The sequence below is a fragment of the Coenobita brevimanus genome, chromosome 101, assembly GCF_032717465.1.
Source record: "Coenobita brevimanus isolate Jiangsu-jjx chromosome 101, ASM3271746v2, whole genome shotgun sequence".
Classification (NCBI taxonomy): domain Eukaryota; kingdom Metazoa; phylum Arthropoda; class Malacostraca; order Decapoda; family Coenobitidae; genus Coenobita; species Coenobita brevimanus.
The window spans coordinates 66,523,562-66,595,650 of NC_137054.1; the positions used below are offsets into that span (position 1 = coordinate 66,523,562).

General features: G+C 40.4%; 2 protein-coding genes across 3 annotated transcripts; one reads left to right on the forward strand and one right to left on the reverse strand.

Moving 5' to 3' along the window:
* The first annotated feature begins 18,387 nt into the window (after nucleotides 1-18,387).
* On the forward strand, nucleotides 18,388-36,917 carry Atg7 (Autophagy-related 7). The gene is made up of 16 exons (XM_080284394.1): nucleotides 18,388-18,483; nucleotides 20,600-20,712; nucleotides 22,903-23,098; nucleotides 24,219-24,335; nucleotides 25,679-25,816; nucleotides 27,517-27,617; nucleotides 27,828-28,049; nucleotides 28,243-28,387; nucleotides 29,618-29,776; nucleotides 31,466-31,654; nucleotides 32,291-32,467; nucleotides 33,621-33,736; nucleotides 34,063-34,216; nucleotides 34,681-34,800; nucleotides 36,076-36,158; nucleotides 36,582-36,917. The coding sequence occupies exons 1-15, from the start codon at nucleotides 18,400-18,402 to the stop codon at nucleotides 36,109-36,111; spliced, it is 2,067 nt and encodes a 688-aa protein (XP_080140520.1). The 5' UTR covers nucleotides 18,388-18,399; the 3' UTR covers nucleotides 36,112-36,158; nucleotides 36,582-36,917.
* A 5,864-nt stretch (nucleotides 36,918-42,781) lies between these two features.
* On the reverse strand, nucleotides 42,782-49,176 carry LOC145414834 (uncharacterized). Of its 2 annotated transcripts, XM_080284254.1 has the most exons (4): nucleotides 49,074-49,176; nucleotides 48,167-48,334; nucleotides 45,672-45,775; nucleotides 42,782-45,318 (listed from the first exon to the last, which is right to left on the reverse strand). In XM_080284254.1, the coding sequence occupies exon 4, from the start codon at nucleotides 44,703-44,705 to the stop codon at nucleotides 43,776-43,778; it is 930 nt and encodes a 309-aa protein (XP_080140380.1). In that variant the 5' UTR covers nucleotides 44,706-45,318; nucleotides 45,672-45,775; nucleotides 48,167-48,334; nucleotides 49,074-49,176; the 3' UTR covers nucleotides 42,782-43,775. The 2 variants fall into 2 exon arrangements, with proteins under 2 accessions (XP_080140380.1, XP_080140379.1); XM_080284253.1 differs by lacking the exon at nucleotides 49,074-49,176 and having other exon boundaries at nucleotides 48,156-48,220.
* Between the last annotated feature and the right edge of the window lie 22,913 nt (nucleotides 49,177-72,089).

A 72,089-nucleotide genomic window follows, 5' to 3' on the forward strand; every position in this document is an offset into this window, starting at 1 on the left:
GCTGTGCCCAGAATTCGCCTAGGGTGTCGCTGTCTGGGGAGGCCACTATACTGTATGTCCGGCCATTATCAAATCCTGCAGACGTTGCCGTGGTTGACTCAGGCTCCCATCACATCATTCCGGCCCCACTGCTGTCCTCTCTAGACCCCATGGCCTACTATGTCTCTGTCTATATATTGCCAGACGCCTCAATCCCGTAAGGGGTGGCCACTAACAAATCGCCTCCATGTCGCCCTGACCCCCGCCATTTCACTGCCCTGCACCCAGCTCACACACCTCTCTCTCATATACTTCTCCACTCCATGACTTACTGTTGTCTTTTCTTTCATTCTTTCTTTTTTTTTACTTTTTTTTTCATACATGATTACAGATCTTGTTGCCCAGGCGGACACTCTCACCTTCTGTCCATATTTTCCGACACTGATACCCCGAAACACAAATAACATTTTTAACATCGTCAGTTAGGTATTTATGTGTTATGTATATTTTCTCTGCTGTATTAGTTCACCGCTTCTTAAATTTTTGCCATGCGTGTTTTCGTACTGTATACCTGAAACCAGCCAGTAACTTTTGACTCCTCTGTATATCAGTGTATCCTTTTGCTTTCGTCCTTTCCGTTAGCAACAACCGTCCTTAATTAATATCGTCCGTTGAGGAAGCTCCCTAACACCTTCTCCTGAGCGATTTATTTTGCTTATTACACATTTCTCTCCTATTCTGTGTTATATAAATCCTTCAGACATCGCCATACTCAGCCTAAATAACGTACAAAATTGAGAAAGGAGGAAAGGAAAGAAGAAGGAAAGAAATGTTGCTTGTCACAAAACCTTTATATCAGTGACGTAAAAGGTAACATCAAGGTGTACTCTTCATAATAAATCGCTAAGTAAATGGCGCTACGAATGCCACCCAAAATGTCGAGAAGGAAGATGGCATTATTAGTGTATTCATATTCCTGTCAATAATAAATTCGTGTCAGAGAGGTGGCTGGGGGAGTGTCTTGGAGAGAGAGAGAGAGAAAGAGAGAGAGAGAGAGAGAGAGAGTGTTAGGCAAGTCGTTCCAACACAAGGGCAGTGGCGGACACAACAAGACCCAGAACCAGCACGATGAAGGCGCCCTGAAGGTGATCCAAATTCAACACTCCATCCCCGTGCACCTGTGGGAGAGAGAGCATTATTATTATTATTATTATTATTATTATTGTTGTTGTTATTACAACTACTATTGATATTATTATTATTATTATTATTATTATTATTATTATTATTATTTATTATTATTATTATTGTTATTATTATTATTATTATTGTTATTATTATTGTTATTATTATTATTATATTATTATTATTATTACTACTACTACTACTACTACTACTACTATTATTATTATTATTATTATTATTACCTACTACTAATACTACTACTACTACTACTACTGCTCTCTCTCTCTCTCTCTCTCTCTCTCTCTCTCTCTCTCTCTCTCTCTCCATCTATCTGTCTATCCATTTACTTATTTATCTGTCCATCCATACGTCTGTCTGTCTACGTATACGTCTATCCATCCCTCTCTCTCTCTCTCTCTCTCTCTCTCTCTCTCTCTCACACACACACACACACACACACACACACACATACAAAACCTCACCTGCTCCTCTCTCCCAATAAGGCCTCCTATGTGTTGTTCGTACAGTTTCCGCATCACCCCCGTCTCAAGCAGGCGCATGTGATGATCCGAAATTATTTTAGTGTATGGCGTATTACGTGGAAGGAACCAGCACATGTAACTCCCGAAGACCTGAAAGGGGTAGCATTATTATTATTATTTTTATTATTATTATTATTATTATTATTATTGTTATTATTATTATTATTATTGTTATTATTATTTTTATTATGATTATGATTATTATTGTTATTATTTTTATTATTATTATTATTATTATTATTATTATTATTATTATTATTATTATTATTATTGTTATTACTAAAATCATGTTCATCGCCATCATCACTGTAATCATCTTTATCGTCGTCCTCGTCGTCATCATTAGCATCATCATCATCATCATCATTACCACCACCACCATCATCACCAAAATAAAAGAAAAAGAACAAGAAGAATAAGAAGAAATAGTAGTAGCACCAGTAGAAGAAAAACATAATAATAATGATAATAATAATAATAATAATAATCATAATCATAATAATAATAGTAAATAATAATAATAATGATGGTGATAGCGATGATAAGAAGAAAATGAACAACAACGACAATAATAATAATAACAACAACAATAATAATAATAAGAATAATAATAAAATAATAATAATGATGATAGCGATGATAAAATGAACAACGACAACAACAGCAATAATCATCATCATCATCATCATCATCATCACCCTCTCACCCTAACCAAAACTCCACTCACAAAGAAGGAAGAGCAAAAGAGAGAGAGAGAATAATAAGAATAATAATGCAGAAGAATTAAGATTAGAGCACCAAGGAACAGTCAGCTTAATTCACAGCTTAGAATACGGTGTCTGGATAGACAGTTGAATAGACAGCTTAGAATACATTACCTAGATAGATAGTTGAATAGACAGCTTAGTAGACAGCTTAATAGACATCTGAGAATAAGAGTTTAATAGACAGCTGAGAATATGACAGCTTAATAGACAGCATAGAATACGGTACCTGTATAGACAGTTGAATAGACAGGTTAATAGACAGCTTAGTAGACAGCTTAGAATACGATAGCTTAATAGACAGCATAGAATACGACAGCTTAATAGACAGCTTAGAATACGGTACCTGTAGACAGTTGAATAGATAGCTTAATAGACAGCTTAGAATACGACAGCTTAATAGACAGCTTAGAATACGGTACCTGTAGACAGTTGAATAGACAGCTTAGAATATGTTACCTGGATAGACAGCTTAATAGACAGCTTAGAATACGACAGCGTAATAGACAGCTTAGAATACGACAGCGTAATAGACAGCTTAGAATACGACAGCGTAATAGACAGCTTAGAATACGACAGCGTAATAGACAGCTTAGAATACGGTACCTGGATAGACAGTTGAATAGACAGCTTAGAATACGACAGCTTAATAGACAGCTTAGAATACTGTACCTAAATAGACAGTTGAATAGACAGGTTAGGAGACAGCTTTAGGAGACAGCCTAAATTGACATCTTAGAATACGACAGCTTAATAGACAGCTGAGAATACGACAGCTTAATAGACAGCTTAGAATACGGTACCTAATAGACAGTTGAATAGACAGCTTAATAGACAGCTGAGAATAGGGTACCTGGATAGACAGTTGAATAGACAGCTTAATAGACAGCTTAATAAATAGCTTAATAGACAGCTTAGAATAGGGTACCTAGATAGACAGTTTAATAGACAAGTTAATAGACAGCTTTAGTAGACAGGTTAATAGACAGCATAATGAACAGCTTAATAGACAGCTTTAGTAGACAGCTTAATAGGTTAATAGGCAGCTTAATAAACAGCTAAATAAGCAGCCTAATAGACATCTTAGACAGCTTACTACTTACTATTTAACAGAATATAACAGACAGCTTAACAAACAGCTTAATAGACAGCTTAGAATTCAACAGCTTAATACTTAATAGCATACTTAATTAACAGACAGCTTAAATAGACAGGCATGATAAACAGCTTACTATATAACTTAGAATACAGCAGCTTAACACTTAATACTAATAGCTTAATAGACAGCTTAATACTTAATACAACACTGATAGACAGCGTAGATGGACAGCTTTAATAGACAGTTTAATAGACAGCTTAGACAGACAGCATTAATAAACAGCTTAACAGACAGCTTACATGGACAGCTTTAATAGACAGTTTAATAGACAGCATTAATAAACAGCATAACAGACAGCTTAGATGGACAGCTTTATTAGACAGTTTAATAGACATCTCAGATAGACAGCATTGATAAACAGCTTAGATGGACAGCTTTAATAGACAGCTCAGACAGACAGCATTAATAAACAGCTTAACAGACAGCTTTGAGACAGTTTAATAGACAGGATTAATAAACAGCTTAACAGACAGCTTTAATAGACAGCTCAGACAGACAGCATTAATAAACAGCTTAACAGACAGCTTTAATAGACAGCTCAGACAGACAGCATTAATAAACAGCTTAACAGACAGCTTTAATAGACAGCTCAGACAGACAGCATTAATAAACAGCTTAACAGACAGCTTTAAGAGACCGTTTAATAGACAGCATTAATAATCAGCTTAACGGACAGCTTTAATAGACAGCTTAGATGGACAGCATTAATAAACAGCTTAACAGACAGTTTTGATGGACAGCTTTAAGAGACAGTTTAATAGACAGCATAAATAAACAGCTTAACGGACAGCTTTAATAGACAGCTCAGATAGACAGCATTAATAAACAGCTTAACAGACAGCTTAGATGGACAGCTATAATAGACAGCTTAACAGACAGCTTAGATGGACTAGACAGCTTAACAGACAGCCAACACCCCATCTTATTACAGAACACCCACCCTCTCATTCATGATATAGGTGTCGTGGGTGAGGCCCTTGGAGCGTTGGGTGAACACTAGGTAGTCGATAGTGACCATGAGGGCGTGCGTTCCCTTCATCACCTTCGTCAGGAGGTTCGCGTAGATGTCAGGCGGAGACCATACGTAGTCCATGTATAGTTTCCTCCCGATGGTGGCCAGGGTGGGGTTTTCTGAGGTGCGGAGGGCGTGCGGGGCGAAATCTCCATATTCCAGCATAGAAGGACTGCGTGAGAGGTGGACAGGATGGAGGGAAAAGGAGGAGGAAAGGAGAGAAGGAGAGGAGAAGGAAAGAAAGGAAAGGAGGAGGAATGGAGAGAAGGAGAGGAGAGGAGGACGAAAGGGGAGAAGGCGAGGAGAAGGAGAAGGAAAGGAGAGAAGGAGAGGAGAGGAGGAGGACAGGACAGGAGGAAAGGAGAAAAGAGTACCAGTGAAATGTTACTCAAATTTTTCTGAATATATATACGTATTTCTGTTAAAAAAAAAAAAAAAATGGAACTCACTGCCGGGATAGAAAAAAGGAGGGAAGAGTGTTATTTAAAGTTACTCATCTTTTTCCGTGATATATGTTTCAAAAATTCAGGTTCGGTTGAGAGAGAGAGAGAGAGAGAGAGAGAGAGAAACTAACATGTAATTCGATTCTGCCAACTCGTGCACTGTGTTGATGACGGGCGGGTACACAGGAACTGCTAACACCGCCACCAGATGTCCCTGATACACGTTGCTCAGGATGCTCTGCGCGGCCAACCACCACGTCATCAGCCACATGCGCACCCACCACCACGTCATCAACTTCCGCACAATCACACTCTGCTGTACCATACCCGCTGCCACCTGGAGAGAGAGAGAGAGAGAGAGAGAGAGAGAGGGAGGGGAGGGGACTCACTTTACGGACACTACACATTCATCACATCATTTTTTTTTGTTTAAAGGGTCGCTATACTCTTTTCACCATAACTTGGCCTAAAATTACCATGTCTCCGTCTTCCCTGCTGAGTTGCAAAAAGAGATTAACACTAGAATATGATGTTAGTCACGAAGAAGTGCTCTGGAAAGGATGCAGTCACAGCAATTTTTTTTTTTTTCTTTTTGCCACTGAGCTTCGAGAAATAAGTTGCAAAAGGATGATAAGAAATTCAGGCCAAATAAAGATAAAACTCGATAGCACTACATCCCTGTCAGATACTGCTGCATGTCAGATATTGGTCTTTGTGTATTTTTCTTGCAGTCAGTATCTACATAACTTTTTGTTGAAAGGAAAGAGTTGTGCATACCGAATGTTAAGATATGATTAAATAAAATCTTACCGCAGCCAGGGAATGATTGCACATATATTATACTTTAGGCTGCCTGTAAGTGAGAAACTTTGAGAAACTTAGTGATGAATAAGATTTACCTTGAAGGCGACTCCGACGGGGTCATCAATGTTGTCGAAAAGCCGGAGGAAGACTGCCAGGAGGGTAGGAATGATCACTGTGATGGCGACTATCAGGCCCCACATGAGGCTGGAGAAGGGGTACAGAATGTTTCTCCACTGAGGCATGGGTTCAGGCACGCGTAACAGGATCCCAAAGCCGTCTTCCCAGTAAGGATAGGTGATGTCAAACTCACTGGCTCGATCCGGGCTTGGCTGCAGCACGTTGACGCTGATGTGTCGGCCTCTGTACATCAGGTCACCCAGCAGACCATTCCACGTGCCGTTCTCTTTGAAGCCCCATATTACCTCATCAGGTGAAGTTAGTATGAATTTAAAGTTGAGTTTATCTCCTATTATCTGCAGAGCATCTTTGTTCGCTCCAATACATTCACCGCTCTCGACAAAGTACAGGAAGGGCTCCTCAAAGCAGAGCACGGATGCTGCCAGGACATAGCCTCCGAAATCATGGTAGCGAGGAGGGAAGAGAGACTGTCTGCTCTCATACATATCTGAATTCCACTTTCCCACCGACGTCTTAATGAGTGGATGGCCTTGTGAACTCAGGTGAGTGGGGAGGCTGGTGTATGCGTGGAGGACAGGTTTACCGCCTCGTTCCGTAAGCTCCAGGAGGATAATGTAAAGTGAACGCTGAACGACGGCCTGGCTGAGGACGGAGGTGGTGTTGACGTGAGAGTTGAGACAGAAAAGGATGAGGTACGATGGACTCCAGTTAAGATTGCCAGCCAGATGGAGGAGGAACGAAACTGGATCGTGGCTGAAGAGTAACATGGCTGTGAGGCTCGTCCCCTTGGTGTGGCGGACTGGATGGGGAGTTTGGAGAAGTGAGTTTTGATTTGTGTGGACTACTGGGGTTAGCGCTCCTCCGGCCGCCTCCACCATGCTGTCCACGTCAACCAAGTCTTGAATACCATCCCCAGTGGCCAGAAGCAGGTCTTGTCCTCGCAGCGGCCCAGAGACCAAAGTGTGGAGAGCATCCTGGGCAACGGTGAGGCGACCTGTGGGAGAATATCTTTACTTTAGCATAACTCATTTTCGTGACGCATTTTCTGCTTTATTTCCAGACGACTTAATTTTAAAACAGGAAATTAGATAAAGTTTTCATTTACCCTGTGACTGATGGAGGATCTGCTCAGGTTGAAGAAAATCGTCTGGAGAAAACTAGAAGGAAAAACGCGCCATCGGATTGAAGGAATTTTAGGCCTTGGAAGGAATTAACAACCTTTTCAGAATCATGTCTCATAAATGTTTACCGCCACCAGATAATGTCAATTTTCTAGGAACTTTTGGTAGTCATCGCATTGATTTCTATGTACTGCAAGTTAACGTATATCTGTCTGTCTATCTATTGCCAGAAGCCATAATCCCGTAAAGGGCGCCCACAAACAAATCGCCACCACTTCGCCTTGTCCTCTGCCCTTTGACTGCCCTCCCTTCAACTCAAACCACCCTCATCCATCCACTGCATACCTCCATCTCATCCCTGGTCTCCCCTTCCCCTCCCAGTCCATATGACATAGCAGTCAGTAATATGCGATTGTGTTTTCTATCGCAGTGACAGAATTGACATATTTTACACTGATAATAAATGCAGTGATGATAGTTGCTGGAAATTATATCCGATGGGAGAATGCCACTAACCTCGTCACTGGCAGTAGTTTCCGAAGCTAAATGAAGTCTTGAGTGTTAAAACCAGTGGTTAGAACAGTGCTTATTATATGGCACTACAAGAAATATACCGACTTTCCCTACAGTGATGTGGAGTGATAATGCGTTCACCTGGTTTATCTCACCTGCTGGCTTGTCTGGATGGTAGCGATACAATGCCATGGCGGGAACGGAGATAAAGGCGAGGAGGACGAGGAGAAGGAGGCAGGGTGTCATGGCGGAGCGTGGCCTGACCAGCAAGTGAGCCGCCATTATCCCTACCGCCCCATCTTGCCTCACAGCCTGACATTTTGGTCCGTATTCTCGTCGGTTCAGGAGGCTCCGTAGCACCTCCTCCTCACGAACATATTCTTGTATCCCGTACGTTAATGTATTCCCGTAAGTTATTTATGCAATCCGTATCGTTATTAATGTGACAAGAATAACATAAACGAGACTATCAAGGTCATACAAAATAAACCGCTAAGGAAGAGGTGATAAACGGCCTGCTAAATCTAGCGTGAATACGGGCCCTCGAAGCCATAGCCCCGTGATCTCGCAAATGTAAACAAACTGACCTTTTCTGCATAAGCCCTTGTTCTTGGTAAGGCGCAAATCCAGAACACGTTTCCACCAATCACACTGACTCTCTGACAAGCTCCACCTGAATTGTAATAAAGAATTCACTATTTTTCAGAACATTAGCGCTGGTTTCTTAGCCCACCGTTGCTTTGGACGCACTTAAGTCTGTCAATCAGGCTGACACGTAACGATTTTGCCCATCTGAGGAAATCCCAGCAGTTGATGTTATTTTGTTATTGTTGTTCTTCTTGTTCTTGTTATTGCCCAAGCCGAATGTGAGACGCGAAGCTGGTGGACCGCAGACCTCGCCAGATGGCACGGGAGATAAATAAGATCGTTCTGGCTAGGCTGTAGAAAGAATAGAATTATATTGTCAATGTTTAGTGTACGTGCTGCTATATTCTGTCGTAAATTGTACTGTATATTCATTTGTCGACACACACACTGCCACTTCATTATTTCTGTCTATCTGTCTATCCATTGCCAGACGCCTTAAATCCGTAAGGGGTGACCACAAAGGAATCGCCTCCACTTCCTGCTGTCTTTTGCCTGGTTACCCTTCCTCCAATCCACAACCCTCTCTCACGTATAAATCTCCACCCGATCCCTCCATCTCAATCCTGGTCACACCCTCTCCCTCCCCTCTGCCTCCGCCACCTCACTCACAAGCACTCTCCTTGTCTTGCTCTTATCCTTAATGCTCTCCACATCTCTCAGTGTCTCTTCTAATGTTTTCTTGGCACATTCTCACTGAGGCTACAGCTCTCCTTCACTTCCTCACTATTTACGGCATAGATTTCGTTAACTCTTATTTTAAATGTGTGCAGTATATGTCTAGAATATTTTGAAGTAAGGATAGACAGTTTGACATTGATTTCTTTGCATTTCTTATTTTTATCATAGGCAAATCATTTATCGTACCGCAGACCACTGTTATTCCGGTACTGTACTGTAGTTACGAATACATGTTGTCGCTTTGTTTATTGAGGGAACACATCACACTTCGAGGGAAATATATCTTTACCATTATTTACGATTAATCTGTCTATCTATCTACATGTATTGCCAGACTCCTCAATCCCGTACGGGGTGGCCACAAACAAATCGCCTCCATGTCGCCCTGTCCCCCGCCATTTCACTGCCCTGCTCCCAACTCACACCCCCCTCTCTCATATACCTCTCCACTCCATCCCTCCATCTCATCCTCGGCCTCCCCCTTCCCCCCTCCACCTCACTCACATACACTCTTCTCGTCAGTCTCTCACCTTCCATCCTCTCCACATGGCCAAACCACCTCAGTGTGTTCCTCCTGTTACAATTAATGTTGACAAGAAATATTAATAACAGATAATGCTCCACCAAATTGTAAAAAATATAATAATAATAAAACTCCTGCTAATAACTACTTAGAACATATTAAATATCAGAATTTGAATGTTTCTGATTTCTGACATTATTTTCCTTTTTTTTTTTTTTTTTTTTTTTTATAGGGTACATTGAGAAAACCCTGCTATGCCACTGCACTGATCTGAACTATTTACATTAACGTTGTTTCTTTTGTATAGTTATTGAATTGATTTGAACAGTTTGAAGACCAAAATATAGATATGCGTCAACACATAATTTTCAAGTCATAATCATGCAAAAATATTGGGAGATAATCTGTGTGTGTGTGTGTGTGTGTGTGTGTGTGTGTGTGTGTGTGTGTGTGTGTGTGCGTGATTTGAGACAGTGACCCTAATGATTTGCTTATTTCATCTCCCACTACAGAATAGAATTAATGGTTTAACTGAGCGGATTTTATTTGGTTACAGTAGTAAACGCTGAGAACAGTGTGACATTATCGGAGAAGACAGCTTTATAACTCACTATCCAACAATTTTCCCGTATCTTCATTTTTTTTTTTTTAGCAGATTGTAGCCAGTTATCAATGAAAACTATTATCCAAGCACATCTATAGTGTGATTTTTCTTTTTCCAATAGCTATCTTCGCACTTGGACACACATATATTAAATAGCTTTACAAAACAAAATTTTCTTGCTGTGAGACAAACAGGAAGAAATATTACACAACATCCCCGCTAGGTCATGAAAGGCGACTAAAAGGGAAAGAGTGATGGACTGAAAGCCTTCATCTTGGTACTGGTGTAGTGATGTGACGATTCCACCGCCCAGCACTTAAAACAGCATCCTACGCCCTATGGCACAGCACAAGGGGAGGTTGTGCAGTACCTGGGTCTTTCTCCTTTGATTCTTGTCCCCAGTGAGATAAAATAAAAAATCGTATTGACTCTCTCCACATCATGAAGATATCGGAGAATGGGATATCATAACGACGAAAGCGCATCAAAAAACAGTTTTTCACCATAGCCAACCCCTAACGTGCATAATATATCGCTAGGTATGGTGTTCAAAAGACTCATAATGTATAGAGTGATTGTAATGTAATTTAATGATATATTCTCATACCAGATCAGACTAGATTTAGCCACAATTAAATCTAAAGTGACTAAAGTGACTAAATTTGCTTCATGTGTCCAAAAACCCTGAATTTGGAAGTCATCCCGCGACCCACATGAGACTCCTTCACGACCAGCGTATGAGAACCCTTGCTGTGTGGGATCGAGTATGCCAAAATTATAATTACACCCTTAATTCACACTTCTGTACGCTTGATTATTTACTGTACTATCTGTTGTATCACTATCCTTTACTTCTCCTTGAGGGGCCGTGGACTGGACTATTTAAACTACTCATGAGCGTAGAAGCGTTATGTACTGTAGTAGACATTTAAAACGGCGATTATTACAGCCTGTGATTCTCTTGCATGTTATTTGTATCTTCTTAATATCGACATATAGTGCATAAATAACAAGCAAAAACATGTAAATGGTCCAGATACTGAAATGTAATGGGAAGGAACAGGTGTTTGTGTGTTTCCAAACCGCACGTGCATGCTGCTATTACAATTGACGTCTTGAGCATACCAAATCAACCATTTTATCATTAAGAGGACCCGTGCCGTTTTGTTTTGTATTTTGATCACCGAACACATCACTCTACAACTTTTTGGCCTGAGTCCCATCATTCTCCCTGATTGATTCTAAAACCTCTCTTTGTCAAGTATGCGTTGGAGCTGTGTCCGGCTCAGGGCAGATGGACGCCCCCTTCCCTGCATAATCCCGGGTCACTCCTAGGTTACCATCGTCCCGTGTAGTACCACCATGGAAGTGACGTGGGAACAAGACCCGGTAACTGGCCTTTGCACAACACTTCCGACCTCAACACATTTACCAGGTACTCAAAGTCCGGACTGGGACTACTGCTCATACATCTCCTACACACAGCTCATCCTGCTGGGGACTAAACTTCCTCCTTTTTCATTACACCTCGACATCTGATAGAACCCTGTTCCGACCCTGGCGAGTCGCTGTCTGCCACAGAAAGGCGGCTACTTGCTTGTGGTTTGTGGGTCTGCTCAACCAGACTGGCTTTGGCACATTAATACTCATTTGTATACTCTAAAAACAAACTATATCGATACTGGAAATATGTGAAAGTCATACAAGATAATATGAGGGTGCAACAAGTAAAATAAATCTAAATATCAGCAGTTTAAAAGTAAAATAATGAAATAAAATCGCCATGGAAGAAGGCAACCTCCTATAAGATGACGGTAATACGATGCTAAATATCAAGGCAACATTTAGCGGGCTTCTCTGGACAAACACAATGACCTTATCGGGCTCTGTTTATGCCTATCGTCGTGCCCTTTGGCGGGAACATATTTGGATGATGACACCTTCGGCCCGAATTATTATTATTATTATTATTTTTATTATTATTATTATTATTATTATTATTACCGGTATTATTATTATTATTATTATTATTATTATTACCGGTATTATTATTATTACCGGTATTATTATTATTATTATTATTATTATTACCGGTATTATTATTATTATTATTATTATTATTATTATTATTATTGTTATTGTTATTTTGCTGGTTTACTTTCATCTGACATACTTTATCCCTCTGTTTCGAATACTGAGCGATGAAAAGACCTTAAGAAAGTTGATATACCGATGCAGTATTATCATTTTCAGCTTTTAAATAACAGGTAATTAGCTAAAAGGCGACTCAAATCTTTCATCTACGATCAGACTCACTATAATTTCTATCATATGATTTTATTCAGTTTAGGACCCCTGATGAGTGAAGCAGTTAATGGATATTTTACTGACTAAGAGAGTATTTGAGAGGTGGAATGGGAGGATGAGATTGACGGTTGGGATGGAGAGGTTCATCGAGAGGTGGAGTGAGAGGAGAAGGGGGAGACTGAGGATGAGATGGAGGGTTGGGATGGAGAGGTTTAATGTGAGATGGAGAGGAAGGTGAAGGTGGAGACCGGGGATGAGATGAGGGATGGGATGGAGAGAGATAAACGAGTGAGGGAGCGAGCTGGAGATAGGGCAGTCTGATAGCAGGTGACAGTGACAAGGAGACGATTCACTGGTGTCCACGCCTTTTAGGATAGAGACGTCTGGCTATAGAGATAGATAGATAGATAGATAGATGGATGGATGGATTGATCATAACATCGACATAAATTGAAAACTAATAAGCAAGGGAATATTAATAAAAAATATATACTCCCTTTACTTTAACTTGGCCTAAAATTGCCATGTCTTCACCTTGAATGCAGTTATAACAATAGATTAACGCCAGAATATGATGCTAGTCACGAAGAAGTGCCATGGAGGAGTAGAGAATTAGCATTGTCTCTGTCACTGAGCTACATGAAATAAGCTACAAAGGACGAAGAAGCTGGGCCAGGTTAAGGTGAAAGAACTATGGTAAGAAATGGCGCTGGGGGGCCTTCCTTAAATGACAAGACATATTCTCATCGGGCAAGCTGACTCCTTAACACCTCTACCCTAGCGATTTATTTGGCTTTTTTTTTTTTTCGTTTATTTTTTAGCTCACCATTAGTTAGGAAAGATGAAATAGAGAGGTGAGAGAGGGAGGTGTAAGTTGGGGGGAGGGCAGCGAAATGGCAGGGAAGAGAGCGACGTGAAGGAGATTTGATTGTGACTATCCCTTACGTGATTAAGGCATCTGGCTATAAATAAGTAGATAGATAGACAGATAGACAAAGTTAGGCACAATAAAACTTTCTCTAACATAGACTTAAACGTATGTATCGAGACATTGTCATCTTCCTCTGCTGGTTGCCGATTGGAGGTTTTTGCAGATCTTGTATGTGAAGAATATGTGAAGAAAATACTAAATGAGAAGAATATGTGAAGATAATACCCAATGTGAAGAATATGTGAAGAAAATACTCAATGAGAAGAATATGTGAAGATAATACCCAATGTGAAGAATATATATGTGAAGAAAATACCCAATGTGAAGAATATGTGAAGAAAATACCCAATGTGAAGAATATGTGAAGAAAATACCCAATGTGAAGAATATGTGAAGAAAATACCCAATGTGAAGAATATGTGAAGAATGCCCAATGTGAAGAATATGTGAAGAAAATGCCCAGTGTGAAGAATATGTGAAGATAATACCCAGTGTGAAGAATATGTGAAGAAAATACCCAGTGCATCATGGCAGAAATCCTTTGAGTCAAGCTTCCAGTCCACCATGATTCCTTGTCCAGTTGCTGTTAAACTTTGTGCCAGCAGTCGATATTTTTAAAGCTGTGAGTGGTTTTGAAAGCCTTAATTTGCCGCCCACATAAACACCCATCCTCTCACGTAAATAGATCCAGAATTTGTAGCTTCCTCTGGTAGCTAGGTTATCTGAGGGATGTGATTATGCAGTTAAGGAGCCCGCGATTGTACTTTCTCTCCTGATATATATACAGTATATACCGTATATATTTTTTCACGTTTGGCGACCAGAACTGCACGGCATATTCCAGTTGTGGCCGTACTAGAAAACTGTATGTATAGAGATGGGAATTTCTCTCTCTCTCTCTCTCTCTCTCTACAGAGAGAGAGACAGAGAGAGATAATGGTGTTATTGATTGCCTATATCTTGTAAGTCCTATTCTTTTACGTGTAACCTTTTCCTCCTCTTCTTTCCCGCATCCTCCATTGATTTCTATTCCCTATTTCCCTTCTCGTCCACACTTGTTTCTCGCATCTTACCAGGGGCTGAAGTATGATGATGATATGATGATGATGATGATGATAATGGTGATGAGGAGGATGATGGTGGTGATGATGACGACGATGATGGTGATGATGAGGATGGTGATGGTGATGATGCTGATGAATTATGCGGTACTCTGTTCACTTTGACTATGCTATTTTTACTCTAACTTGGCCCAGATTTTCGACCTTCTCCAGTTGATTTCACGTATCTCAGTGGCGGAAAGACATTGCCACGTCTCTTCATCCTTGCCATAGCACTTTTTCGTGACTAGCACCACGTTCAAGTGTAAATCCGTAGTTACATTTCAAATTTCAGGAAGGAGAGATGGCAATTTTAGGCCAAGTTAGTGTAAAAACAGTGTACGCGAAAAATTGTCATCTCTGTATCTTGAATGCTGATATAACAAGAAATTAACATTAGAACATTGCTAGTCACGATGAAGTGCTGTGGAAAAGATGCAGAGCTTTAGTACTGTCATATTCTGTCACTCGAGATACAAAAAATAGGCTTCTAAAGAACAAAAATCTCCGACAGATAAAAATGAATTAACTATAATTACTGTAGCCCATATTTAACCCCCAAGCTCTGTCTGTCAGTGAAATGGAGGGATGGGGTGCGAGGTACGAGAGAGGAGTGTGTGGGCTGGAGAAAAGGCAGCCTGATGACAAGACAGGTTGACATGGCGATTTGTCTGTGGTCACCCTTTATGGGCAAGGTATTTAGAAAGATATATCTCTTTGCATTGCTTATGGTACCGGTATTGAGAAGGGGCCATATAGATAAATAGTCAGATAACTCGAAACGTCTCTCTTCCACTAAGCTGTATGGGATGAGATCTGTTAATAGCAAAAATTTAATTTGAAAAAGACGTCATCCGATTGAAAGCGTTAATCATCCTTAAGTACTCATTAATTATGTCTGTTTTGGATATTAAAGACTGTTTATGACCAGTCGATGGCTCAATTAAGGAGAGATTCGTTTATGAGATACTTAATTAGCTAGTGTCAAATAGAGTTAGGCGAGATGAGTTTACTGTACTCTTTTCACTTTAATTTTGTCCTATAACTACCATATCTCCATCTTAATTAAAGAGTTGCAACGACAAATTAATACAAGACTATGGTGCTAGTCACGAAGAAGTGCTATAAAAAGGATGTAGAGTTGCATTATTGTCTTATTCTGCCACTGAACCTATTAGCTCCCAGGGTTCCTGTGTGGGGGATCTTGCTGGAAGTGTAGGCCTACTTAGCGTACCACCCTCCGTCTACCGAATCATAGTCGCGAAGCTCAGGTCCGCCTGGGGTTCCTTCATATACATTAATCTTTGGAAATGCCTAGCTGTGTCATCTTTTGAGGACACTGGACGCTGATGGGGTAGGAAAGGTACAGAAGGACGAAAATATAGGCCAAGTTACGGTGAAAGAGGACATTATCCTAAGTAATTCTGTTTTCGTATTCTTTCACTTTATTGTTCACTGTTATGTGGTTTTGGACTGTAAGCTAAAACAAAGTATTGTATAAGCAAGACTGCCAGTGACTGTAAAATGCGGTACAGTGACCTGTGCATTGTGCAAACTGCTGTCTGCTTTCTTACATTTATCATTGATTTGTTCGTTTTGTAATATAATGTAGGGGTTTTATCACTATTCTCACTAAAATAATAATAATCATTATTCGCACTATGTAGTGAAAATAACCACTGACAGGTTGGTAAACAAAGGCGAAGATCAGCTGAGCCCTCATAGCAGGAGCGATTTTCTCAGTTAAGAGAACAGTTTGTTCTTGTGTTGTGAGAAAGGACCTCTTTTTAAAAGGTATTTCCGTATAATCTTTGCGTAGATCGGTTGACTGAAATGTTTATTGTTGTAAAAGTATTCAGAGCACATAGGCTATAGTTGTAAGGTGGTGGTGGGTGTTGCCTCGCACCTACTTCAGCAAATGTAGTTTCAGCTGAAGAGTCACACTAGCGTGACTATGAAATAGGATACGAAAACCCACACTGGCAGTCGGAGAAGATATATACCGGTAACATCTTTTTCGTCTGCCAGTGTGGGTTTTCGTATCCTAAATGTAGCTACAGTTAGTAGTTAGAGTACATACAGTGTATAATAAAAGGTGGTGGTGGGTGTTGCCACACACATCGATAAGTAGATATGTACCAGGTAGTGACATATTTACTTAGAAAATAAACGAGCTTTTTGTTAGTGTACAAATGGGTCAGTTCAAAACTTTTTAAAGGTAATTCTCAAGTTTATGCACATAAGCATTAGTTTTGTCAGCATAGTCCAGTTGAGCGAATATAAGCATGGATAAAACTTGAGCAAGGAAAGGCTGTCCTCCTTGAATACCACTTTTTGATTGACTTCTTGGTCACCCAAGGTTTGGGTATTTGGTAAAGCAAAAATCGGAAGACTTGTTGGGTTTCTATTTGACTCAAAAGCAGACTGCACGACCACATCAAAAGAGGTGGCCGTAAAATGTGGACTAAGAAAAGATGACTCACATGCCACTCAGAACAATCCAGGGCTGGTAGGTTGAAATGGTCTTTCAAGACATTGATAGCTAAACTGTATAAAACCACTGGTAATGCTTAAGGAGGCATAGGACCACCTTATTTTGCCTTTTTCTTTTTTTTTCTTTCTTTCTTTCTTTTTTTTTGAGTACCCTTCAGAGGATTCTTTTTGATTTTTCTTTTTAATGCATTTTCAAGTTGTGATGATTTTTATTTCATTTAGATAAAAGTGGTGAAAAGCATTTAAAAAATGGTCACTATTTACATTCCCTGATGGTGCTGAAGATTGATGGATTTCATCTTGTGGTTTGTCAAAGACTGCCCAACACCATCTCCAGTTATAAAGACTGTCCCATACTGAACAAAATCAATTGAAGGTTCCAAGAATAAATTAAATACAGTATAGCTATCACTGAAAGGGTTTAACTTGGATATGCCGTGGCCTACCCATATTAGATCTTCGTTTCACCTTGGCCAGCTCCTTCAGATTAGCATGGTCATGTCAGTCTTAATCCATTCAGCCCAGAAATGTGTTTGATTTTATTCTTGCTGCCTTAAAGCATTTGTACTCAGCCTAGGAGAGACATTCGGAACTGCAGGAATTAGATACAACCTCCATTAATACTTTCACTACCGGGATGGTGAGAAAGTTTACATGGATTTATGCCATTAAGGTTTCTTCCATTTCATTATAGTATTGCCATTAGCTGTTTGTCATTTTGGCATTTTAGTAAGGCTTTTCTTCTCTCTACCATAACCTCAAGCTGTGTCATCATTCTGAGGAAATGATTTTATTGTGTCAGAAATGAGGAAATGAATTTAATGTGTCATTAATGGATTGCAGACAGGTGTTACATACTTCATACTGTATCATTTAGAATCACACTGAAAACAGCCGAAGTATGTGTTCTGCTAACCTTAATCATTCCTGGAAAGTTCATTTTGAGGAAGCGATGAAGTAAAACATTTGCCTTCCCTCATTAGGGTTGCTCCAACATTCACTAGGGGGGCGCGGTAGCACAGTGGTAGCGCGCTGGACTTGGGATCGGGGCATTGCAAGTTCGAGCCTCGCCCGGGTTGCCGTGCCCGGAGGGGTAGCTCCCTCCTGTAACCCTAGCGGGGCTATGTAGTCCAATACAGGGCTTAGCTCGGGGGAACTCCATTTCTCCCATTTTTCCAATATTCACTGTGTTTGGTAATTATTTTTCTTCTGATCTATGACTGGAGTTGGATTTTGCTTGTGGTATGTGTTGATAGCCTTTGGACTACCTGAAGTTTTGGCAGACTAGTGGATAACAGAAATTTGCTGTAGGTATTTTTTTAGTTTCATGGGTGTGTGCTGATAGAACTTATACTGTATTAAAATTCTAGTTTCAGTTGCTGTTTGACTACAAAATAATTGGGGTGAACTGCTGCAGCCAAAGAATTGTCTGAAGGGTTTTGCCACACTGCTGCCATGGCTGAAGTGGACATATTACAGTTTGCACCATTCAGTTCTGCTGTTGATGCTGGTTTCTGGCATCACTTCACGCAGCTTAAGGTAGGAGACGAATACATTTCCCATTATCAATAGGCCTTACAATACATTATGAGTAATCCTGTCCTTATTTAATATCGGTGTACTACAGTGCTCGTCAGAAGTATTCAGCGTTGTCCGCCGGGCGCGCAATACTTATGGCCCAAAAAGAATCACCCATTTTTGGGGGTAAGAATTGAGCCATAAGTTTGAGCTCCGAGCATGACGTCACGGTAGCCTGAGGCCTTCTGACGCGCTGGTTGGTTCCCGCCTCAGTCGCCCACGGGCTGCCTGAGAGAGAGGAACTCCGCCGAGTGTCCCTCTCAAATTGCGCCATTCTTTACCGAGTGTCCCGCAGTGTTTTGGCCTTCAAAACTTTGTTATGGCACCTACCCGTGAACTATCGAGTGAAATCATATCCCAGATCATTGCTCTAAAGGAGGCAGGCCACCACACAAAGGAAATTAGTGAATTGGTTGGTGTGGCACGATCGACAGTGCGTCGTTGGTGTGCGCGGTTTTGGGAGGAAAACAGTGGCGAAGTTCCCACAAAGAAACCGAGGTCTGGTAGGCCTAGGAAAACTTCCCGAAGGTCTGTTAATGTTTTAAAACGTGCAGTGGAGTTTAATCCTTGTGTGAGTGCAAGGAAAATTAAGGAGAGCAACCCGGAAGTGTTTGGTGAGGTGTCAGTGAGAACAGTGTCTCGTAGGGTGCATGAGCTTGGTTACACAAGTCACAGGCCTGTGAAAAAGCCTCTTCTCTCTAGCAGCCAGAGAATTCGTAGGCTTGCCTTTGCTAATAAATATCTAAATTGGGGTGAGGAGCAATGGTTGTCAGTGTTGTGGTCTGATGAGGCAACATTTAGTGTTACCTGTAACAGAGGAGCATGCAAAGGTAGTGACCCACTTGACCCACGGTATGTAGAAAGCACAGTTAAACATCCTGATTCACTCATGGTATGGGGTTGTTTCTCAGGGAAGGGTTTGGGGAAGCTTGTTGTACTTCCCAAGAACCTCAGAGTGAATCAGGATGTTTACCTGGAGCTTCTGTGTGATCATTTACCAGACTCCTTCGAGCTAACAGGTGCACGAGTGTTTCAGCAGGATAGTGCACCTGCTCACAAGGCCAAATCGGTCACCAATTGACTTCGTGACTGCGAGGTATCATTCATGACAGACTGGCCAGGAAATAGCCCAGACCTCAACCCGATTGAAAACCTCTGGTACCTCGTAAAGAAGAGTCTCCAAGGGAAGGACGTGAGCTCTCTGCCTAAGCTGGAAGCCGCCATTCGTGACTCCTGGGACAAAATACCCCTCCAGCACCTCAGGAGCCTCGTCCTTTCATTTCCAAGATGTCTCAGGTCCGTGAAGAAATGTAAAGGCTACCCTACGAAGCACTAAAGGTAAATAAAATGCATTATTTATATGTTTTTTCAATGTTGAAAGGTTTGTTTCTCAGGAGGGACGCAGGGCGCCCCATACTTCTGACGAGCACTGTATACTTGATAACTGCTGTACCATACAGTACTTGTATTAAATGAATGAATTCGTTAAGGTGGTGGATGAAAATAGCAGATTCTGGGTTGAAGTAGGTGAATTTATCAAGGAAAGTCATGAAGAAATGAGAGTAATATTTCTGGGTGAAATGAATACCAGTGCTGGAGCCAAGGAAGATTGGGAAGTTGAGTGGTAGAGTGTGAAGGGAGAAATTGACTTGTGGACATGGACAGATGTGCATGCCAAAAGTAAACTAATTATTCAGTTTTTGTTGTTTTAGTCTTTATTGCCACATCAAGAGTGTTGGGGCCTGAGGATAAGGTAGTGAGAGGTGACAGTATTGTAGAGCGGTATTTTATCATCATCATCATCTTCATAATGCTGCTTTCTGCTAAACTGTAAATATGGATAAGAACATGAACACTTACCAATAGTAATAGAACTGTCAGAAGAGTGCATAGGGAAACTGGCTGCATATCACTTTAGTCTTGAAAATTCTCAGCTTCTCATACGCAGGCCAGCCACTCCCCCCCCCCCCAACATAAAGCATTCTTTATATTACCAGTGGGATAAGAGACCAGTCCACCAGCCACCAGGTTATTTAAAAAGGGTGCATACTTTGTCATGTGTATGTTCTTGTTACAGCTTGATGTCCTACACTTAAGTGAGGAGCCACTGCCGGTTGCCGGTAGTTATGTGAACTCTGACCCACCCGGCCTGCCCTCCCGCCTCAGTGTGGAATATGATGCCCTCAACAGGTAAGATGACAATTGGTACACCACTGTCTTGTCATTATTGTACAGTCAAGCATCACTATATCAGACTAACATTATCTGGTCATGTAACGAGTGGAATAATGTGATCCTTCTCCTTCCTTGAAATCTCCCTTTCTGCATCTTATTGTTATGAAAGAAAATATAGAGTTAAATAGCAGGATATGAAATGAGGAGACAGAGTCCAGTAGCATCGAAATATCACATCCTTACTACTGTGGTCTAAGGTGCCTTAAGGTGGTACTAGGCATGAAACTGGTGAACCTGCAAATAACACTCAACTGCCAGACATACAGTGGACCAGCTTATCCATGTGCTTGACTCTGCTGATAATCTGTCTATCTATCTATAGCCCGACGCCCTAATCCCGCAAAGGGTGGCCGCAGACAAAACGCCTCCAAGTCGCTCTGTCACCCACCATTTGACTACCCTCTCCCCAACTCATCCCCCCCTCCCTCATATACCTCTCAACTCCATCCCTCCACCTCATCCTCAGTCTACCTCTCCCTCTCCCTCCCTCCACCTCACCTACATACACCCTCTTAGTCAGTCTTTCATTCTCCATTCTCTTCACATGTCCAAACCACCTCAGTGTATTTCTCCTAATCTTCTCAACCACATCCACATCCACCCCACATCGTTCCTTCACTTCTTCATTCGTCAACCTGTCCCTCCACGTCACTCCACATGCTCCTCTCAAGTAACTCATTTCCACTGCTCTCACTCTTGACTTGTTCCCCTCTTGCAAGGTCCATGCTTCGCTTCCATACTTCAGGGTAGGGATCACAATACTATCATGCAGTGACTTCTTAACTTCCATACTCACCTCCCTATTTCTCATCACTGCTTTCAGTGTACCAACGACCTTCCTTCCCTGCTGTACCCTTTCACGCACTTCATCCCCCAAAGTTCCATCCTTACTCATCACACTACCCAAGTACTTGAATGCACTCACATTCTCCTTATCCTCACCATCCAACCTCACTGCACACACTGACTTCATTCCTCTCAAACACCATAACTTTACTTTTGTTTACATTAACTTTCAGATTCCTCCTCCTACACACTGTCCCAAATTCATTCACCAAACCTTGCAACTCCCATTCATCTTCACTCAAAAGTACTGTACCCCCCCTGGGGGTAGGGGGGTTTCAAGAATACTCCCCCAGTATCCCTGCTTGTCATACGAGGCGACTAAAAGGGTTGGTGGTGGGTTAGTGCCCCACCCCGTAAAAAGAACTAACTAAAAAAGCGAACAAAGCGCCTCTGCTGATAATGATAGGCATAATAAATTGTTAGAAAATTAAGGGGATAGTTGCCCATGATATTTTTTAGGATACTGTACACTTACATGCATTACATCTTTTCAGAATATCAAGATTGCATTATTGCCTTGTATTATTTAGTCTTTGAGAGAGGTGAAGTTAGTGAATGTACAGCGAGGTTGGATGGTGAGGAATTGGAAAATGTGAGTACGTTTAAGTATTTGGGTAGTGTGATGAGTAAGGATGGAGGTTTGGAGGGTGAAGTGCTTGAAAGGGTACAGCAGGGAAGAAAGGTTGCTGGTTCCTTGAAATCAGTGATAAGAAACAGGGAAGTGAGCATGGAAGTGAAAAAGTTACTACATGACAGTATTGTGATACCAACTCTAACGTACGGAAGTGAAGCTTGGACATTGTTGGAAGGACACAAGTCAAGAGTGAGAGCAGTGGAAATGAGTTATTTAAGAGGAGCCTGTGGAGTCACGTGGAGAGACAGGCTGACGAATGAGGATATAAAGGAGCGTTGTGGTGTGGATGTGGATGTGATAGGAAGCGTTATGAGGAATACACTGAGGTGGTTTGGCCATGTGGAGAGGATGGAGGGTGAAAGACTCTCGAAGAGAGTGTATGTGAGTGAGGTGGAGGGGGGAAGAGGGAGGGGGAGGCCGAGGATGAGATGGAGGGATGGGGTGGAGAGGTATATGAGAGAGGGGGGTGTGAGTTGGGAGCAGGGCAGTGAAATGGCGGGGGACAGGGCGACTTGGAGGCGATTTGTTTGTGGCCACCCCAAACGGGATTGAGGTGTCTGGCAATAGATAGATAGATAGATTATTTAGTGAACCCTGCTGCATGATTTAGTAGATTATGATTATAATGACTTCAACCATATATTGCATATATCTGCTTGTTTCAGGACCACAGCTTCTTCCAGATTATCATGTTTTGCCCCAGGGATTCTGATCAACACCAATACAGTGGAAGAATTTAGAAACAGAAACAAACAAGAAATACTTCAAGCCTCTGCCAAAATCATGTGGGAAGCCATGACTTCCAATTCAGCTTTGGAAAATCCATCTGTCTTGGCTTCATTTGTTGTCTTTACATTTGCAGTGAGTGCAGTTTTGTCTCCTACGTATTGATTTTGTAGACAAAGTTAGTGTAGCCACAGAGTAGTAGGCCACTCTTCAGAAGTGTTAATATAAGATTGGCTGTTCTAGGCATCTCCCCCCCCTCCTCCCATTGAAACAGAAATAGTCCTATAATGGGAAAGGGATCCCTGACAGTTGAAACCATCCACGTGGTTAGTTTTTTCCTACTTTTTTTTTTTTTTTAATATCACTGTCATACATACTGTATTAATTAGGCAATACCCTAGGAAGTATATTTGTGAATTTCAGGCCTCCCTTTCCAGCACCATACCAAACATTTAAGCCTTTCATCCTGGGGACATTTTTTTTCACTGTTTTCTTGCCATCTGCTGAGTGTTTTATTCAGCCTTGGATAGAGTTTTTAAATTGTGACAGGTACAGCCTTAATAAACCTGTTTAACGCAAGAAGCCTTTCCTAAGGTGAATCGTATCTTGTGTTAGGACCAAACTTAGGTTAAAAAAAAGAAGTCACCTAGAATTAAGGGGTTAAATCCATTTTATTATTAGGATGATTAATTATACTCTTTCTTCACATAAAGTTGTTTGAAATTCAGTATAATTTTTTTTTTTTAATCAGAAATATATGCATTTGTCATAAATTTTAGTCACTCAGTCATGAACCAGAAACGTCTCACCCAGAGTTCTTTCACTTGAAGCAGCACATTGCCTGCACACAGAGGAAGAGACTAGAGCAGTATATTGGTGAGAGAGGAGGAGAGAATGAGACAGGTTTGCAAAGTTCAGGCATCCAGGAGGTGGTTCTGTTATGGCCATTACTTGTTTGGGAATTTGCAAGAGGGAGCAAGTTGTCAGATGTGATGATGATGATATCCTGACTATGATGATGATGGTGATGACTAACTCTTTCCCCTCAGTCTGAGTTCAGTAACTTATATCATGTGTGCAAGATATCTTTATTCAGCTTAGGAAATATTCCCAAGTTTTGAATTGGTTAATTTAGGCTGTACTTAACTCATCCACTTTGCTGTATCTCTCCAGAGCTAAATAAAGACAGGAAGAATAAAATACAAAATACTGTAGTGGGAAATAGGATGATGGTGATGATGATGATGATTTTCAGGACTTGAAGAAATACCACTACTACTATTGGTTTGCTTTCCCTGCCTTCGCATTACCCAAGCCGTTCTGCTTAGTAAGGCCTCCACAGAATGTCGCTGCTGAATATACTGCTGAACAGGTGAGTGAAGTTTTGTTGCTGCAGTACAGATGTTTCTCATTTAAGATGGTTTTGTTATGGGTAGGCTACTGTACATGATGGATTAGTGATTTAGCCTGTTTTGCTACAGTTGGTGCATTTAGGTATTTAGGCCAACTTTAAATGATTATGTTTAACTGAATGAAATACTATAATCAGTTTGTTTTCATCTGACAGAACTGGGCCATACTTACAGCTTCAGTATTGTTTTATGATTGCATGAAGTTTGTTGAACTTTAGTTATGAGGTAAGAGTGAGTGTCTGTGGTTACTAATCATGTCCATCTTTTCACCTGACCACATTTAGATCAAGAGAGCTGAAAAAGTTTAGAGATCTTTGTCAGGTTAGACTAAAATGCAGTAGTATACAAAGTCTTCAGAAGCTATTCAGAAACTGTCTCAAGTAGCCTTTTCTCTACTATTTTTTGCACTAGGAAATTTGTTTATTATTGGCACACTAACACCACAAATTTTGGCTAAGCTGAGAGAAAGCCTAGTAGTCAGAGAGGTAGAGTTCAAGTCTGTATCCTTGAGAGAGGAGCGGAAGAATGTCGGTCACTCACGTACTGTAAGTGTTCTGGACACAAGTAGACTAACCACATTGCCCTACATTGTGGAAAGGCTAATACAAGAGTGGCTGTTGTTGTTGGTATTTGATTTTTGTGCTGTTGAAGAGTGCAATTGCTGTGTTTCTTAGCTTTTCCACTTTGTCTTTCCTCTAAGTACTTCCCTTTCCCTTTGTCCACCATGCCTCTCTGTTTTCCTTTGCATACCACAATCATATGATCAGAAAAACTCCACAATATCAACAGCACTCCTAGTAACTTTCTTTCTACAGGCATGTCAGGCGCCTTTCTTTAATCTCTCTGGTCATTCTATACCATTGATATTTGATGCTCCTCTGTGTTTAATATATGAATGTCTAATTAGTACCCTCTTTTTCTGACACACATGCCATGGAGAAAGTTACTTCAGATGTTTTTGAAGTACTGTACAGTATTTGCAAGAATTTCTCGCAGAGCAAATATTTTGGTGTTGGCCCAAATAAGATACGGTACCTAAAATGAACCTTCTGCTGTGCAGATTTTAACCACTGAAAGGAAAAAAAAAAATAAGCATGTCATGAACTGGGCTGGGATTTTGTTCTTCCCCCTGATAGGGTTCTGTTTTCCTCTCTGATGTGATTCTGGTCTCCTCTCATGAAATTTTTTTTTTTTTTTTTTTTTCTTTTTTTTTCTTTTTTTAACCTCTCCATACTTTATCATATTTTTACTTTCTCTGTTTTCACTTCCAGTCTTCTTAGTGACCTTGTTTTCTATTTCACAGGTGTCGTCACTGGTGGAGGCGTATACAGGGCGTGATGGTGATATCAGTAGTGGATTTTTCACTGTAATTCGAGACAATCAAGACTTCAGCCTGACGCACCTTGAAGACTACCAGCGCTTGAGGACAGAAGCTGATGGGGTAAGGTTAGTATAGTTCATACACTTAGCCTCCTCAACTTTTATTTATTTATTTTTTTATTATTATTATTATTTTTTTTAATCTGGCTAATGTGAGATTCCATTTAACACTTGCTGGATTAAAGGTAGTGTTTCACCTTTGAGTGTTTAAGATCAAATGGTATTAATTGATTCTACCTAGTGGAGTTTAAAAAATAATTACAGTACAGTACAGTACTTCATATTTTTGGATGTAATGATTCATATGTATTATATATTACACTTCATTGGATTTAGGAAGTACAGAGATTTAGCATTATGCAGTCATCAGAAAAGCAGTGAGTGCAATAGTCAGTGAATATTAATGAGTAGGCTATCATTGAAGCCATGGATGAAAAATTATAGGCCTAATGATTCTTTTTCACCCTCCCTCTGTCCATATCTGTTGTATAGGAAGTGATATCCTGATTCCTACATCATGTGCAAAATTTCCTGCAGACCGTGGCTTAGTCATGGTTCATATAAATGTATAATTTAATAAGCTACAGAATACATCATTTCTTATAGTAGTGAGTTGCAGTGTTTGCATCATTGAAAATGTTTGTAACATTTTTGTTGCTGACTGAATCACCTATATTTTCAAATGTTATTTTTCATTGAAATAGATGTCACATTGTGGAGTTTCCGGCTAAATGTGATGGTACAGTACAATCAGTTTAAGTATAATGGTAAATAAATGAGCTTTACAGTAGATTTATTTTTCTCTTGTGGCAGCCCTTCATGTTACATGATCTCAGGCAGCATCTGTGTTGAACCCTTTAACCTGCAAAATGGCCTAAGGGCCAAGGGAAAGGATAGTGCTGGTGCCATAGATAGTGTAGCATGATGGACCCCCATCAGGCGAACAAGATTGACACCAAGCCATGCGAAATTAAGCAAACTGCAGAAAAGGCATGAGATCTGTCTGCATACATGTGCAGGTACTGTAGGTGACTGACTGACTCAGCTAAGTCTTGCATGTTACATGCGAAGTGCAGGGTGGTGACTGACTGACTCAGCTAAGTCTTGCATGTTACATGCGAAGTGCAGGGTGCTAGTTGCTGCCAGCATGTACAATTTCAAGGTAGCTACAGAAAGTCCCCATTATGTCATGTGTCACATTTTTTGGTATTCTTGTTTGTAATGAAGTATGTAATTTGCTAAATATTTTTCCCAAATACAACACAGTTTGTGTGGAGAAGTTGATATTTTAGAACACATAATGGACATAAAGCAAGGACTTAAAGTATGGTATTGTATATGTTTACAGTCACAGGTTCAAAATGATAATTGTATTGGATGCTGAACAGTATTTAGTGGTCTGGAAAGTGTTAAAAGTGTTGTTTAATTGTCAGAGTGTTCGTATTTTAGTCTGTGTTCAGCTCACTGAAGAGACCCTTAGGATTGAAGTGGTTGGAAACAGTATTCAGGAGCTCCCCTGCCCCTGAGTTTAGTTATATTGTTTGGTAATAGCAGAGGTAATATATAAATAGCGGTCCGTGTTTTGAAGGGGTTAATTTTGTGGACAATGGTGGCTTAATTTCAGGCACCTACATCTTATAGGGGGTATTATGGGGCTCAAAGTAACTGATAAAAGTACACAAAGTCTTTGTTATATGTTGCTTTTATATATACTTGGTATATGTATATATGTATGTAATATGCATTTTTGTTTTATTACAGACAGATAGAGATGTCTACTTAGGCTTCTCGGACCCAAGCACACTTCCCCAGAACCCTGGTTGGCCACTGAGGAACCTTCTTACTTTGGTTACTCTCAAATGGTAGGTCTGCCCAAGATACGCACATTTAGTGTTTGGTTCTGTTCACTTAAAGTTATTTAAATTTCTTCCATTATTTACCACTTCAGTCCTATGATATATTTTAAAATTTGTGCTTAGTGTCTCAAGATTATTATTAATAATTCTAGAGAACATGATTTGCTGTGAAATTACTTTTAATACGACTAACTGCACCGATATCTCATACCCTAGGGGCAGCAAGTTTCAACGCCACAAGGTGATTTGCCTGAGAGTGCGGACAAGGAATGCCCAGAAAGATGGGTCTCATAGCCTGGTGGTTGAGGTGGACCTGAAGGAATTGGTGGGCTGTATTAGTGCCTCACACATCCCTCCTGTCCTGGGCTGGGAGAAGAATGAGAGGGGAAAGATGGGTCCACGCATGGTTAACTTGTCTGCAAACATGGATCCAACAAAGTGAGTACAGTTCAGATACTCTTACAACTGAGTGAAAGGAACAGCAACAGTAATGATGATGAATGGAATGAGAATGTTGATATTGATAATGATACTAATAACAGTGATGATATTGATAATGGATGAAGAGGGTCAGAGTGCTGTTGATAATGAACTAATAATAACATAGATGATGAATGTGTGTGTGGTGCAGGCTCGCGTCATGTGCAGTGGACCTAAACTTGAAGCTGATGCGTTGGCGCGTGGCCCCACAGCTGAACCTGGACATAGTGAGGGAAACACGATGCCTCCTACTTGGTGCCGGCACACTGGGGTGTTCTGTGGCTCGATGTCTATTAGTAAGGCATAATAATATGTCTGTCTGTCTGTCTGTCTAATTATTTGTCTGTATCTATCAGTCTACAGTGTCTTCCTATCTTTCTTATCTGTTTTGCTGTGTCCGTCAGTAACATATCTAAATCCTTGATTGGCCATGAACAGAGATACCTTCGTGTCATCCTCTTCTCCATCTCACACCACTATTATTCATAGTACTTCTGTCCAGTCCCTACAGTTCATCCTCAGCCTAAGCTTTGCATAGTACATCATCATATTATCATCCTGACTTTTTCCCATCCAAAGATGGAATGAAGTAGGATCCTGAGAGCAAGAAACAACTTGATATATGGTGAACTAATTAACAGCATGCCTAGTTAGATGGCACTCTCATTCATTCACTATTCAGGTCCCCCTGAATCCTTACTGCGCATCACAAGCATAATTTTCTTCACTTATGCACATCACATTTCCTGTCAGCTAGAGTTAAAAACAGTAGTGCCATATCTTTGCCATTTGCTCCTCTGTACAAAATTCCTATGACCAGCCCAGTCTCCTGTCAGTTACCTACCCATATCAACCATACTTCAGTTGTTCATGCACTCATTTTACTATCTGTAGCTTCCTTTCTGGCCTAGCAAGCAATATGTAAGTTGGAGATAGAAGTTTGCCTTGTATTTCACCTTTTCTACTTCTCATTTCCTTCAGTGGCTAGTGTGGTATTTCTAAACTGAGAGAGGCCTGATATAATTTTCTGTCCATAGTTGATTCTTTATGTGTTGAATCAGGGAGGAAAGTGATGGACATATGTAAAGTGCACAGTAGACATCATGGAATAATGATGAACTTTTGTCCTTTGCCGTACAAATATACACTTTTCTATTTGTAATACAGTAAATCTTCAGTTTAATGCATGTTGGAAACAAAGGATTTAGCAAACAGACATTATTAACAGACAGCCCTGCCCATCAAAAGTCCATTAAAATCAAGGGTTCAGTGTTCCTGGGGTTCACTGTACCTACATCTTAACGTAACATTCATTTTCAGCTTGCCAAAGGGATAGCAAGTTCATTTTCTTTTTACTAGTGTATTTGTAATTGGGTTTTAAGAGTACTTTGTGTTGTATCCTTGTAAAAAGTTATGATAAAAAACTGGACAGTGTATACCCTTAGGCTACTCCAACTTGAAAGGGATAATGTGGGATTGGCTGTTATCATTTGATATAAATTTTCACTGTTTTCTCTTTTTCACAGGGCTGGGGAGTGCAGACCATAACACTGGTAGACAATGGAAAGGTTTCTTACAGCAATCCAGTCAGACAGAACCTCTTCACCTTTGAGGACTGTCTTTCTGGAGGAAAACATAAGGCAACTGCAGCTGCTGAGGCACTGAAGCAGATATATCCTAAAGTGGTGAGTGACAATGCGCTCTTGCCCGAGTTGTAGTTGAGAATGTTATCTGGTACAGTCGTCAGCATAAATTCGCTGCAAGCCTACTCGTGTGATGTGAGTCATTTTGTCTGGCAACAGTGTAAGGGAACTAGTTGCCACATAGGCTTTTATACACTTTTAAGGCGTGTTTTTAAGAAGTGGTACAAGTGATTGCCTAGAGTACAGTATTCTGTATACAGTACAGTATTTGATTAGTATAACAAGGTGCATGAGTTGAAAGAAGAATGTTATGGAACGACGTATGAGCGCAATACTTTGGTATTCCTCATTATAACTGTGTCTAAACTCCCTTCCTCTCTCCCCCTTACTCCTTGTGATATCCCCCCCCCATCCCTCCCTCTCTCTCCTACCCCCCACCCACATTCATGCCTTTTACTTTCTTCTCTCCCCACCCTCTCTACCTTCTTTCATTTATCCACGGCACTAACTCTGTTGGTGCATCGGAATTCTCTTCTGACTTTTTACTAAACCCATCCTGCCCTATTCCCATTTGCTTGCAGTACTACCAACTATATCAAAGTTTCATTATCATTATTCCTTCCTGTTCGAGTCCCATTCTCTTTCTCCCCATCTCCTTCCCACATCTTTTATTTCAGTTGTTTTTCTTTTCTCCACCTTTTGACACTACCAACAGCCGGGAGATATAGGAACATTGAGGTCTCGCTCTTGTGATGTATTCCTTACTGGTGTTTGTTTGAGTGAGCCTGGCAGTCAGTGCCTATTATTTCAGTAGGCAGAATTAAACAATTTTGATCCCATTCCTCCTACTAGTCTATCTCTCATTCTAGGAAAAATGTTCCGATTCTCCACTGTTCACTGATTCATGAAGCAGTATCAGAACCATGATGTTTCCAATTGCTGCATCATGTTTGGAATAGAGAGTGGGAGAAAAAGACTGGTGCATGGCAAGAAACTTCAGTGTCAAGGAGCAAAAAGGTTACAGGAATAGACAAGAAACAGAGAAGAGTGCAGTTCATTACGTAGATTAGTTCCGTGGATAATATAAGGTAGACAGGACAGGGAGAGGGGAGTGGAGATGAAGGGCAGCAGGAGGGAGGGGGAGGTGAGGTGAGAGGTAGGCTGGGGAGGGTCATCAGGAGGGGTATGGGGGAGAGAGCGGGAGTTTCATCATTCCATAATATTCATCTGTCGCCTTTTGCACATTTTTATGCTAATCAGACATAAAGAATATTCCATTATGGACGATTTATAGTACTAATTCTTACGAACATGTTTTTAAAGCGTAAAAAAGCCTGTGTGGCAACTAGTTCCCATACACTGTTGCCAGACAAAATGACCACATCACACGAGCAGGCTTGCAGCGAATTTGTGCTGACGACTGTACATTTAAAATATCTCATTGATCCTTATGCTGACCTCTTCACATCTAAGTATTTCCTGATGAATAAAATTATGTGATGGTAACAAGAATGAAATGAAAAAGACATAGGGACATTTTATTACTTCAGATTGCAAAGGGGAAGGCAGACCCCCAATTACTGGCATTTTTTAAACACATGATGGAAAATAAAAAAAGTGGAATGTCATCTAACCATTATCAGTCCTCACATTATAGATTAGGGGCCTGCCTGTAATGTTATACACAGTATTAAGTTCTAACTGTATGGCTGATAATGTTTTTGCCTGCAGAACAGCCGTGGTGTAGTACTGAGTATACCTATGCCAGGCCACAGGGTTGGAGAGAGCCTGGTATCACAGGTGCATGAAGATGTGGCAACACTGGAGAAGCTGGTGGCAGAGCATGATGTTGTCTTTCTCCTGATGGACAGTAGAGAGAGCAGGTGGCTGCCAACACTTCTTGGGGCAGCAAATGATAAGGTACACAAAAACACCTCACAAGCAATCTGTTATCTGTATGCCCTCACTGTAATGCAGCCCTGTCACAAAACACCTACTCTGCTGTGCCCCTCTCTCTCACAATACAATCATTCAACATAACCTCAACAGATGATGTCTTGGGGTACCCAGCAGAAGTGACCAGTTTCTTACAATTGGCAGGGTCCATGTCCAGAGGAGTATGGGGCCACAACAACAAAGTAGGATTTGCCTGTAATGTGGAGCCAGCAGTATTAAAGGCTTGAATGATGAGTGAAGGGATGTTGTGGGTCTTTTCAGTGGACACTCAGATGAATGTGTTTCTACTTTAATGGATGCTTCTGTTATTTCTGGGTCATGCCCACCTCATCTGTTAGTGGAAGATAGGATTGGGTAGATCTATTATAGGTTTGACGTTTTCCCCAGAAAGAGTTAATACCTTCTCAGGGCATGAACAACTGTAACATTTTATTTTAGTCAGTGCTGGATGATTTTATTCAGCCAAAAGTGAATCATAGGAGCCTGAGATACAACATGAAGTTTATGTGTTACTGTATTTAGAGAGGACTTAGTAGCAAAAGAGAAAATAAAAAAGGCAAATTGTAATAAGGAATCCATGTATATTTCTCTCTCCTGCAGCTGGTGCTTACAGCAGCACTGGGCTTTGACTCCTTCTTGGTGATGCGGCATGGCTACAGGAGCGAGCCAGAACAGAAAGACTCACACAACGCAGTCCCACACAACATTCCGCGTGGACCCATCCCAGGGCATATGCTGGGCTGCTACTTCTGCAATGATGTGGTGGCTCCAGGGGATGTAAGTTATTTTATTACAGAAGCTTTGGTTATCCATTTTGTTTTATTCAGCCTTCTCCCGGATTATTTATTCCTCTTAAAAATGACACATCCTCTGTCTGCATGGATCCATTTCAGGCCATATGCTGGCATACTGCTTCTTCTTTGGTGTGGTGGCTCAGGAGCATGTAAGTTATTTTATTACACAGCCACAGGTAACCATTTCTACACAGTGACATCCATTTTGTTATATACATGCTGCCGTCCGAATAGGGTATATTATTGGTCATTCTTTCTTCCACATTGGACATGACATGGAGCCAATAGTAGCTGCAGGCATATACTTTTTTAGATAATTCTAAATATCAGTGCTCATTCTGAGAAGGTTCTTGAAGAATCATAGTACAACAAGCTCTTACTATATGTCAAGGATGTGTTCCAAGAATCAGCATTTGATGGAAATTGGTAAATCTGCTTTGTAGATAAGGCAATATTTGTATTTTAATATGATCTTGATTGGAATAAATGGACATTAAAAAAGGCAGTGTAAAATGAGGATTTCTTTTCTCAGATCCTCATTCCTTATTGCCTCATCAAGAGCCTCGAGGCTGAGGATGAGGCTTCTTGGCCAAAGAATTTAATGTAAGGGTGACCAGTCATTGATTATGTGAGCATTAAAGTTAAGGCCACATCCAACTGGATTACCTTAAACCACTAGACTACCAGGCATCCAATTGTTGGCTCTGTTATTAAGTGGTATTATGGGATACAGGAAACCTTACAGTTGGCAGTCAGTGTATAATTGAAGATAACATTACATCCAGTGGAAATAGTGGACACCCCAACTACTATCAGCAGTACAGTATTCAGTTTTTATTTTTATCTATTTATTATTTATTTAATTATTCATTTTTTGTATGTGTGCTACCACTAGATGATTCTATTCACCATAAGAAAAACCTATTGTATTAAAGATGTCAGTGTGTGAAAAGATGATGTGTGAGTAGGTGTTCACATAATATGAAGTCTTGTGCAGGTAAAATGCATCATAAAAGTGAAATAATTTTGAATGGTGGTTTTTGATTGTGAAAGTTATAAGCATACAGCTGTTAATGTAACTGCAAAATGTCACCTCGGAATGTACAGTATATTAATGTGTGCGTGTGTTGTTACAGTCACTGCAGGATCGCACCCTAGACCAACAGTGTACTGTGACTCGACCTGGTGTTTCATATCTAGCAGCAGCCCATGTCACCGAACTCCTCATCTCTCTCCTTCAGCACCCTGATAGGTACAGCCTCAGTCTCCTGCCTTCAGTACTCTTACTTCCCTTCCTCACTCTTACCTTTCCTCACTCTTGCCTCCCTCCCTTCTCTCCCATCCCCTCTTACTCCCATCCTCCCTCCCACTCATACCTACTGAACTCATACCTCCCTCCCTTCACAATCAAGAGTCATGTTGTTATGTTACAGTTTATGAATTGATGAGAGAATGGATGTGTGATACATTGAGTTTTTGTTGATAGCTCTGCATCCTTGATACTTTTGCTTTTTTACTTTTGAATCCTAACACCATTTTACTGTGGGAATTAGGTTACGAAAGATATTTTCCCTGCAGAGGTCTGGCAGAGGCTGGTGTGAGTGAGGGTAGGGGACTGAAGGAGGGTGTGCTTGGTGCAGTACCACATTCCTTGCGTGGTTTTCTCGGCACACACCAGCTTCTTACGCCAGCAACTACCGCCTTTAAGCAGTGTCCTGCATGCTGCACCGATGTAGGTCCTTTTGTTAGTTCTACTTAGTGACTGAAAAGTAACTCCATATTACAGTATTAAAGTATTGGTTTTCCAAGAGCAAAGGAGTTAGTGAAGCAGTACATTCTTTCTTAGCTTGTATTTTGTATAATCCTAACATTTTATTATAGGCACCTGTGTTGTTCACACACCCTTTTGTAACCTCAGAGGTACATTTTAGCCATAGATTTAGATAAATTGTACTGTATTTCTGTATTTACAGTGGTGCAGTTCAAAACCATAACTAGAGTGACTGACAGGACTTGCACACATGGATTCACTCCTCATTAGGTGACTGGAGGTTTTTATCATCCTTACATCGCAGTCCCTTATAAATTCATTAGCTCTCATATGTTCCATACCTTTCTGTCACAGTTATATTCTTGGCCTACCATGCCCGCTTCCACCATCATGTTTGTTATATGTATTTCCTCATTTTCTCGCAGGTGATATCAGCGTATAAACAGGAAGGTTTTGACTTTCTGCTGAAGGTGTTCAACTCAGCAACATACCTTGAAGAGGTTTCAGGATTGAGCTCCCTGCAGCAGTGCGTGGATGATTCCCAGGTACCAGTAATTACTTGGGGGAATTATACTGAGACAGACAGACAGATAGAAACAACAGACAGACAGATACACCAATGCAACAAAGAGAATGAATCTAAAGTTAGTGAATGACAAGAGGAGAGTTGATGCAGCAGCAAGCCTTTGAAAGGGAGGCAATGATAAGAGGAGTCGATGCAACAGTAAGCCTTTGACTCCAGCCTATTGAGAAGTGCTGTTGGTAAGCCCTCCTACACATGAGAGTTGTTTTCACTGAGGTTTCCTTGTAACGTTTTTTCAAGGCTGATCATAAGAAAACACACCAAGGATAGGGACAGATGATAGAAGGACCAAGTTGTGTGGTTGATGATAAGAGGATACTCATTTGCAAGACTGTGTCAAGTTGCAAGACAGAGGACCTGAGTATTTTAGGCAGTAAAAGCAGCAAGGTTTCTTTTGCTGCAGTCAGAAATGAGGTAAACCAAAGTCAGGTGTCCGACAGCCTCATCCCATGTAACTTGTGATGAATGCTGTGAGAACAGGACGGAAAAGTGAAGGGTGTAGTCAACAGTACCATATTCTTCCTCAAGATAAATTATTATTATCGTGGTAATTTTACACTAGAGTGGTTGATGACTCTTTGAAGGCAAAATTAGTAATTTGTGTTCATACAGTATTCTTAAATAATCTGATGTAGATGTAACCTTCATTAATTCCTGCACTGTGTGAGGGAGTTTCCTAAGTTTTATTTTATTTTCTTTATTTATTTATTTTTTTTTTTATGTGCCCAACTCTGGGCATAGGCTTTATAGCCTGCTGTCAAGGCCCAGTAGTCCTCCTACATACCATACACCTCTACATGTCACCACTTCGGTGCTAACACCCACCGTCCATATTGAATACATGCAAGGGCTGTCTCATACAGGACTAAAATTAACGGGGGTATTTTTACGACATGTCGGCGTGTCTTCTGGTAGATCAGTAAAGTCTGATTTAACTAAATTCAAATCCTTAAACTGTTCCCTGCCCCGGCGGGGATTTGAACCTGGGTCCGGTAGGACTGTAGGCCATCTCTCTACCGATTGAGCCACTGTCTCCCCCATATGGAATAAAATAATTTAATCTGGGAAAAAAGGAACTGATTCCAAGGCTCTTTTAGGGTGACTCCTAGTCCCTCCTCTTCTCAACATTGAATGTAGTCTTCATTGTACTGTACTGTATGAATTATATATATTCCTCATTGCACCTCGGTCACCACTTTATACGAGCACAGCTGCTTATCTTGTTCTGTATTTTCAGATTTGGGAGCTGAGTGATGAAGAAGAAGGAGAGTAAGGAGAAATGTAGAGGAGGTGGAGAGAAGAGAATAGTTGGATGAGATGGTAATTAGCTTCATCATGTTGATACATGAGGATGAAATAGGAGAGTGGATGTGGTTAGGTTTTGTGCAAGCCAGATGAAGAACAGGATTGGTGTTTGGGAGGATCTGAGGTTAGGCTGCCTTACTCAAGCTTTTCAACCCATAGGAGGCTGCCCAATGTCTGTTTAGGTGGTAGAAAACGTCTGGCCACCCGTTAGATTTGAACTGTGACAGATAATATATCATCATATGTAGTGGTCACTCCAGGTCTTTTATTTACTGGTACCGTACATGAATGTTCATGCACCCCAGATAGAAACGGCAATATATATATATCATTACTGAATATACTGCTTTCTCATGCTTGCATACTTCGTACTATTAGATCTCTTAAGTAGTGACTGCTCATGTATATTATTTTTAACAACTGTGCATTCTTTTTCAGATGCCTGGTTGTCTGAAGTTCCAGTCAGGAGGACTGTCAGGTGCTGTACACAATATTTTGAATTCCAAAGAGGAAACTGGAGACTTTTTAATTATGTCATGCCACCAGTGGCATAGGCTGGTTATGGTGGCTAACCTCAAATGCTGTAGAACAGAAATTCTCACTTTTTCAGGTCATTCCACACTTTTGCCAGAATATCTTTGATGATCCCGCCCACCTCCCCAAACTCCCATAGGTGGGAATTTCTTCACTTTGAAAGTTGTTTTAAATAACTAGATTCTAAAGTTACTCACCTCCATTTAGTGTACTGTACTTTTCAACATGTAACAGCAAGAGATCTAGTAGGATTATGGATTTTTTTTTTTTTTTTTTTTTTTTTGGGGGGGGGGGAATATTTTAGAGATTACACATGATAATTATTTGAAGACCACAATTCCCAACCTTAGAGTTAAAAAGCACTCATTAAAAGCTAAAAAGCGGATGACCATAAAATATATCAGATCTGTCACCAACAACACATGAAAAAAAAGCTACTCTGTCCATTTTGGTCTTATCTGTTTATTCTCTCCCTGGAATGTCCAGATTTTCCCCCAGGGGGGAATCCTCCTCTTCCCCCTCCCTCATTTTGGAACTTCTGGTCTAGGCTGTGGTACCAGTAGCCTTGCCTTGGTCCCTGATGCCCCACAAGGGACTCTCAGTAGGTTTTATCGATGAATGGGGTACTTACTACATTTTTAGATATGGTTAAAAGTAAAATATTGAAAATATTCAAAGCCTGTATACTTAAAAGGAAACAAAATCTTATTTTCACCTTTTTTTTTTTTTTTTTTTTTTTTTGATCAGTGATGTCACTTTTTAGCTGCCAGTGATGTTACATCTTAGCTAATAGTGACGTCACCTTTCACCCTTGCATCAGCCAGTCAGCAGTTACCTTGTTAGCATTTGTCATTTTCATTGCCTGTAATCAGATAAATATTTTATATTCTAGAGTTTGCTGAACTTGGAAGAAAGTGGACTTCCAGTTGCATGTCATATTATGGGAGATTTGAAAATTTGCTCCTATCCTGTTGTAACCACACAACAATATTGTGTTTGTTATGAAGACATACAGTAATAGTTTTGGTATACCATATCTTTTAGATTATGTTCCAGTATGTTTTCTTATATATTACTAGTCAAATATATTAGTTATTCCAAATAGATTTTTCAAGAAGCACTGCCATATTTTACAAACCATAGTTTATGTGACAACATAGGCTAATAAGACATTTTTTTTTTTCTGTTACTCATGCAGTCATGCTTATGTTACTCATCAGGATAGCTCATACCTATATCCTCAATCCCATCAATCCAGTGATATATCTTCTATTTTGCTCCTGCCAGCTCCAGAGAGTTCTGTTCAGCATAAGAAAGACTTACCAAACTTGAGGGGTTAGATATACCCTTCATAACCAGAAATATCTCAAGGAATAAATGTGACTGACTGGAGGTAGCAATACCCCCCCCCCCCCTCCCAAAAAAAAAAAAAAAAAAAAAAATGGACTGAATGGGTTAATAGAATGATTGCAAATGTTTGGGCAAGCCCAAAATTTCTGACCATTTTTAAAACCCTTGATGAGTGTAAAGTATAGTATATTCATCCTTTCCAACTTGTCACTGAGTGTGGTTCATAATGTGATATGCAGGCTAATTGCATGTATTCTTGCTCCAAAAAGTATCAGTGCACACTTGACACAATAGTCTACCACAGGCGATGGCTACTGCAAGAACCCCGAGTATTCCACCTCACGTTGGTAAACATGCTTTCATGAGGCACTATTTTGAATGCATGTGACATTTCTAAGTCATTATTGTTATCATATATTCATATTGATGAATTATTTTCATGGGATATTGCAAACTGATCATTTTGGATATCATTGTAGCCTTCCTGTGTGATGTTCTTTTGAGCTTATGTACTGTAATGCCCTCTGCTGTTGCAAAAATGACAGCCACAAATGGGGGTCTGCATACACCCACACTTACGCCTGCTCAGTTTAACCCATTGATTCCAGTGATGTCTTTATTTACTTTGTTCTTGCTACCTCCAGATGATTTTCTTCAAATCGAGAGGATTATGTAGACATGAGGAGGTTAATAATGGCCATATCTAATCCCAGTTCCTCCAGTTTTGAAAGTTAACTCAGAGCTTAATAAATCCATCTGGGGAAACCAAGAATAAAATAGAATATCCATCATCAAATTGAAGAGGTTAAGAACTAGCAAACTTGTTTGTAGAGTTGCAGTCTCTCAGCCACTATACAAGACTCATGGAAGTTTAGTCAGAAATTCAGAAACTTATATATGAACATACAGTGTGACAGACCACTATTTTATCAGTAAGAAGAAAAATCTGTTTTAATCAGATGCCTTAATCCCAGAAGGGATAGCCACAAATGAATCACCACCTCATCTTGTCCTCTGCCATCAGGCTGCCCACTCTCCATTTCACACTTGCCTCTGTCATGTATCTTTTTTCCAATTAGAAGTGACTGTTTGGAGAAAGTGTGACAGGCTGGCTGGTATAGTATACTAAAGTCAGTTGATAAGTCACCTTCTGAATGTGTCAGTACTGCACAGCAAAGATTTGTTTCAGGGATGAAAAATATTCCTGTGTAGAACATGTTCAGCCTATTCAGCCCAGATTGATTATTCATTTATTTATTGTCCCACTGATTATTTATGTATTTGTATTTGTCCCATCTCCTGACAATTTTTTATTGCTTAGGATAGGCTTTCCCAGCTGGAAGGGTTAAATACAGCCTCAGCCTTACAAAACTCCTTCAGTGTGCAGTAAGCCTTTTCTGCGTTGAATGATATTGTCTGGTAAAAAGAAAAAAAGTCCTAAGGATGCAAGGGTATAAGAATTAAAAATCCCCAATACGCTGAAGAAAATATGTGGTGTTATAAGATGCACTGTTGAAAAAATTATCCAAGTCTGCCCCTTAATGCACATGATGCCAGACTGCTGTTTGAAAGCGATAATCGGTTGCCCCTCAAAATGTAAAATTTGTTGCTTTAAACATGTACTGTACTGTAAATGATAGGAGAACTGTTTTTCACAGAATATCTGTTACAGAAGAACAGTAGATAACTTTTTTTTTTTTTTTTTTTTTTTTTTTTTTTCCCTGATCACATCACTGTTTAGTACAGTACTGAGTAAACAAGTGCCACATATGCTGATGATAATTGTGAATTTTTTTGTCTTGTTGGTTGAAGGACAAATCGGCTTAAAAATTAGATGGATACAAATTAAGTTTTTAAGTACTTCAGTTTGTAAGGCCCTGCAATGATTATGTTACATTCTTAAATACAGACAGGTATTGTATAATAATTATTAAGGTATTATTATTGTCCATCCATTCATCCATCATCCAATTCTATGTTGCCCCATGAGAAGCGTAGAAACCCGGGGCTAGGCAATTTGGTCCTGACATTTAAGATGAGTGACCAGCCTCACTCATCCCAGAGTGGCATGACATGAGCAATAACCCCAACCATCCCTTGGATATAAACCTTCACAGGCTCAATCCGATTGGAGTGCTGTAATTACCCACTAAACCACCAGGTGCCATAATTTGGTTATATGGTTACCACCCAGCATAGTAAATGGTTTCCTGGTGTACAGGAAACCATTAGGCTTGTCACTCAGTGTAGAGTCACCCATAGGCAGAAGGAAGAGGAAAGAATGAAAGAAAGAAAGACAAAAGAGGGAGTGTAAAGTCACCCGTAGGCAGAAGGACGAGGAAAGAATGAAGTAAAGAGAGACAGAAGAGGAAGGAAGGAATGGAGAGAGGAGAGGAAAGGGCAGATACCCGAGAGCAGCACTACATCAAGTGAGTGGATGAGAGAAGCACAGTACAGTTGACCTACTAATTCCACAAAACACAGTTTACATGTTAATATAAGCCTCAGCCCCAGTCCTGTATACCGAGACAAGTTTTAGGGGAGTGATAGGGTTTTGAGGCCCAGCCTCAGCCCGTAAAGGGTTAGAGGCACTGCTCATTCCTGTTGCTCCATCCTCCTAGCATCAGGTACCCCTCCCCCCTCCTGAAAACGAATGTCACATCATCTGTCAAGAAGATTTAAAAGTGGCATGATTTATGCATTTTCAATTTTTGGTAGATTTTACCAAGCACATTAGCTGCCTAAATGAAGGGTCAGCTGTATTATGGTAAAACTGCAATAGGCACTAGCCCAGGGGCAAAGCCAGAGGGGTGGCCAGGGTGGCATTGACCTACCCACCCTCCTAAAAAGTTCTCCCTGGGCCACTTTATAATCAGGTTTGACAAATCCTTGGCCATCCTTTTTGAAAATCCTAGCTGTGCCTGTACTGTATTGTTAATTTTCATCTGCAACACAAATGACAAAAGTGGAATAATTGTTGGTCATTGTCCTGACCATCTAATGTGGCATACTGATCAGAGGTCCTGTACCTAACAACACATTCAACTTGGAAGGTGGCTCCTCAGTTAGTGCTGTAGCATGTAATTGACATCAAAGTTTTCAGAAGTTTGGAAAGTTCTTACTGTACAGAGCAGAGTAAATGTATTCTTAACCCCTTCAATATGGTATTTTTATTTAATTCTTTGTCACTAGATAGTTTTTTCATCACTTGGGAGATTTGCTATACTGAAGAGTGTAATGTTTCAATTGTTTATTCATCATTTGGGAGATCTGCCATACTGAAGAGGTTAATGTTTCAATTGTTTCACTTACAAAGGTTCCAACATGCTTGCAAGCGCTGGCCTTGGTCACCTAACGGTGGCTGTCCGTGCTGCTAGATCTCTGGCAGCCTCCCAGTTCAGTTCCTTATCCCTGAGGCCACATTCTATGACCGTTATCGGTCTGCCTCTCATAACCCTATCCCCAATGTTCACACTTCTCACTTTCTGCACTCAGTTGTCATTCCCCATGCTGTCCACATGCCCAGACCATTTCAGTCTACCCCTCCGCATCACAACATCAATACTTTCCTATCCCATCCTTCCTCTAAACTCTTCCATTGTAAACTTGGCCCCCCCAGGCCTCGCATTCAAGGACGCACTGCACATTCACCTAATCAGCATCATTTTATGGTATGTTTGAGCCCACGAGTATCATCTTCCTTTACTGTCCAGGTCTCACTACCATACAGCATTAAATTCCTAACCTGCCACCGCATACAAAGATCCCTTAGCACGGAGGGACAGCCCTCTCAGTGTGAAGAGAGGCAACAGCTCCCTGAACTTCTTTCAACCACTCCTCAATCTAGCCACAGAGCTAGCTCCAGCCCCACCTTCAGCACATAGCATGTCTCCCAAGTAACAAAACTCTCCCACACACTCAAGAGACTCACCAGCAAAATCAGTCCTTTCATGCATGACAATCTGTACGAGCTCTCCCCAACACCCTGCGCATGTGTAAAAGGCAGGTTGTCTCCTGGTCCCACATTCTCCTCAGCTTGTACCTGTATTATTATGCAGTATATTGAAATGCTATGGAGATATGACATCCCATGCTGAGTGAAACAGGAATGCCTCATCTCCATGGATGTTCAGTAGGCCACAAGATCGACACATCTGACAATGTGATATGCACCTGCTCTTCTTGGAAAGTAGTAGAGTGTCTGGTGACCCCATGATCTCTTTCGCCGAGGAGAACAAGAACAGTCATGTGAACAGTGTTGTGCTCCAAAGAGATTCCTGGGCCAGATCATGAGTTACAGTATTTGGTGGAGTAGTGATCAACCTAGGACTGCAATATGTTCCTCAAGTGAGTTTGCTTCTTTATATCTAAAGGTTCATGGACAGGAATAATCACGTCTGTTTGCCATGAGGTGCCCAGTGTTTTTATTTACCATGACACGTCTGGTGTTTGTAGTGCCTTGCTCTGAAGGAATTGTGTTACATTTCTTCTTTAATAAGTCTTTTTCTTTCATGCATCTTTTTCTCCTCATGGGGCAATGTAGGATTGGATGATGGATGGATGGATTTTTTTTTTTTTTTTTTTTCATAATCTATCCTGTATCCATTGAATGGATATACAAACACTGGTAACCATTCAGTCTTTATTCAGCATTCAAAGACTAGTATGAAAGAGAGGGAGAGCTGCTGCTTCTCCATTCTCTACAATCCCATTGTATTGGAAAGGGAAATCAGCACTGGTCAGAGTACCCCAATTGTTGATGTCTTCCAGGTCCTCTCTTCTGTCAGGGATAAAGTTCAGGGCACAGCAGTGCAGCCCTGGCTAAAACCAGCAGGCACTGCTTGCACCCCAACTGTGTTCCTGTGTGCTGATATGACTTCCATTGCCTGCTGCATGGACTTGAAGTAAAAATGGAGACCAGGTACTCCTATGCTTTGTTTACAGTAGGTCCACTGTGCCTCCTGCTCTTCCTGTCTGACAGGCTTGTTCCCTTCACTTTTGGGCCAAGATAGTATTGGGAAGGGGTTAGAACTTTCTCAGATGTGGATGATTAAAGTATGGCGACCCATGTGAACCACGAGTGCGATGCTTTGAGTGCCAGTGTACCTGGGTATGCATCATGGAAGTTTACCTGACCCAAGATGACATAGCAGATTCCCAGTTGTGTAGTGGAAATCCCACCTCATTTGGGCACATAATTTGGCTAGTGGACATCCAGAACAGCAGTTCACTATGTCCAGTCATCCCTGAAAGTATGTGCAACCCTTTATCACACTGCTTATGTCAGCATTGGATGTTCTGGTTCGCATGGGGCATGTGGGGCATGGAGGGTCTTCCTCATAATTCAAGAACTGAAGCCATATTGACATTGCACCTTTTACTGGGAACAAGCCAAAGAATAACCTCCAAAAACTTCTCACCCATTTTCAGAGACAGTGTGTTCTTGGTAAAGCAACTGGTACTAAACCATTAACATTTCTATTTGTAACACTAACTCTTTGCTTGCATGCAATATATTATTTGTTGTACAGTACTGCATTTGCAAGAGAGCACATCTTTCAGTCATTAATCCCTTCACCCTATGGGGACTATCATAATTTTATTAAATCATCTGGCATCGGCTTGAATGTTACATAAAGATGTCTTCAGTGTGAAGGAATTAAATGAAGTGTTAACAGACCAAGGAGTCTCTCTTAAGGCGAATAAAATTTTATGGTTTGCCAAAATAAAGTCATTGGTTTCTTCCAGTTAGTGAGTTGCTACATGTCGGGTTAAATCCTGCTTTGTTCTAAACAATTTGCCACATTCATCACACTTGAACTTCTTTATTCCTGCATGGATAAGTAGGTGTCTGGTGAGATTGCTTTTAAAATTAAACTGTTTCCCACATTCATCACAACTGAACTTCACTCCTAAATGAATTAGTGAGTGCTCATTGAGATTGCTTCTACTACGAAACAGCTTCCCACATTCACCACACTCAAACTTCACTCCTGCATGAATTAGTTGGTGCTTGGTGAGGCCACTTCTATAATCAAACTGTTTTCCGCACTCACTGCAAGTGAATTTCACACCCGAATGAATCAGTAAGTGTTCATTGAGATTACTTCTACTACCAAATAGTTTTCCACATTCCTCACACTCAAAATTTTTCACTCCCGAATGAATTAGTTGGTGTTGGTTGAGGTTGATTTTATGACTAAACAATTTTCCACATTCATCACATCTGAAATTTTTCACTCCTGAATGAAGTACTTGGTGCTTGGACAGGCTGCTTTTCTGGCTATACATTTTACCACATTCATCACACTGGTACTTTTTCACTCCTGAGTGAACTACTTGATGCTGGGTTAAGTTGCTCTTTTGGCCAAACATTTTACCACATTCATCACACTGAAACTTCTTCACTCCGGTATGAATCTGTGAGTGTTTTGTGAGGTCATATTTTATCCCAAACAGTTTACCACATACTTTGCACTCATATTCCTTCACTCCTGAATGATTTACTATTTTGTGTCGGGTCAAAGAACTCTTATGATCAAACACTTTACCACACTCGAGACATTCAAACTTTTCAACTTCAGCTGAAAGGTTGACTGTGTCTTGGATGTCCTCATTCTCAGTGATGATTACATCACACTCAAACTTCACATCTGGTTCTTCCTTAATGACCTCCATTGTATAATACCTCAAAACTCTCTTAATGCCTGCCAGGCTTAGTGTACTCTCCACTCTGCTTGCCTTACTGTCTATCACCAATATGGTCAATAATAATCATCTGTCATAAGAAAAACAATCCTATTACTACTAAACAATGCTTGGCAACAGGTAGACAAGTATTACTGAAAAAATACTGTCAACACACAGATCATTACTACTAACCCAGAATTATCAACTTACACATCATCAACAGTGAACCATAACTGTCACTACAAAAGTCATTAACAATGAACCATGCAAATCACCCCACAGACTGAAACTATCCTTGCACTCCTCACTTTCCCACCTGTCCTCTCTACACACATTTGTAAAACAACCATAAGTTCATAGAATACTATAACAGTTACAAGATGTAGGTTCCATTTTTACAATACATAAAATGATTCATATTTCAGATAATAATCAACCGGTTCTTATTGTGGATAAGCTGAGAAAGTTAAATAACATTCTTTTGACTGGCGTTCGGTGTGACCTCACTCCAGTCTACATCAAGGTACTGTAGTTATTACTTGTGCAGGTCCATGACAACTATACTAATGAAGTGTCACTTCTTATGACTTCAGATGTTGAACTGTAATAAAGATAGTGATGTCATTAGATCGGCATCTCCATTAACTTGATAATGTACAACAATGTACTGTACAGCACTATGCACAAAAAGTCAGGAGGTGCTGTCAAATACTGAAGTCCATATGCTTCTCCTGCCTCTGTTTGATCAGTGGATTCAGAGACAATAGAATGTGACCTAGTGGACACATGTGTATATTAGTATCCATCCAAGGGTGATACAATACACTGCACCTTTGTCCACTATGTTCCATTCAAGCATCCATGAATCCAGCAATGAAAAGGAAGCAGGGAAGACAAATGGACTTTTGTATCTGACTGTACTCCATGATGATTCAGTCCTGTCACAATAGTTACCCATAAATGTAGGTGGCATTAGCTATGTCCATATCAGTTCCTCAAGTGCACTAACTGCTGACCATCTTGCACCCTGGGCATAAACTCCCCAGCTGCTCTCTCACCTGAAACACAACACAGTTCATTTTATGGATTTGGAGAAAGCATATGACAGGGTGGATAGACAAGGATTGTGGAAAGTGTTAAGAATATGTGGAGTAGATGGGAAGTTGTTGAATGCTGTGAAGAGTATGTACGATGGTGCGAAGGCTGCAGTGCGTGTGGATGGTGAACTAAGTGAATTTTTCTCTTTGAAAGTTGGTTTGAAACAGGGATGTGTCATGTCTGCATGGTTGTTCAATCTGTACATGGATGGGGTAATAAAAGAGGTACAAGGTAGGGTAGTGGATGTTGGAGTGGCCCTGGTGAGAGAGGATAGTGTTTGGAAACTCCCTGTACTGTTGTTTGCAGACAATACTGTGTTGTTGAGTGAAGACGAAGGGGAGCTGCAAGGCTTGGTGGATGAGTTTGGGAGAGTGTGTAAGAAATGGAATCTAAAGATGAATGTAGGGAAGAGTAAAGTGATGGCTTTTGAGAGAGGTGAAGTCAGTGAATGTACAGCGAGGTTGGATGGTGAGGAATTGGAAAATGTGAGTACGTTTAAGTACTTGGGTAGTGTGATGAGTAAGGATGGAGGTTTGGAGGGTGAAGTGCTTGAAAGGGTACAGCAGGGAAGAAAGGTTGCTGGTTCTTTGAAAGCAGTGATAAGAAACAGGGAAGTGAGCATGGAAGTGAAAAAGTTACTACATGACAGTATTGTGATACCAACTCTAACGTACGGAAGTGAAGCTTGGATGTTGTTGGAAGGACACAAGTCAAGAGTGAGAGCAGTGGAAATGAGTTATTTAAGAGGAGCCTGTGGAGGCACATGGAGAGACAGGCTGACGAATGAGGATATAAAGGAGCGTTGTGGTGTGGATATGGATGTGATAGGAAGCGTTATGAGGAACACACTGAGGTGGTTTGGCCATGTGGAGAGGATGGAGGGTGAAAGACTGAAGAAGAGAGTGTATGTGAGATGGAGGGGGGAAGAGGGAGGGGGAGGCCGAGGATGAGATGGAGGGATGGGGTGGAGAGGTATATGAGAGAGGGGGGTGTGAGTTGGGAGCAGGGCAGTGAAATGGCGGGGGACGGGGCGACTTGGAGGCGATTTGTTTATGGCCACCCCAAACGGGATTGAGGCGTCTGGCAATAGATAGATAGACAGATAAATTACAGTATTTATTAGTTAAGCATTGGCTAACCAGGTACACCAGATTTATATACAGCAATCCCTTTCTAAACACTGGATGTTTCCTTAAAAACTATTGCATTAAGTGAAAATCATGTTAAAGTGAAGGTTATTTTCTAGCAGGAAAGAGTACATTATCAGATAGTAATGATAATATAACTGTGAAAAGGACAGAGAATGAGAGAGAGACTACGAAAATATATGCGAGCGAGGTGGAAGGGGGAGGGGGAGTGGAAGACTGAGGATGGGCTGGACTGAAGGAGTGAAGAATATATGAGACTGGGAGGTATGAGTTGGAGAAAGGGCAGCCTGATAGCAGAGAACAGGATAACATTGAGATGACTTATTTGTGGCCACCCCTAAAGTGACTAAGACATCTGGTGACAGATAAATATGAAAGACCGAAAAAATTGTCAAAAGCTAGTTTATGTTGTGACTGGGTGTCTCAAAGAATAACATGCAGTCCCTAACAGTCCACTACAGGCCTTGGACCTCTCAATTTTGCAGGGGCTACAAATAGGAAACTTTTCCATGATGGCTTGGGTTGTATTGGGAAGGGGTGTACAGTGAAGTATTGTGTGTGTAGGCTAGTGTCAGTAACTTCTTCTTCCAGAATAAAATCCACCAACCAGCTAACATTCAGGTACCTATTCACTGCTACACAAACAGTGACCTAGAGCTTGGGAAAAATATCAAATAGGCTATTTCAATCAGCCAGGGAATCAAACCTGGCCCCCTTGCTTAAGAAATGAGCATGCTACCACGACACCACCAACACTCTACTGGGAGTATCTTATACTGTACGGTATATTAAATGTTAATGTCCTTATGCAAGTTAACAAAACAATGACATATTGAGCTGTGCTAGTGTGCACAGTATCAACCCTGACCCTTCACTCACTACACATCCTGTTCACTTAGTGAACAATGGCAGAGTATGTGAAAAGTGTTTCTTTGTCCACTAACAGATTTAAAGTGCTGCAAATTTGAAAAGCATTATAAACAGGTATTTAGGGTACTGTTTTAAAATAAGTACAGTATACAGAAGTAATATGGTACCTCTATGTGCTGTCTGACCATGGAAATCTGAATATATACAGTATATGGTTCGGTACATCTGTATAAATATATACTGATATCTATATAATAATGATTATCCAATGCAACAAGGTCTATTTAATATTAGTATTTTTGTGGTGGGTGGGGGCACTCACCATTCACTCACTCGATGTAGTGCTGCTCTCAGGTGTCTGCCCTTTCCTCTCCATCCTTCTTTCCTTCCATTCTCTTCTGTATTTCTTTCCTTCATTCTTTCCTTGTCCTTCTGCTTATGGGTGACTTTTACACTCCCTCTTCTGTCTTTCTTTCCTTCATTCTTTCCACTTCCTTCAGCCTGTGGGTGACTCTACACTGAGTGACAAGCCAAATGGTTTCCTGTGTACCAGGAAACCATTTACTACACTGGGTGGTAACCATATAACCAAATTTTGGTGCCTGGTTGTTTAGTGGGTAAGTATTGCGCTCCAGTCGGATTAAGCAGGTGAAGGTTTATATCCAAGGGATGGTTGGGGTTGATTGCTCATGTAATGCCACTCAGGGATGAGTGAGGCTGGTCACTTTCATCTTAAATGTCAGGACCAACTGCCTAGCCCCGGGCTCCTACGCTCCTCATGGGGCAGTGTAGGATTGGATGATGATGATGATGATTGCTAATTCATTTATGAACCCCAAATGCAGCAGAAATATATGTGACAATATGAAAGTCAGGAATGAAGTATGGTGTTTTCAAATGTTAGGTCCAAATTTTTTTGGCTTGTCTGTAAAAGCTGATGAGCTTCTAGGATTAATACCTTTAGTAAATTATCTCCTACTCATCATTATACTGTGAGTATATGAACGTTTGAAAAGAGGCTATCCTAAGTGCATCAAGTCTGGCCCATTGGCTGCTCCAGTAACAGTGTGACTGACTGTCAGATTACAAGGTTGAGAACTTTATTTTTTCACTGAAATAATGGTTGAAATCTCTATACTCGCTTCACATCAGAAAACACTGTGAAATAAGTGTCCAAGTGTCCAGCTGTAAAACTTTACGCATAGATGTTAAGCATTGGCAATACTGTGGCTCCACTTACAGGTGGAAATAAAATTCTTGAACAGTACAGCCCCTGCTGCCTTCACTATACACCAAAACTTGTGTTGCAGATCACCGACCGAGCCAGGGCAGCCCCTTCGACAGCTGCAAGACTTCATTGATGCTGTCTTCTGCCATCTTCCTGCTCAACAAACTGCTTCACTGTCGTGTTCTTAATGTTCTGGTAAGTCCATTATACGCCTAAATGGTTTTAAAGTATTTATTAAAGTACCGGCAGAAGGTAAGAGTTTCACATTCTGAGTGCATATAGTAATATTAGATGAACGAAATGTCAAATTTTATCAGTGTTTGTACTTGTTGACATATTTATCCAGTTACTATACAAATCAACTTTGCTCAGTAGAGTTTATATGTATATTAACTTGAGAGATCTCAAGTTACAATGAAGGTTTATGATCGCCGACTTATTGCTATACTTTCTCTTTACCTCTATTAGTCAGACAAAATATTTTAATAGTCCATATAGCAAATTTACTTAAATACAGGTGTGCCAGTAAGGCAGTCAGGGATATAATAAACTTTGTAATGTGGTAATGTAATGAGAGCAGAACGGCATTGAGAGTGGAAAGATGGTGTTGATTGGGAGTCAGCATAGGTAATATGTGTTATTATTGTGTGACTCATCTGAGGGTGGGTCGTTCTGCATTATACGAGTTGGCAAGGATGATTGCTGGATTGTTATTATTCAGGGATAGTCACCACCAGTAAGACCTTTCAGTGCTACCCAGAAGTGTCTGATTTGTCTTCTGTGACAGGCAGAAGTTCGTGTTATGATCAGATTTTCGTCCTCAACATTTTCAAGAGAGATCACTTTGGCTTATTTTTTTCAAGTGTATTTTACAGGTCATCATTCATTTGTAATTTTCGTTTTTCATATCCAATACCGTTTGAGGCTGAAACATTTCTTCTTGAGTTAAGATTCTTGGTGCAAAGTACTGCATTCAGAGATTAATTTTTTTATAAATCTCTTTAGTAAGCATCATCTGACACATCGAGTCACTCCAGCACCATGAATACTACTAAGTTGTGATTATATGAAAGTCAGTGCATCCTTTTAATTAAAAGATAAGGAGTCTCTGTGGTTACTAGTAAAATTAACACCCCAATATAACCACACAAGGGGACTTTGTCATTATCAAAGTTGTTAAGGATTACCGTTAGAGATCTTAAACAGGTTAGGATATAAACCCACCATAGAGTATAAAGTATGACACAACCCCCCTACCCCCATCAGTCATACAGGACCCATGAGAGAGGGGTTTTGTGGTAGAGGGAAACAACCAGTAGTAAATTGTTTGTGACAGACGAACACTATTGACGGGCAAAATAAACTAACATAGTATAACTCCTATTTATACATGTTGAAATGTTTATAACAAGGATTAAATTTGGTAAATTTTTACAAGTGGACAATACACCCCCCAGGTAGTGCAATATATTTTTCTGGCAGTTTTTGATGCGATTCTAATGTTTCTGACCTTTATTTTTGTCAGAAATGCCCCTCACCGAACACAGTAAAACTAACCAAACCAAACCCAACTTACCTAACCTATCTTAGGGGAGTAATAATCAATTTCCGAATGGGGTAATGGGGGTTATTTGTGATCCTTAGGGACTATACTATACGATAATGGTGCTAAAATTCCAAAACTGCATATTGTCCACTTGTAAAATAATACTGGTATCTTAAATTTCATCATAGTATTATTATCGTGCCCAGAAGGAGATGTTACAATACCAGAGCACCAGGGCTGAGCCAGGGCCTTACTAAAATTAAGTAAAATTCCATCCATATTACATAATCTAGGGCTAGTAAGTTTAACCTTCTGTTGAAACATAAAAATTAAAATGTACAGTATCCTCAGAATTTAAAAAAATAAATTATGGAGGGCGGGGAGGGGAATACTGACAGTAGACTTAAGTTGGGTGTCTGCTAACACATCTTAGCATCAGAGCTCTAAGATGTCTCTCATGGGCCATGGAAATTATTTGTTTTTGATACCTCTCACGTGACTTCAGAAATGGACTCCTGTGGGAGATGATGTTTGTCACCGATGATTTGGTGTTGTTATATGCTTATGATTTGGTGTTGATTGCAGAGAATGAAAGGGAGGCGGAGGAAAGATTTAGGAACTGGGGAGATGGTGTCGGGCACAAACTCGTAAGAGTAAATGCAGATAAAACAAAAGTGATTGATATCTAGGGCTTGTGGTGGTACTGTTAAAGGAGAGGGAGAGTGGCCATGTGTGATTTGCCACAAGGATGGAAGTAACTCCATCTTGTGCAGTGTTTGTGATAAGTGGGTGCATAAGAGATGTTGTGGTATTGGAGGTAGACTGCAAGATAATGCTGATTTCATGTGTGCAATGTGTCAGGGAGAGCATGTGGAGATCGTCAGGCAGAAAGGATTGATCTTGCAGGTGAGTCACTTGAGAGACATGTTATGTGCTGGAGGTGGGGCTGGCACTAGCTCTAATATAAGAGTGAGGAGTAGTTGGAAGAAGTTCAGGGAGCTGTTGCCTCTCCTGATATTGAAAGGGCTCTCCCTCCGTGCCAAGAGATCTTTGTATGTTGCGTGTGTTAGGAGTGTAGCCTAATGCTGTATTGCTGTATAGTAGTGAGACCTGGGCAGTAAAGGATGAGGATATTCGCAGGCTCAGACGTACAGAAGTGACAATGATTAGGTGGATGTGCAGTGCGTCCTAGAGTGCGAGGCTGGGAGGGGGGGGCTAGGTTTATGATGGAACAGTTGAGAGGTAGGATGGGGCTGGAGTGTATTGGTGTTGTGATGAGGAGAGATAGATTGAGATGGTTTAGGTATGTGAAGAGGATGGGGGACAATAATTAGGTGCAGAAAGTGAGAAGTGTTAATGTTTGGGGTAGGGTTGTGAGAGGTAGACTGAAAGAGACCTAGGATGAAGTCACTGGGTGTGACCTTAGGAGTGTGGAGAGCCGCCATTAGGTGATCAAGGCGGACACATGCAAACATGTTGGAGCCTTTAAAAATGAAACAAAATGAATGAAACATTATGCAGAAATGAATAACACCACGATATCAAGGCTAGGACCAAAGAATGCTTACCATACATAGAATTACCGGTACTTTGATGACTTCCCACTTGTATATCCAGGTCTTCTTGATCTTTGGTATACTGTACTCCCCTGTTCTGTTGGTGTACCATCTGGTCCTCAGTGCTGCCTAGTATAGTGACCTCTCCATATGCACAGGCTCAGTTTACACGGATTCTCAATGCACAGTGGTTATAAGCTATACATGTAACACCATATTCACAGAAAAATTAAGCTGAGTACACTACATGGTTTCGTACTTATTTCCCACTTATTCGTTGCATTAAGTTCCTCTAATGTCAGTGCTTTATACTGTAGGCTGTGCCTTTAGGAAGCATATCTGCAATCTAGTTGTGGTTATAGAGGAGCATTTATTAGGCAAGTTGGGGTTAGACATGAAGCCTGGTTGATACATAGGTTTATTATACCGGTAATGGTTTAAAGGAATCTGTAAATGTGGCTTCCAGTTGCATAGAACCCAAGATTTGCGCCATACCTGCATATACAAAGAGTTGACTGTAGTTACAAATAATACCTTTGTCACTCAAGAACAAGAGATCTTAAGTTTCTCACCACATACCCCGAGTCATCAGACTGTTGACCTGTACCCCCATTAGTTAGACAGAATGTGGAATAATATTCCATTAACATTAATCATTCATAGAATGGTGTAATACTAGCTGCTGTAAAGTTATTGAAATGGGAATTACTTTGTCAAGCAAGTAAGTATTAACACATTGCAGTAATACAACACTCGGTGTTTGGTAGGTGGTGGTGACCTTCATCCACTCACATTATGTAGTGCTGCCTATTTCTTCCTGCACCTTTATCATTCATTTTCTGTGTCTGCCCTCTTATTTCCTGTCACTTTTTACTGGTATTTCTTTTCATTCCACTTCAGATGGCTCAGTATTGAGTGACAACCCTAATCATTTCCTGTAACCCAGCAAACCATGGATGGTACTGTACAATGTTGAGTGGTACTCGTATAACCACATAACAGGGTGATGTGAAGCCTACTGTGGTGCCCCTGTTAATTGGGTGAAGAGATGCAAATGTAGCATCCATCTGGGAACCAAACATACACTCTCTTCCCTCACCTCACTGTGGACTGTAAGGGAACATCAGTTTACTGCACAGGACAGCCCTGTAAGGGCAGATGCTTCCCTACAATTAATGGATCTGCTCAGCCAGACAGAATGGGGTAACAAGAACAGCAGCATCACTCAGTGTAAACACATTATTTTACGTACGATAGTAATAGCCAAATTTGAGTGTGAATGAAATTCATTATTACAGATTTGCTGCAATATCCAACAAGCTTCTTATTTTTCATGATGTTGATTGGTGACCTTTTGTCCCCAGAACTTACTCACTTGTTCCAAATTTGGCACAGTTGCATCCAATAGTTTACATAACTTTGCTAGTAGACAGACTGACAGACAAATCAGGCCAGATGCATAACACTCCTGAGCTACCCTATGCATGTGTATCAAGTTCACTTGTATTGATAAATATGTCCACTAAGCATATTACTGAATACATTGTACTGTTTCAGATTAATGGTGAGCTAATACGTGGAGAGTGGATACCAGATGTACAGGACATACGGCAGTCAGTGCACCAAAGCTGAAGTGGACACTGCTGACCCTAACTGTAAGGTAATGGTTGTTGCATGATTCAAATTTTCAAGTTGTCGTTCCTGGCTCTGTGTGCATTAAGTTCTATGCAATACAGTGTTGTCAGGTTTACAGACATGCTGGGCTAATAGATGTCTTTGTTCCAGGCCCACAGCTGAAGCCAGACAAGTGAAGCAGACTAACCAACAATATGGTCATCAGGGCTGCCTAAGTAATACATATTTATGTAGACTGGAATAAAACAAACCTCAGGTTGTTTGAGTGCATCATAGACGAGGCACAACAGGTAACAGTTTGTGGATTTTATGGTAGTGTTGTTTGTTGTAAGAACATCTAATGTGCAGCAGCAGTGGTGCCTGTATTATTTGGCTGTTGAGATATCCTTAGTAGTATTGGTTGTTTTACAAGTTTTTTGTATACAGTATTACTACCAAGACAGTAATTGTAATTTAAGGATTGCATCGATAATTTCAGTCTGTGTTGACAATTACGATTCATTAGATAATGACAGAGTTTTTAAAAGATCTGGTTCAATGATACCGAGTTTGAGCTGATAGCTCATTTTCAGTAGTGATGATCATATTGGCAATTATGGCTGCTCATTAGTAATGGAAAGAGTTGTAACATGACAGTGATGGCCAGTGATGGTACTAAAGGCAGATAGTATAAATATTAGTATGCTGAATCCGGGTGGAGAGTAGGCAGTTGGCAGGCACCAAGAGAGCCAAGATGGATAATGTAATGGAAGTGGGCAAGGAAAAAACAGATGAGAAATTAGTGTGTGAGGTGGATCTAGAAATGTTCATCAGTGAGAATGACAGTGGCCAAGACATTGGTACCCACTCAGCAGAAGTTGGCAAGTACCACTGTGGTGAGTGTGGTAAATTTTTTACTTGCAAGAGCTCTCTTATACGACACACTGTGGTTCATTCAGGAGTGAAGGAGTTTGAGTGTAAAGAATGTGGCAGGCAGTTTGGGAAAAAAAGTAACCTCAACAGGCACCTGCTAATTCATTTGGGAATAAAGAGGTTCAAGTGTGATGAATGTGGGAAACTATTTGATCGCCAAAGCAACCTCGACCAACACATACTGAGTCATTCAGGAGAAAAGAAGTTCAAATGCGATGAGTGTGGTAAACAATTCACTCAAAAAAGCAGCCTCAATCAGCACCTACTCATTCATGCAGGAGTGAAGAAGTTCAAGTGTGATCAGTGTGGTAAACCATTTAGGAAAAAGGGTCATCTCACCAGACACTTGGTAGTTCACCTGGGAACAAATAAACTGAAGTGTGATGAATGCGGTAAATTATTTGTTCGGCAAAGCAGCCTCGACCAGCACTTACTGATTCATGCTGGAGTGAAAAAATTTAAATGTGATGAATGTGGCAAACTGTTTAGAGCTAAGCAGGATATAACCAGGCATGTTGCTGTTCACAAAGAAGTTAAGGGACAGTAAAAATTTGAATGTGGTGTGGTGGTGTGTCATGGTTATTGTTGCTGTTGCTCAACCCTGGTCTGTCTGGTCGAGCGTATGTCCTGGTGATGTATAGAAATGCTTTTTTAATTTTAATATAATAAACTAAGGACTATTTTGGCTAATGCCATATAATTAAACTCAGCTTACGGAGGCTCCTTGGTCTGAGTAAGACTGAAAATTTTTCAGTTTATTCTTCATTCAGAAAGTCATTTTCTTGTATATTATGCAGATGATATACTGGGCCCCCAATATCTAAGGTTAAGCATAGGGTGATGCACCCTCCCATGCAGAGAAATCAGGAATATTACACATTGGAATATAATTTCTAACCTTAAAAACTGATAAAGTAATGAAAAGGACATAAGATAGTCATATATTAGTCATATAAAACCTTTCTTTTGGCCATAAACAAGAACTGTAGTACACAGGCAAGAAAACTGGTAAAAATATTTTGATGCAAAACACATACAGTAGGAGCCAGACATGCAGACGGTGCTAGTATCCGGATTCCATTGTGTTCGGGATGAGAAGTAATGCATAAGAAGGGATTTTAGCACAAATTCTAACAACAAATTCTTTTACAGCATTATATTATCTTGAACTATGGTCATATATTGGTCATAGGTTATACACCATCCAGTATTACTTTTTTAACATTTTAAAATAGTACAGCACTAAAAAGGAGCAAAAAATTTTGAAAGATAAGAGATTTACTGACAGCCGTGCATGGAAACAAATGAATGACAGACAGAGAAACAAACCTTCGTAATGTCAGAGAGTAAGGTTACTGACTGAGTGGCAAGAGGCATAACGTAATTACAAGTGAGCAAGCGCTCTTTACTCTCAGTTAAGTTTGAAAATGAGCCACCTGACCTAACCGCCACACTAAGCAGAAGCTAATAACTTTACTCCTATGTGAAGTAGAGTTGAAATTCTTTCAGGATGTGATACGTTCATTCAGTAAATTTTGTTAATCAGCTAAGAACTCGCCCATAAAGGCTTAGGAACCCCCAAGGGAGTGTTTGGATCAAGTCGTTGAACGCCTCAGTTATGAAATCAAATATAAAAAGATTTTCTGTCGTAGCACCTGTTTTTGTCGTCAACTTGAGCAATGAAATGTTGGAGAGTCCGCCTATAATTTTATACCAGAGGTAAATTGTGATAACTTGGTGCTTGCTCACTCATCACGCACTGACAAAGCTCTTTTTACTGGTAGTAACACTGGATGACACAGTGTCTGCAATAATTCAGACTATGTCAGGAAAACATGTCTCTTTTGGAACATCACCTATGGCATGCTGGTGATATGTTATGGAGTTTTACCCTTGGATATGCTGGTAATGTGTTCCAGCATGCCACCCATGTGTGCTGGTAATGTGTTTCAGAACATTACCTGTGTATACTGGTAATGCATTCCAGAGCATCACCTGGGATGTGGGTGCCATACTAAGGAGAGGCCTTCTGAGGTGAAGGGGTTAATGGATTTTAGTATTTTTCAGGTGTGTTTTTGAGCAGGTATGTAAAATATTGCTTCAGTACTGGTTGCATTATCAGAAGTAAAACTGTTGTTTCCCATGCAGAAACCAAATGCTGTGCCTTTAGTCTACAATCTTCCCTCACTTCCCACTATCTTTGTATGTACTGGGGATCTGGAGGCATCACAATTAACTGGTTCCAGAATGTTGTCAAATTATTGTTGACAGTGAATACAACAGAAGATTACAAAACAAAACACCTAGTGATCCACAAGTTTGCAAAGCTTAGGAATCTGCAACAAGAGAATGTTGGATGGCTTGGTGTGCATTAGATGCATAGGCGTAATGCCAAGGGTTGGGCAACAGTGTCCATTGTGCTTAAAAGTTTTGATGGTGTCTGCATTGACACTGGTAAGATATAAGATATACTTCCATGATAATAATCTTTCCTGTTTTAAAATAATTTAGTTGTGGACAGTTGCTCTGGTCCTTCAGCCAAGTTTGTTGGGCACCTTTCAGCCATTCAATTAGTTTTCTTCCCACCTAACACAACCTGTCTGCTGTAACCTGTAGACCAGGAAAAAACAGTTATATTCAAGAGTTTATATTGTTCCAAGACGTAAGGCAGTGCAGTGTCATTGATCGGAAGGCAGAGACGGGAGGAATGAGGTGCTATTTACAGCTGAGGAGAGACCCAACAAAAATGTGAACATACTGAAGACTTTCTAGAAGATTTTCAACATCAGGGATCCGATGTTAAATATAGAAGTATCTGGGCACAGTGTGAAAATTGGAAGCCAATGGCATGATCAGATGAAGCTCCTTTCTCATGTCTTTCTAGCTGTCTCAGCCACTCTTATCACAGACGCTGTGAAGAAAGCAGTGGAGGTGGCAAGCTTTTACCAACATCACGTGAGAAGGCACCTTAAGAATGAATGAAGCAGAACCTGAGATTTCACTGGACAAAATGATAGTCAATTTCTTTCAAGGATGTAAAACTGGTTTTTAGTAAAATTAGGAAACTGCAGTTGATGGGTTAATGCAGTAAAATTTTTGTACCATTTTAATAATAATGGTTGTTCAGTTGTTTTGTTTTTACTGTTAAATGCAGTACAAATATCAGCCTTCCTGCTGACTTCTCACTCACCAGTTAGCACATTTTTCTATAATCTAAAGATATTCACTGCTGGTAAATGCAATTTTTAATCATTAGGAAAATGCACTAGCCATTTGTCTATATATTTTCCCGTTTTAGTTACTCAAAATGTTAGTACCATTTTTAGCATTTTTTTTTAAGTTTTATTTGTGTATTGCAGTATCAGCAGTTTTCTGATAACAAATTACTTTTTTTTTTTTTTTTTTTTTTTTTTTTTACTCATGCCAGCTGGTTTTGTCTTGTTTACCATTTTTAGAGGGAGTTAAATGAATTTTTTTTTTTTTTTGTAAATATTTTGTAATATTTTAATATTATTTAACTTAATATTTTGTCAGAATATAACAAACAGTTGTTTTGGGGAGGTGAGTGCAGTAGCAGTGTTACATGTTACGTTCATAGTCTACCAGTCGAGTTTTTTTTTTTTTTATATATATATATAAAATCTGTTGGGGGTGGGGTTATGCACTAACAGTGTAATATTATGCTGTAAATAAAGATGTGCCTGTAAAGTTGAGTATATAGCCATCAGACTTGTATACTGTATAACCTGTGAAAGAAATAAAAACTGTGCTATTGATCCTTTAAGGAAATCACTGTATCTTTGGAAAGTATGACTTAAAAAAAAAAATAATAATGGTTCCGTGTCAGAGTGGCTGCCTGCAGTCATCAGCAAGGAAGGCAAGTGGATGATGTTTTGATAGTAATGTTTTCAATAAGGTCTCATCATATCCCAGGAAACATGCAGTAACTAGAACATACAATGATAGCTTGACAGTTTCCATGGTGAAATGTTTGAACACTGTCGTATTGGTATTACCATCTGTATTTGTGTCCTCCATGCATAAAAAATCGGTACACAAGCTCAACTATGCTCACTGTCAGCCATGCCACTGTGTGTATATGTCCCATCTTGCAACTGACCACCCATATGTGTGTTTAAAGTTTATGTAAGGCAGATTTTATGTGTTGCTTGGCAGGAGCAACCCTTTTGTCATCCCAGTGGAGCTGACAATAAAAGAAACCACAAAAATACACAAACTCCCGGTGAAACAAAAGAGTGTAACGTAAAGGATGGTGGTGTCAGTTGGTACAAAAGTTTAAATATACCTGCCACAGCCGACACCTGATCGGCCCATACAACTGCCAGCACTTCAGTCATCCACATATGCAACTTAGCAGAATAAGGAAAGAGAATACTGATGTTTAAGGAATTGTGTAACTGAAGCAGAAAAGCTGGCAAAATCCACTCGGACATGGACAAACAGAGCTCATCATCTAGCCTGTGGAGGTCATGGTCCCCAAAAGATGCTGCAGATGACCTCAGAATTCATGGAGTGGGAAGAATGGTGTACAACACTTTAAAAAAAGGAATGCCGGGAGACAGATCAGCTGACAGTCAAATGCCCTGACAAAGTGAAGACACAGAACCTCAAGACATTCTCTGACATCAAAAGAAAGCCCTCTGGTAACAAAGCTCAAGAGAAACAGATTGTCCTGAATGCAGACCAAGGCCTCTTTGGGCACATGATCATAGCTGGTCAGAGCTGTGATCCCATCTCTAATATTAATACCGGTACTTCTTTCACTTAGTTTCCTGTAAAAAGAGATAAGACAGTGGATATGAACAAACAACTGAATTCTATGGATTCTTGTATTTTTGCTTTCAAAAGGTGGTAGGTGGTGGCAACCATCATCCACTCACTTGATGTATTGCTGCCTACTTCTTCCTTCACCTTTATCACCCTTCTTCTGTGTCTGACCTCCTGGTTTCCTATTTCTTCCATCTTTCCTGTAAATTTTCATTATTCTTCCTTCCATTTCAGGTGGCTTTACATTGAGTGACAAGCCTAATGGTTTCCTGTAAGCCAAGAAACCATTTACAATGCTGGGTGGTAATCACATAACCAACCCATATATGTTCCCTGCTTGTTACCAAGTGGATTGGCAGAAGGTTAGTGCCCCTCCCTGTAAAACAAACTCAAAGACAAATGGCCACCCCTTACGGGATAATGGCATCTGGCTATATGTAAATAGAACATAACATTCATGCACAAGTTATTATTTCTTCAGTCAGATTGTTTCCCACATTGAATTTTTGTACAACACTATTTATGCTCCTTCAGCGTCATTTTCCTGAGTGTGGGCCACATGGGACTTGTGTTTCAATTTTTTTCAAAGTTACCAGAACCTCATTTCTCAAGCACACTGGCTCAGTAGAGTGATAGGTCTGTATTCTTGTCAGGTAAGGAGGCTCTCTAGCACCTCTTCCATGGCTATTTATTCTTGGATACAGCAGATTAATACAACTCCATATATTATTTATGAAGAACATTGTGATATTAGAATGATTTACATATAACACAGAAGAGGTTAGCAAGACATAATAAGCAAAATTAATTGGTCACAAGAGGTGTTAGGGAGCTTGTAGTTACCTTACACAGAACAGTTCAATTTTTTTCTGGATGTCTTTCAGGATACCCCTAAGAACCCATGTTGATGTCCCCAGGAGGTGGTGAGGATAAGAACATGTGGTTCAGTTGGTGCAGGCTGTCCTAATAGATTAAACTGGTAAGGGTTCATGTATGAAAGTTAGTTATTTGTTCGAATAATATAATAAGGGGTAGTGAGGCTGGTCCATCCTCTCCTTAAATATCAGGACTGAATACCATAGCATAGGCTCAAGGGCTCCTGGTGGGGGCATGAAAGCATTGGGTGATAGATAGTAGTACAGTAGTAGTAATTGGTGGTAGGTGGTGGCAACCATCATCCACATAATTGATGTAGTGCTGCCTACTTCTTCCTTCACCTTTATCATTCTCTTTCTGTGTCTGCCCTCCTCTCGTTCTGTTTCTCATCATATTCTACTCCCTTGATATAGTGCTGCCTACTTCTTCCTTCACATTTATCATTCTTTTTCTTTGTGTACCCTTCTCCCTTCGTATTTTTCCCATCTTTCCTGTCATTTTTTTATTACTCTTCTTTCCATTTCAGGTGAGTTTACATTGACTGACAATCCTTCTGGTTTCCTGAGAGCCAGGAAACCATTTACACTGCTAGGTGGTAACTGTATAACCAGCTCATACGTTTTCCCTACGTGTCAGCAAGTGGGCTGGTGGAGGGTTAGTGCCCCTTCCAGTAAAAACAACTAACTCAGAGACATATAGTCACCTCTTATGGGACCATTGTGTCTGGCTGTAGATAGTAGTAGTAGTGTACCCAGTCACATATGTGTGCTGTCTCGTTTATGGAACAGTTCTCTACAAGGAAATCAATGATGGGCCTTCGTGCTCCGTGCTGATCTAGTGCACTAGCATTATTGCCCTCATATTTCTAGATGCCAGGGGTTGGTTAGGGTTTTATTGCTCATGGAATGCTACTGAGGGGTAGTAACAGGTCAGAGAGAGAGAGAACTGTGTACAGGTATAGTACTATGAGAATGTCTTTCACCCTATTTACACGTGTATAGTAGCAGAGAAAGAGAAAGAGAATTGTGTGCAGTGACAAAGCCTTACACTGTATCCTATAAGATGGGAATAGTAGCAGAGAGAATTATGTACCAGGACAATGCCTTGCACCATAGGCTGTAATAAAGAGAATTATTGGTATTACTTTGGAAATACACCCAACTATCGTAGAGTGAAATTCACATGTTCTTCATTTAGTGTGTGCAATTTTAATCAATTTTTCTTCTACATACATCTGTCACAAATGCCTTTTTTGGTACTAAGTAGATAAGGAGTGGGAGTGGGGTTGTTCAGCTTGTAGCTCTGTCCAGGTAAGATTAGGTTGTTAGATTAAATTAGGTTAGGTTAGGTTAAGATGCAATGAAACAGAAGTAGGACTTGGAGACTCACCCCGTCTTTTTTTTTTTTTTTTTTTTTTTTTCTAAGTACGGAAAAGCATTTGCGACTAATATAAGGGAAAATGCTTAGAATTGCTTAAATTCAGCAATGAACATATTTATTTCAGTGTCCGTTAGTTAGGTGTATTCCGAAAATTTACTGAATTATACACCATGACAGTCATTAACCATAGCCTATAAATTATGATGTGTATATAGTAGTAGTAGTTGAGAGAGAGAGGCTTTTAAATCTCGCGGTTCACCTCTTCTATTCTCAACCTAGGTGTTTTATTTAAGTTCTCTTATATCGTTTGGTTTCTTAACACTTTCGTATAACTTTTGAATAAATTAGGCAGGAAATAAGTATGAGAAATATTGCCAAAATCAGAGGGAAAAGAGCCTCTCACTCTCAGTTCAATGCAATGTTTGTCCCGAAAGTGATATTTTTCATTCATCTCTGGCGGTGTGGTTGTTGCGTTGGCGTTAATGTTGAAACGTGAAGTGTATTTTGTATGTTTGTTTTGATTTTCACGGATAAACAACTATGCATTATGTGCTTGTTCAACACCCAGCCTCCCCTGGTAACTCCTCTGCCCATCAAAACGCAGCAGGTGAGTGTATATGGATATCTAGAGCTATAAGTAACTCGGCCACGTGGGTGACCATGAGGGGGGGGGAAGTGGCGAGAGAGGTTTGTTTTCGTGTGACAGGTTTGAGGACTTGATAAATGGAGTAGTCGACCATGTAGTGAGCAGCCCAAGTGTTGATGCATACAGGAGTGGGTATTACCACTATGTGTAAGAATCCCAGAGAAGAGGCAGTCCCTGTGAGCTCTAGCACCCTAGCTGCTTAACTACCATTAAGGAAAGCCTTAGTTTGGAGGTATGACTGAATCTCCTTGGTTACTAGTCAAGTTAGCCTTCCATTTTGACAGGGAGGGTAACCGAAGCAGGAAAGAGATCAGGGAGGGTGAGACCAAGGAATATTTGTTTCTTTTGTAGTTTGGTTCTTAATGCTCCCCTATACTCATATTTTTTTTTTCCTTTTTTTTTTCACCATTCCATTACTCATATTTTAACTTTATCCTGATTGATTTTCATATTTGAATTTTTTGGGTGCTCATCTTTATTGAAACAGCTGTATTTTGCCAATTTTTCCTCCATCACCAGCACAGTAAAGGTGTTGCGACAAAAATAAGGGTAATAGCTAATGAGACGGCACTTTTTTTTTCTTTTTTTTTTCCATGCCCTTCTAGAAATTTTTTTTATGGTATTTTTTCTTTGTATTTTAAATTTTTGGTGTGTTATCATTTATAATTATTGCTTTGTTTAAAACTGTAATTCCGTCAATGACACCGAAAGTGGATTGTCGCATTTCAGGTGTTCCATAATCTAACATTATGTGCTAATTGATTCTAACCTAGTTTAATTTCACCTAATCTAACCTGATTTATCCAAATGTAACCTACTTTATCCAACTGTAACCAGATCTTACCTAATTTCACCTAATCTAACCTATCTATATATTGCCAGACACCTCAATCCCGTTCGGGGTGGCCACAAACAAATCGCCTCCACGTCACCCTGTCCCTTGCCATTTCACTACCCTGCTTCCAACTCACACCCCCCTCATATACCTCTCCACCCCATCCCTCCATCTCATCCTTGGCCTCCCCCTCACTCACATACACTCTCTTCGTCAGTCTTTCACCCTCCATCCTCTCTATATGACCAAACCACCTCAGTGTATTCCTCCTAACGCTTCCTAACCTAATTTACTTTAACTATAGCTAGCCAACCTCGTGACAGCAGTCTTGGAACACCATTTTGCCATCTATTGTTTTCTATGTTAATTTATCCTAACCCAGCCTAATTTATCAAAACCTAACAATCTCATTAATTCTAACGACCTAACCTCATTAAAACAGCCTAACTTAACTTCACCTAATTTCTTGTACTGTAACTTAAACTAACCTTTTCGTAACCCAAACTAACCTAACCTAACCTAACCTCAGTACTCCATACCTAATGTACCCAAATTTATTCTCTTGCTGAAGTACAGTTAGCTGGAGAGAAAATGTGAAAACATCATGATTTTTAACAGCAGCCTTGGCAAGGTCCTGTTCTCACATATCAAAACAGTAATCTTTAAGGAGGCATAGGACCACCTCGTAAAAATTAACAAAATCTTTTAACTGGTTCACTGATTAATAAAGGTGTACAGAAGTGCATTTTCGAGTATGAAGAGAATCCAGTGATAAAAAGAAAAAAAAAAAGATTACATAAGGGATAGGATAAGTTTGGGTAGGTTAGCATGAAGTAGGTTAGGTTAAATAAGTTATGAAAATTTAGGTTTGTAGGTTAGGATAAGTAATTCTGGGTACAAAAATTCAGGATAAGTAAGTTTGGGTTGTTAAAGAAATTTAGGTTAGGATAAATAAGGTTGATTAAAGTTACAAAAATTGAGGTTAGGTTTGGTTAAATAGGAACCAATATGGGTAATTTCATCAAAAAACGGCATTCCAAGATGATGTCTGCCTGTCTTTGTGAACCACAACATGGTGTCTGTCTTTAAACAAACAGCTTTTTAAAATGTGTTTCACCACTTGTAAAGGAAACGTAAAATTTGAAGCTTGAAAATACAGTCAGAAAATACTTAAAGAATATCATGAAGAGCTAAGGTAAAGAAAAAAACAGAAGAAAGCTGCAAAATAAGGTGGTCCTTTGTCTTCTTAAGGATTTCTGTCAAAACTATGAGCACCTTGCTGATGCCACTGTAAAAATTAAATGCAAAAGGAATATTGGGATTAAAAACAAAATTATCAGAAGTGTACTGTAGCTTCAAACGGCATAAAACAGAGTATCCAATATTATGAGACTGACTGACTGGGTTCAGAATCTCAATAACTCTTGATATCACAGTGGTGAGAGTGGGAAGCAATGCACTTATTTATGTTTTTGTAAAGCATCTGAATCAGTCAAAAGATAAGTGATTTTTCTCATTATAATTTTTATTATTACTGGATATTATTATTATTAACTGTAGCTGTAGATTGTTATTATTATTAATATTTTTTATGTACTGTAACTATAAGAGATGGCCAATTGTCTCATTAACACATACCTTTTTCTACTTGATAAGCTTCTCTCCTGTCTCCACTTTATTTCCCTAAGAGTACCTTACTTGTGTTTGTTTATACTGTACAGTATTGTAGTGCCATTTTTGCCTCAGCACCCTCACATTAGGGTAGATGAGATTAAGTATTGATCTGCTTGAAAAAAGTGTAAAGTTTCATCTTGTTTATTTGCATATCAGTTGTAAAAAAATTGTGAAATACGTGAATGGAGGACTGTCCTGTATATATATATGTCATTTGTATTTATTTATTTATTATGAATATTTGAGAGGCAGTCCCATCTTGTTAACTATTCAGTCCATGGGCATATATATATATATATATATATATATATATTATTTTCAAACTTTTATTCAGGTTGAGTGAAACTTTTCAAATTAGAGAGGTTAGGGGTTAGGTATGGATTTAATTAATCCCTTTACATCCACAAATCATTTGTAGGGAGATAAATGAACTGGTTGAAGCAGGAATAAACAGTACAAGTATATGATCATTTGTATTGTTATTTTACCTTCACAGATGAAGCTGACCTGACCAGCCTGCTATTACCCCAGCCCTCCTGCCATCAAAATGCAGCAGGAAATCAGAAAGAGTCAGCAGAAACTCAGCTTGGAGTCAGCTGGAAATCACCAAGAAGTCAAAGGATATCAGCAAGGAGTCAGGAGGAGGTCAGCAGTGTCAGCAGGCCAGGAAGTAAACAGGCATCAGGTACAGTTCTTTCACCTGAACTTGGCAAAGATTTTCATTCTTTTGCAGTTTATGTCCCTTAGCTCAGTGACGAAAAAAAGACAATACCAGTGCACCGCATCCTTTCCATAGCACTTCTTTGTGACTATCATTGTATCCTTGCATTACTCTATATTTTACAACTCAGAATTCTAGTTGCAGAGATGGTAGTTTTAGACCAAGTTAGAGTAAAAAGGGTGTAGTGTGCCTGACTTCTGCAAGGTCTGTATGCATGTCAGGTAACTCATAAACAGTGACTTTCTCTCTCTCTCTTTTTTACCTCATGTTATTTTGCCTTTACAGTTGGACGTGACAGGATCTGGCCGGTTTTATCCAAGGGAGTCTAATGTTCCTGCCATCAGTTCAGAAGTCAAGAAAAAGTCAGCAGGAAGTCAAGAGAGTCATCAAGAAATCATCAGAGTCATCAGGGAGTCAGCAGGAAGTCAAGAGAGTCATCAGGGAGTCAGCGAGTTACCAGGGAGTATATCTGTGGTTCATATAAGGGCTTGTATAGTCAGTAGTGTGCATAGCTGTTAAATTAAGACATTTTTAATGGCACTCATGCATTCTGAGTCATTGCACACATCCCTGCTTCCCACACCAGAGGCTTACTGTGCACCTCCCCCCTTCTTCTCCACCTCTCCTCCTGCCTTCTTCCCTTCTCCACCCCCTTCCTTACTCCCCTCACTCTTTCTTCACTTGTGTCTCCCTTTTCATGCCTTCCTCACTCCTTCCTCTTTTTTTCCTCCTCTCTCCCTTCACTGTCTCTCCTCCCTCTACCTTCTTTCCTTCCTCCTTTCTTTACTCACTTCACTCCTCCCCCTTCCTTCTTTCCTCACTCTTCCCTCTTCCTTCTTTCCTCACTCTTCCCTCTTCCTTCTTTCCTCACTCTTCCCTCTTCCTTCTTGGCTCCTCCTTTCTCCCTCCCTCCCTCCTTCCTCTCCCCTAGTACAGTGTGTGTGTCCATGTGTAAGTATGTTATTAGGCTTATGAATGTTTGGTCATTTTATGGCCAGTTTGGAGAAGGTCAGGGCAGGCTTTGGAGAGTCGGTGGAATGGCTCTGGGTAGGATGCCGATGATATTATTTTTTCCCCATTTCCTCTGTGTCTTCCATAGTACAGTAAAATTTTATTTAATATTATTATTATTATTTTTTGGGGGGGCTTTTCCCTGGTCTGTGTGGCTGAGCAGACCCATCAACCACAGGCAAGTAGCTGCATTTATGTGTCAGAGAGCACCTTGCTAGGGTTGGAACTTTGTCTTTGCATATGATGAGGTGGAGGAAAAGGAAGGAGGAGATATGTCTCATCCCGGACGTTGACTACTTGATCCGAGCCATTTTTTACTTTTGGAATTATACCATATTCTGAACTTTAGGGGCAACAGCCTTAATACACTATACCCCTCCTGATTTGAATAAAATTGATAGCAACGACCATGAATTAAAATTTTTGGAGTGGTAGAAGCAGGAATAAACAGTACAAGTATATGACCATTTGCATTGTTATTTTACCTTCACAGATGAAGCTGTCCTGACCAGCCTGCTATTACCCCAGCTCTCCTACCATCAAAATGCAGCAGGAAATCAGAAAGAGTCAGCAGAAACTCAGCTTGGAGTCAGCTGGAAATCACCAAGAAGTCAAAGGATATCAGCAAGGAGTCAGGAGGAGGTCAGCAGTGTCAGCAGGCCAGGAAGTAAACAGGCATCAGGTACAGTTCTTTCACCTGAACTTGGCAAAGATTTTCATTCTTTTGCAGTTTATGTCCCTTAGCTCAGTGACGAAAAAAAGACAATACCAGTGCACCGCATCCTTTCCATAGCAAGGCTTTTGGAGTGTAATTGTAAATGTGTATAAAGGGAAGGGTGATGCCCTGGAAAGAGGAAATTATAGAGGTATAAAGCTTTTAGATCAGATAATGAAGGTATAGGAGAGAGTTTTAGAAGGTATGATTAGAGAAAGAGTGAATATTGATGAGATGCAGTTTGGGTTTATGCCAGGTAGGGGGACCACTGATGCCATATTCATTGTTCGACAGCTTCAGGAAAAATATATTGGTAGGAGAAGGGATCTTTATTTTGTTTTTGTTGATTTGGAAAAGGCCTTTGACAGAGTCCCTAGAGAGGTGGTGAAGTGGGCAATGAGAAAGCTTGGCTTGGAGGAGTGGCTGGTTAGGGTGGTTATGGCCATGTATGTGGGTGCTCACACCCAGGTGAGAGTGAATGGAGATTTGAGTGATGAGTTTTCCGTGAATGTTGGTGTGCATCAGGGGTCAGTCTTGAGTCCTATGTTGTTTATCATGGTACTTGAAGCCCTTTCACGTGACTTTAGAAATGGACTCCCGTGGGAGTTGTTGTATGCTGATGATTTGGTGTTGATTGCAGAGAATGAAAGGGAGGCAGAGGAAAGTTTAGGAAGTGGAGAGATGGTATGGGGCAAAAGGGTTTAAGGGTAAATGCAGATAAAACAAAAGTGATGATATCTAGGGTTGGTGGCGGTACTGTCAAAGACGAGGGAGAGTGGCCATGTGCAGTTTCCCACAAGGGCGTGGGAAGTAATTCCATCTTGTGCGGTGTGTGTGATAAATGGGTGCATAAGAGGTAGACTGCGAGATAATGCTGATTTTATGTGTACGGCATGCCGGGGTGAGCAGGTGGAGATCGTCATACATGAAAGGATTGAACTTGCTGGTGAATCTCTTGAGTGTGTGGAAGAGTTTTGTTATTTGGGAGACATGTTGTGTGCTGGAGGTGGGGCTAGGGTGAGAAGTGGTTGGAAGAAGTTCAGGGAGCTCTTGCCTCTCCTGACATTGAGAGGGCTCTCCCTACGTGCTAAGGGGTCTTTGTATGTAGCATGTGTTAGGAGTGTAATGCTGTATGGCAGTGAGACCTGGGCAGTGAAGGAGGAAGACATTCGCCGGCTCAGACGTACAGAAATGACAATGATTAGGTGGATGTGCAGTGCGTCCCTGCGTCCAAGGCCTGGAGGGGCTGGGTTTACAATGGAAGAGTTGAGAGGTAGGATGGGACTGGAGTGTATTGGTGTTCTGATGAGGAGAGGTAGATTGAGGTGGTTTGGACATGTGGAGAGGATGGGGGATGATAATTGGGTGAGGAAGGTGAGAAGTGTTAATATTGGGGGTGGGGTTATGAGCGGTAGACCGAGAAAGACATGGGACGAGGTCATTAAGTGTGACCTCAGGGTTAAGGGACTGAACAGGGAGGCTGCAATGGATTGTGCAGCGTGGAGAGCCGCCATTAGGTGACCAAGGCTGACACATGCAAGCATGTTGGAGCCTTTAAAAACGAAAACGAAAACGTCACCCTGATCTGAGATGTGAAATACTTATAAGTTTATGATGGAAGAGTTAAGGGGATGGATGGGACTGGAGTGTACTGATGTTGTGATGAGGAGGGGTAGGATGGGACTGGAGTTTGTTAATGTGATGAGGGGGGGTAGGATGGGACTGGAGTGTATTGATGTTGTGATGAGGAGGGTAGGATGAGACTGGAATGTACTGATGTTGTGATGAGGAGGGGTAGGATGGGACTGGAATGTGTTGATGTTGTCATGAGGAGGGGTAGGATGGAACTGGAGAGTATTGATGTTGTCATGAGGAGGGGTAGGTTGAGATGGTTTGGGCGTTTGGAGAGGGTGAAGGATGACAGTTGGGTGCAGAAGGTGAGAAGTGTGAGCGTTGGGGGTACGGTTGCAAGAGGCAGAACAAAAAAGAACTGGAATGAGGTCATAGAGTGTGACCTCAGGGGTAAGGGACTGAATCGGAAGGCCACCAGAGATTGAGCAGAGTGGAGAGCCGCCATTAGGTGACAAAGGCTGACACATGCAAGCACATTGGAGCCTTTATAAACAATACAAGCATTAAAGAGAAAATTTAGGTGTAACATGCAGAATATATCACTAGATGATGTATAAAAATTTCTCTCTCTCTCTCTCTCTCTCTCTCTCCATAGTAATTTTTTACCCCTATTTCAGAACACTGGGTGGAGAGAGATGTTGAAAGGAGATGGCATGGAGAGAGGTGAGTGAAGATGAATGAAGGGTGGGCAACTCAGTAGGCGAAGGGAAGGGTGACACAGAAGTGGATGGAGGGTGGACAACCTGACAGCGAAGGGACGGGTGACGCAGAGGAAGTTTCATCGTGGCCACTTGCTCTGGGGTTGGAGCATCTGGCCGAAGATTAAAAGATACAGTGAGACAAAGTGAGCAGGAAAAAAAAGTGCATGTTATAGTCTATTTGTATTTATGATGTCAATTTGATACCTTTGCTAAATTTTTAGTATTGGACTTATGGTTATATGCGGTGATAATTTGTGTTTAGTCTTATTATTTTTTTTATTAATGTTATTATTATTATTATTGCCATTATTTTCATTATTATTATTAACATTTTTGTTGTTTTTGTTATTACTATCCTCCACTACCTACTTATTTTCCACATTCCCTCTTCCTCCTCCTCCATAATCTTATTCTCTCTTATTTTTCCCCCCACAGGTGAAGTGAAGTAAGGTCTAGAAAACAAGGAAAAAGAAAGGCCAAAGTGAAAATAATCAAGAACATGCATAGTGAAATGGTCCAGATACTCATCCTCTTAGTATTCAAGCCCCTGGAATCATGAATTTAAAAAACATTACCCCTCCCCCCATGTATGTGCTTTGTGTTACCTACCAGACTGCGAATATTACTGTGCTGTACTATTACTGTGAAAGATAGTGTGCCTAGTTGGATTAGTGTATCTTTACTACAAAGATGTGATCGCGGGTACTGTATTATGGTATTACTACAACTATGACTACCGGTACTAATGCTACTATTACTGCTACAACTACTACTGCTGCTGCTACTGCTGCTAGTACTACTACTACCATACTACTGCTGCTGCTGCTACAGAAAGTGTGAGTAGGATACTCCTCGTTTGTGTGTGTGTGTGTGTTTTAGTCAGTCCACTTTAACTTGGCCAATTTGCGTCTTTTTCTTGCCTGTTTTACTCAGCTCAGTGTCAGAAAAAGACAGTAGCCTACAATGGCACTACATCCTCTCCGTAGCACTTACTCAATCCCAGGCAATGCTGTGGCTCTATAGCCTTTCTATAGTATTTAGCTATTCTGACAAACTTAGACAGTGTTATGGCTCTACATCCTTTCCATAGCACTGAGACAATACAATGGCTCAACATTTTTTCCATAGCACGTATTCAGACAATACTGTGGCTCTACATCCTTTTGTTAGCAATTACTTATGACGAGCACCATGAGTGTTAATTTACAGCTCAGTAATCAGGGTGGAAGGATGATAATTTTAGGCCAAGTTAAAGTGAATTTCTTATAGTCGAACCTCCTTGATTGCTGGTTTAGTTACTGCATTATTTCATGATATTAGTATCATAAGAAATCCAAGACCTTTAATATAACGATAAAATGATTGTAAATGCAGTTAGGCTTTGAGAAAAATTGAGGAAATGGGTTTCAGTATTGCATTATTTCATAGACTACCTATCTCTCTCCAGACGTCATAATCCTGTAAGGGGTGGCCGTTTGTTTTCAAGTTACCATCGTTGTTTTACGGGAAGGGGCAGTAACCCTCCGCCAACCCACTTGTTGACATGGAACATATAGCTATGGGTTGCTTATATGGTTGCCACCGAGCATTTTAAATGGTTTCCTGGCTTCCAGGAAACTATTAGGCTTGTCACTCAGTGTAAAGCCACCTGAAAGGGACGGAAGAGTAATAAAAAGTGACAGGCAAGATGAGAGAAATAGGAAAAGGGAGGGCAGACACACTAAAAGAATAATAAAGGTGAAGGAAGAAATAGGCGAGTGGATGATGGTTGCCATCACTCACCACATTGATCTTAGTCTTGTAAAGAAATTTAATACCCCAATATAGACTTAATAATCATAACTGCAGTTAGGCTGTGAGGAAAACTGGGGAAAATCCTAGGAATTATCAGGAAATATCTCTCTCTGTTGGGAAAAAAAAAAAAAAAAAAATTGACCCCACCTTCATAATTACAGTATAAGCAACATTCAGCAGTTGACAAGTGGTTTTAAATACTGCATTTGATACTGTTACGGAACAGAGAAAGATAACGTACACTTTAAGTGAGAATACGAAGAGTCACTACTGTCCCGTAAAGTTCCAGGTTCAAAACAAAAGAGTTAGGTAAAATTACAAGTTAAAGTTTAATGCACAAACTAACAACAAAACATTCAGAACTCATAAGGATAATGTAATGGCAAATAAACAGGTTAAATATATGGTTAACTGCAATAGCCTCTATTAACACGAAATTAGCAAGAATAAATTTATCTAAGTCAGCCCTGATAAAATGAGATACCAGATAATACTCAGTGAATGCCAGATAAATTATTACAGATACAAAATAATATTAAATCTGATGGACATAAAGATCCCTACATGAATTACAAAAACTTCACTAGGCCTACAAATTAAACTCAT

Bases quoted from the DNA above. Each gene is read 5' to 3' on its own strand.
- Atg7 (XM_080284394.1), top strand. From the start codon at position 18,400: ATGGCTGAAGTGGACATATTACAGTTTGCACCATTCAGTTCTGCTGTT. The intron at 27,618-27,827 runs GTAGGTCTGCCC...CTCATACCCTAG, and splicing joins ACTTTGGTTACTCTCAAATG to GGGCAGCAAGTTTCAACGCC. The intron at 34,217-34,680 runs GTAGGTCCTTTT...ATTTTCTCGCAG, and splicing joins GTCCTGCATGCTGCACCGAT to GTGATATCAGCGTATAAACA.
- LOC145414834 (XM_080284254.1), bottom strand. From the start codon at position 44,705: ATGGAGGTCATTAAGGAAGAACCAGATGTGAAGTTTGAGTGTGATGTA.